General features: G+C 45.7%; 1 protein-coding gene across 1 annotated transcript; it reads left to right on the forward strand.

Moving 5' to 3' along the window:
* The first annotated feature begins 14,201 nt into the window (after positions 1-14,201).
* On the forward strand, positions 14,202-60,707 carry CHMP4B (charged multivesicular body protein 4B). Its single transcript, XM_024743069.1, has 5 exons — positions 14,202-14,544; positions 56,111-56,288; positions 58,009-58,123; positions 59,178-59,304; positions 60,535-60,707. Exons 1-5 carry the CDS (start codon positions 14,355-14,357, stop codon positions 60,597-60,599), a joined length of 675 nt encoding a protein of 224 aa, XP_024598837.1. The 5' UTR covers positions 14,202-14,354; the 3' UTR covers positions 60,600-60,707.
* The last annotated feature ends 3,479 nt before the right edge of the window (positions 60,708-64,186 follow it).

A 64,186-nucleotide genomic window follows, 5' to 3' on the forward strand; every position in this document is an offset into this window, starting at 1 on the left:
TGGGTAGATCATGATAACCACTAATATGCATTGAGCCTCCATGTGATCGACACTGTGCTATAAGCCTTTTATGTCATATCACCTCAGCCCCATCAGGTGAGAATTGTCACTTTCCTTATTTTACAGGTGAGGAAATGTAGGTACAGAGAGGTAAAGTTTCTTGCCCAAACTCACACAGCTAATAAGTCAGAGAGTTGGGATTCAGGCTGGGTGGCCTGCCTCCACGTGGCCTTAGCCACTCTGCTCTACTGAAATATGGGTTGATGTCTAATCAGAGAGAGCCTTGGATGTTGGGTTAAGGAATTTTATTCTCTACAATGAATATATTCTCTATAATGGAAGAGTCATGGGTGGCATTAAACATTTTTTTAAAAATTGTAACAGTGGGTTTCTGTGGTGGCGCAGTGGTTGAGAGTCTGCCTGCCGATGCAGGGGACGCGGGTTCGTACCCCAGTCCGGGAAGATCCCACATGCTGCAGAGCGGCTGGGGCTGGGGGCCATGGCTGCTGAGCCTGGGGGTCCGGAGCCTGTGCTCCACAACGGGAGGGGTCACAACAGTGAGAGGCCCGCGTACCGCAAAAAAAAAAAAATTGTAACAGTGATAGTAAAAAATGTTAAAAACCACATCTCCATCCTAATACAACTATTTAAATTATATTTCTCTTTTCTTCCTGCCAATGTACACATGCATGCACTTACCAATAATCATGAGGACTAAAGTTTACTAGGCACTTATATCATGCCTGGTGTGTCCTAAGCACTTTAAGGTAGGTGCTACTTTTAATCATATTTTACAGCTGAGATGAGGCAAGGTTAAGCAGCCCCAAGTCACACAGCAGTAAGTGACAGAGCCAGGCCCCCAAACAAGGGCTATATCAAGATCAGGTCTAATACTTAACAGATGTGCAGTTGGACTGTGGGGGAGGAGGCTGGGGCACTATTAGGGTTCTCATAGCTGAACGTGTCCCAGGTTGGCAGATGAGAGACTGAGGCCCAGAGAGCGGAAGGCCCATGGTCAAGGGTCACTCAAAGTTGATGACAGAGCTTCTCCAGGACCCCACAGCCCCTAGATGCAGGACAGGGTGTAGTATAAAGAGGAACTGAGCTGGGCATCCAGGGTCCCACAGATTTTGGCATCAGGCAGAGCTGGGTTTGAATCCTGGCTCTGCCTCTTCCCAGCTGTGTAACTGTGGCAAGTCACTTCACCTCTCTGAACCTTGGGGTCCTCACATGTCAAATGGGGAGAATAATAGTACCTACCCAATGAGACTGTTGTTGCAGCTGAGGGAGAGAATTCTGGTAAAGCAGAGATCACATATTGGCAGCCCACAGGTTGATAGACTTTGGCATTCACAATGTTTGAAAAATGAGCCAACATTTAAAAATAATGAAATTAGAGACCTGCAGTCATGAAAAGTAAGATTCATTCCTTCTGTGTCAGGAACAAGACCGTGGTGCCAGCTATCATGACTTCAACATTATGTTGGAGGTCTAGCCAAAGGAACAAGGCAAGAGAAATAAATGATGTAAGGATTGGAAAGGAGGAAATAATAGCAAGGATGCTGAAATAATAGTAAGACAAATATATAAAAATTTACTGTGTTCCTATACTCTACAAGTAATTAGAAAATGTAATTTAAAGTTGGGAGATTTCACATAAAAATCTGGGTTTCTGACTTCTATTGAAAAATGGGGGGAATTCCCTGGTTGTCCAGTGGTTAGAACTCTGGCCCTTCACTGTTGAGGGCGTGGGTTCAATCCCCGTTGGGGAACTAAGATCCCGCAAGGTGCATGGCGTGGCCACACACACAAATAAAATGATAAGAAAAATGGGGTATCTGGTACCATGGGGCAGTAGTCAGGTGGAGCTGGGCTAGCCAGCCCTTTAGGTGAGCACATATATTACATGTGTCTGAAAAGTGGAAAAGCAAGATGGCCAGGCAGGGCCACATTATTTTTCATGTCCCTGGCCCACTTTGCTCATTCATCTTATTTATAGACGCTGTGGGTACATGACTTTGAGGAACCTTGTAAATTCTGCTTCCTTTTCGTCCAGTCCTCTGTCTGCCTCTAAGCCAGAGCTGCCCTCAGTTTCTCTATCAATAAATGTGGGGAGTTGAGTCATGGCTTTACTGACTGTATACTAAGCGCCATGCCCTGTGCTCTGTGCCTTATTTATGTGTTACTGAGTCCTCAAGACACCCCTTGGAAGCAAGCTCTCTTATCATGTCCATTTTACAGGTGGGAAAACCAAGCCTCAGAGAGGTATAACAACTTGCCCAAGGACTCACAACTGGAATGTGTGGAGCTGGGCCTCCAGTCCAGGACTGACAGACTCCAGAACTCCTGCCTACTGTTAGGATTCTAAAGCTCTCACCAGCTCTGATGAGATGGTTATTTTTGGAAACACTTCTCTGAGGCTCCAGCCACAGCTCATCTCCTTGGCCACACTACCCTGTCCAGGCCACCAGGCTCTCCTGCATGGATGACCGTATCATCAGCCTTCTCTCTTTTTTTTAAATTAATTTATTGTATTTTATTTATTTTGGGCTGCACTGGGTCTTTGTTGCTGAGCGCGGGCTTTCTCTAGTTGTGGTGAGTGGGGGCTACTCTTCATTGAGGTGCACGGGCTTCTCATTGTGGTGGCTTCTCTTGTTGCAGAGCACGGGCTCTAGGCATGCGGGCTCAGTAGTTGTGGCACAGGGCTTAGTTGCTCTGTGGCATGTGGGATCTTCCTGGACCAGGGCTTGAACCTGTGTCCCCTGCATTGGCAGGCATATTCTTAACCACTGCGCCACCAGGGAAGCTCATCAGCCTTCTTTTTGATCTCCCTGCTTTCTCTCTTCCACCACCATGATCCATTCTCTTGACAGCAACCCAAAGGATCTCTCTAGAACCTGATCAGATTATGCCACTTTCTTGTTTAAAACCCTCCAGTGGCTTCCAATCCCTCCCAGAGTGAAATCTAAAGTTTTCCCTATAGATTTCAAGGTTCTATACCATGCAGCCCTCGTCTCCTACCACTCTTTTCTTTTTTCTTTAAATTTATTTATTTTGTTTATTTTTTTTATTTTTTGGCTGCGTTGGGTCTTCGTTGCCGCGCTCAGGCTTTCTCTAGTGGTGGCGAGCAGGGGCAGCTCTTCGTTGCGGTGTGTGGGCTTCTCATTGTGGTGGCTTGTTGCAGAGCATGGGCTCTAGGCACGTGGGCTTCAGTAGTTGTGGCACGCAGCCTCAGTAGTTGTGGTGCATGGGCTTAGTTGCTCCGTGGCATGTGGGATCTTCCTGGACCAGGGCTCGAACCTGTGTCCCCTGCCTTGGCTGGCGGATTCTTTAACAACTGCACCACCAGGGAAGCCCTCCTACCACTCTTTTCTTATTTCACTCCACTCCAGCCACACCTGCCCCCTAGCTGTTCTTCCATCATATAAACTAGTTCCTGCCTCGGGGCCTTTGCACTTGCTATTCCCTCTGTCTAGAATGCTCTTCTCCCAGATTTTTTTATGGCTGGCTCCCTCCTTCTATTCACCTTTGTCCAAAAGTCATTTCCTCAGAGAGGCCTTCCCTGGCCAATCTGTCTAAAATAACCCCCACCCACTCCCAGCATTTTCTAGTCCCTTACCCTGCTTCATTTTTATTCATCACCCTTGAAATTATATTAGATGTTTCTTTATTGTCTGTTCCCCTCATTAGAAACCCACAAGGACAAGGACTTTTTTCTGTTTTGTTCGCTGGTATATCTACAGCGCCTAGAACTTTCCAGGAATTGCTCGATCAATATTTCTTGAGACATTTTGAACGAACAAGGTCCCCTCCACACATCCCCTCCTCCCACCTCACAGAGGCCAAGGGTAAGTTTCCCCCAGTAAGAATCCGCCACATAGGCTGAGAGAGAGTCGGGCGGTAACGTCTGGTATAAAGGACTCTTTCCTTTGTCTTAAAAGGGAGCTGAGAATATCTGGGACAAATGACAAAGGCGGTGGCTTGGAAGTCTCAGTTGACAGAGCAGGTATCCTGCCTGGCCCAGGAGAACCGGTTGCACCAATTTTATCACCCCTGGGGAGGAAGGAGTGGAGGTGGCAGCTGCAGATGCTCCTAACCCCCAAGGCTGCCAGCAAGTGCCCCAAGGATTCTCAGGAACTGAAGGGTGGTGGTGTCAGGGAGTTTAGTAGATCTACCTCAGGGTTGGGGGTGACCCCCTACTGGCCAAGGGTGGCTGGTGTATGATCAGGCATAGAACCTGAGGCAGGAGGCCAAGGCCCAACTTCTCTGTATAGAATCACGGAGAGTAAACTGAAGCCCAGAAAGCGAAAGGGTCTTGTCATGGCAAACTGAGTTCAGATCCAGCTCTCCTGACCCCCAGGTCACAGCTACCTCCGTCCATTCATTTATTCACTCAACAAATATTTAATGAGCACCTACTATATGCCAGGCATAGTTCTAGGCATTGGCGGTACACTGTGAACCCTTCCCCTGTAGAGGAAGCAGAAGATAAATAACAAAGTAAATAAGCAAATTATATAATATGTTAGGAGGTGATAATTTACTGTAGAAAAGAGAAAAAATAGAGGCAAATAGAGGTTTGGGGAGTATGGGGTGTGGGGCAGGTTGCAACATTATTTGGGGTGGCCTGGAAAGCCTCACTAGGAAGGAAACATTTAGGAAAAGACTCAAGGAAGAGGAAATGAGCCATGTGGTTATCTGGGAAACAGCATGTCAGGGAGAGGGCACAGCCCTTGCAAAGCAATGCCCTAAGGCTGGAGGGCCCTGCTGTATTTGAAGAACAGTAGAGAGGCCAGTGTGGCTGGAGCGAGGAGTTGGAAAGGCAGTGAGGTGATGGGAGGATCATGACACATCATGTAGGGACTTGAGGGACATTGAAAGGCCTTTGGCTTTTACTCTGAGGTATGTGGGGAGCCATGGGGGGAGCTGTGAGCAGTGGATCTGACATGTATTTTTTAAAGGACCCCTCAGGCTGCCATTTAGAGAATGTGCTGGAGCGGGTAAGGGTGGAGACAGGAAGGCCAGTGAGGAAGTGTATTAGTTTCCTATTGCTGCTGTAACAAATTACTACAAACTCTGTGGTTTAAAACAACTCAAATTTATTATCTTTCACTGTTGGAGGTCAGGGGTCTGGTACGGTTCTTAATGGACTGAGATCAAGTTACTGGCAGGGCTGTGCTCCTTTTGTAGGCTTTTGGGGAGAATCCATTCCCATGCCTTTTCCAGTTCCTAGAAGCCAACTGCATTCCTTGGCTTGTGACCCCTTTCTGGCTTCAAAGCCAGAAAGGTACTATCTTCCATTCTCTCTCTGACTCTGACCCTCCTGCTTTCTTCTTGTGATTGCATTGGGCCCACCAGGATAATCTCCCCATCTCAATATCCTTAATTTAATTCTTCTGCAAAGCCCTTTTTGCCACTTAAGATGACATTCTATAGAATGTGGACATCTTTGGAAGGCCAATATTCTGCCTACCACTGGAGGCTACTGCAAAAATCCAGGCAAGAAATGATGGTGAAATGAGTCAGAGTGACAGCAGTGAAGATGATGAGAAGAGGTGGGGTTCTGGATATATTTTGAGGGTAGAGCCAACAGGATATTCTGAGATTGGATGTGGACCTTTTTTTTTCAGTGGAGGGGGACTTCTGGTCTACCTCTGTGTTGGGCCAGGACCTGGGTGAAGATGTGGATTTCTCTGGCATGAGGACCAAGGAGTCATCAATCCATTACTGGAAACTATGTGGCTCCCTAGGGCCTGGTGCCTGTCACATGGCCTGCATGTGCTCAGTTGAAGGGGTATGAAGTATATCTTGTAACCCACCATTAGCTCAAGTGCAGGGGCCCCTCCAGGGCACAATCTCCCCCGACTCCCCACTGTCCAGGTTCTGCTGGGCCTGACCTACCCCTATTCCTAACTTTGGCCTGTTCCCCTGGAAGGTCACACTTGCTCCCATGTCCATCACACTTTATTTATGTGTGAAACCGAGTCTCCCTAAAACCAAGTTCCTGTACTGAGTTTATGATTAATCTCTCTATCCAAAACTTTATTCCCCTGCTTGTCTCCTCTGACCTCAATCCCTTTTTTGTCCCCTCTGGCCTCAATCCTGTGCTAACTGAACACTAATCAACCAGCTATTGTTGATAACATCATCAATGTACTAAAATTGCTACTACGTCATCATTAACTTACAAACTCAGGTTGTTTCTCTAGGGCAAGATGAGCCCACAGATCCTCAAGCCATGGACCGCCTGGACAGAGAATTATAAGAAGGAGACCTCCTGATTCCTGAAACCATGATTAAGAAATGTCACAAGACGATAATTAATCCTAGTTCCTTTGTTCTTCCCCCTTAAAACATCCCTAACTCAAAGACCAAGATGAAGTGGATCTGAGACTTGTCTCCCACTCCTTTGCTTGATGCCCTGCAAATAAATCCTTGCTTTGCTGCAAATGCCCGGGCACACGAGCTCTTGCTCGATTTCACGTGTATCTCTCTGTCCATTTATTCGTTTGGATGTAGGCAGTATAAGCATAGTGGCTAAGCAGGTTGTATTTACAGTAAGAATCCCAGCTCTGCCCCTACAAGCTGTGTGACCTTGGGCAAGCTATTCAACTTCTCTGTTTCTCCAGTATCTAATGTACAAAATGGGGACGATAATAATGCTCATTTCATGCAGTTGTGTGGGCTAAATGAGCTATTTCTTGTAAAATGCTCAGTTTGGTGTCTTGCTTAGAACAAAGTGCTCAGTAAAGATTTTCTATTACTTGCTGGGGCATCAGATGCCAGCCACACTACTTAATAATGGTGTGACCTTGGGCAAGTCATTCAAACCTCTTGAAGCTTCTGTTTCCTCAGCTGTAATCTGTACCTACCTCATCGAGCTATAGTTGGGATGATTAAATGAAGTATTCTATGTAAGCCATCTGATTCAGCATGAGGGCTCAATAGATGTTATTGACTATTATTCCTGTCATTATTGTTTATTTATTGTGTAAATATATATTGGATGCATATTCTGTGCCAGGCCCTTTACCTGTATTCTCAATGAATCCTCAGAATGTGGCCTGGTATGGAAGTTAGTGTGTCTTTACAGATGGGGAAACCGAGGCAGATGACGCACCTTGCCATATGGCTGAATGGAAGAGCCCCAGTTCTAAACTAGGTTTGTGTGGTAGGCACCAAAACATGTTTTCTTTTTGTTGATGTACAGTATTACATAATTTACAGGCGTCCAATATAGTGATTCACAATTTTAAAGGTTATACTCCATTTATAGTTATAAAATATTGGCTGTATTCCCCATGTTGTACAATATATCCTTTAGCTTATTTTATACATAATAGTTTGTACCTCTTAATCCCCTACCCCCAAACATGTTTTCTTTTCATTACTTCAACACACTTTTTTTTGAGTTAAAATTCACATAACATAAAATTCACCATTTTAACTATTTAAAGTGTAAAATTCAGTCCTTTTTAATTGGGTTGTTTGTGTTTTTTGTTTTTGAGTTGTAATAGCTTTTTTTTAAAAAGATAATTTTATTTAGTTTTTAAAAAATATTTATTTATTTTTGGCTGCATTGGGTCTTGGTTGCACGGGATCTTTGTTGTGGCATTCGGGATCTTTCGTTTCGGTGCGTGGGCTCTTCTTTGGGGCACACAGGCTTCTCTCTAGTTGTGGCTTGCGTGCTCAGTAGTTGCAGCGCATGGGCTTAGTTGCTCTGCGGCATGTGGGATTTTAGTTCCCTGACCAGGGATCGAACCCGCGTTCCCTGCACTGGAAGGCAGATTCTTAACCACTGGACTACCAGGGAAGTCCCTTTTTAAAAAACGTATTCTGGGGCTTCCCTGGTGACACAGTGGCTAAGAATCTGCCTGCCAATGCAGGGGATACAGGTTTGAGCCCTGGTCCAGGAAGATCCCACATGCCACGGAGCAACTAAGCCCACGTACCACAACTACTGAGCCTGCTCTCTAGAGACCTCGAGCCACAACTACTGAGCTCACACACCACAACTACTGAAGCCCACATGCCTAGAGCCCGTGCTCCGCAACAAGAGAAGCCACCGCAATAGAAGCCCGCGCGCCGCAACGAAGAGTAGCCCCTGCTCGCCGCCACTAGAGAAAAGCCCACGCGCAGCAACAAAGACACAACACAGCCAAAAATAAAATAAATTAATTTTTTAAAAATTAAAGACAAATGTATTCTGAATATTAACTCCTTGTCAGGTATGGGATTTGCCAGTATTTTCTCTCATTTTGTGAGTTGTCCTTTCACTTTCTTGATAATGGACTTCGGTGCACAAAAGTTTTTAATGTTGGTGAAGTCCAATGTATCTATTTTCTTCTTTTGTTGCTTGTGCTTTTTATGTCATATTTAAGAAACTGTTGCCTAATTGAAGGTCACAAAGATTTATACCTATGTTTCCTTCTAAGAGTTTTATAGTTTTAGTTCTTACATTTAGGTCTTTGATCCATTTTGAGTCCTTTTTTGTATATGCTGAGAGGTAGGGATATAAATTCATTCTTTTGCATCTGAATATCCAGTTGTCCCAACACTGTTTGTTGAAAGACTGTTCTTTCCCTATTGAATGGTCTTGGTACTCTTGTTGAAAATCAATTGACCATAGATGTATGGGTTTATTTCTGGACCCTCAGTTCTATTCCATTGATCTATATATCTGTCTTTATGTCAGGGCCACACTGTTTTTGTTTTGTTTTGTCTGGGTTTTGTTGTTGTTTTTGTTGTTTTACTGAGAACTTTTTTTAAATTGAGGTATAGTTGATTTACAATATTGTGTTAGTTTCAGGTGTACAGCATAGTGATTCGATTATATATATTTTTCTGATTATATTCCATCATAGGTTATTACAAGATGTTGAATATAATTCCCTGTGCTGTACAGTAAATCCTTGTTGCTTATCTATTTTATGTATAGTAGTTTGTATCTGTTAATGAGGGTGGGCTTTTTTTGCATTTTTTTATTGAGATATAATTGACATATAACATTATAGTTATCTCTTGCTATCCTCAGGGGATTCGTTCCAGAATCCCCCTCAGATACCAAAATTTGAGGGTGCTCAAGTCCCTTATTATAAAATGGTGTAGTATTTGCATATAACATCCTCCAGTATACTTTAAATCATCTCTAGGTTACTTACAATACCTAATACAATGTAAATGCTATATAAATAGTTGCTGGTGCACAGCAAATTCAAGTTTTGCTTTTTGGAACTTCCTGGATTTTTTTGTTGTTGTTGCTACTATTTTCAAACCTCAGTTGGTTGAATCCATGGATACAGATCCTGCGGATATGGAGGGCTGACTGTATATTAGTTTCAGGTTTACAACATAATGACTCAATATTTGTGTATATTGTGAAATGATCACCACAATAAGTCTGGTTAACATGCGTCACCATATGTAGCTACAAGTTGGTTTTTTTGTGTGTGCTGAAGATATTTTTAAGGAGCAATCCCAGATACCCTCCCTCCCCCGCAAAAAAAACCCTCACCTAAATCCGATTCCCCCACATTGCTCTTCATGGGCGCCTAGTCCGTCTGAACCACCTGAAACCAAGCCGGTGGCTCACTTTTAAGGTCGCTCAGCTTCTGCTCTGAATTGAGGAGTGTGTACTTGAACTTTAAAACAGATTCTCTCCTGGAAGGAGAGTCACAGGGCAGCATGCTCAGCAGAGTAACTGCCAGGGCATTGTTCAGGGTAAATAATAACGACCAGATAGCTGCCGCTGGTTATGGGATGTTCATGAGCTTTGCGAGGAGGCTGGAACATGGAGGGCCAGTGCAGGTCTCCCCGTGAACAGGCATATAGAACATGGGACTGAGAGGTGGGCTCCCAGGCTGAACATGGAGACCCTCAGGGAGATGGTGTCGCCAGCACGAGGCGTGGGGATGTGTGTCCCTCTGGTCCGTGAGATCCAGGTGGTCGTGCACCAGATACACAGTGTCACAGTAGGTCAGAGATTCCAGCAAGGGAGCCCAGCGAAAGGCATGGCAGGAGGTTGTCCCTACCACTGGGGGCCATCTTGAGAAGGCCAAGTGTGGGTTTTGATGCAGAACCAAAGGTCTGTGTTCCCTGCCAGAATGATGCCTACAAGGTACCATCTGGGTTTTGCCTTTTCCTGAAAGGTCCTGCCACCAGGTGTGCATTTGCTTGTCAAGGAGCAAAACTGTCACCCTGAGCAAGTGGCTAACCCAATCTCACCCTTGCCCTCATTCCCAGGGCCAGGCCGTGACTTGGCTTCTCTGCTTGAGCTCCTGGACCACAGAGAGCTTCTCTCTGCTGTGATGAGAGACCCAAGGGTGACTCCTGGGCCTGGTTACTCTGAGATCCCCCAGTTACCTCCTCCCCCAGTTACCTCCTTCCCCGGTTCTGCCAGCTGTGTTGCAGGAAAAAAAAAAAAAGGGGGGTGCAAGACGATGGTCACATTCCAGGTCTCAGGCGAGTCCCTGGGACGGGCCGCCAAGTAAGGGTCCTTGGCTTCGCTCAGGAAGGAACTCAAGAGTGAGCCCAAGTAGAGGGAAAGCAGATTTCTTTAGAAATATACGCATTCCATTGACAGAATGCAGTCCATCTCAGAAAGTGAGAGTGACCAGGACTACATCGTTTTGACTATTGCAGATTTGCAGTAAGTTTTGAAATTGGGAAGTGTGAGTCCTCCAACTTTGTTTTGACTATTCAAGACCCTTTAAAATTCCATATGAATTTTAAAATGCAGCTTATCCATTTCTGCAAAAAAAGGCAGCTCATATTTTTATAGGGGTTGTATTGAATCTGTAGATAAATTTGGGGAGTTTTGTGACCCAACAATAATAAGTCTTCCAATCCATGAATATGGGATGTCTTTCAACTTATTTAGATGTTTAATTTCTTTCAACAAAGTTTTGTACTTCTCAGTGTACAAGACTTGACTTTATTAGGTTGAACACTTCTCTTCCGTTCCTAGTTTGTTGAGTGTTTTTATCAGGAAAGGGTGTTGGATATACTCTGCTTGGTTTTTACAGCTAAAAATTAGCAAAGTCCTCTGTATTTGACTTGGTATAATTATGTGAGACTAAATCATAATAACTTTTACGATTCATATTCAAAACCCATTCTTCATAATAGGCTTTATTAATTCAGCTTTTCTTGACTTTTTTGGCTGTATCACACGGCTGGCAGGATCTTAGCTCCCCAACCAGGGATCGAACCCAGCCCCCTGGCAGTGGAAGTGAAGAGTCCTAATCACTGGACCGCCAGGGAATTCCCTCCTTGACATATTTTTAAAGAAAATTACAAATATATGGCAGGGTATCTTTAACCATGTGACCTTGGACAGTTTTTACTTCTATGGGTCTCAGTTTCCTCAGCTATAACATGTAGAGGGTATAGTAATGCTTATTTCATGGGGCTGTGGTGGATGGAAATAAGATGAGATTTTTGAAGGCAGGGTACTTGGTAAACAAATCAAAACTGCATGCTTCTATTGCTGCTCTTACCAGAGATATTTTAACATTGCAGTGTAACGTGTTTAGTTAAGTACATAAGATATGTAAAGGACATTGATCTTAAGTACAAAAATATAAATTTGTATACACCCATGTGAACACCATTGGATCTTGATACTGAACCTGTCAGCACACCACAATGGTCATTCTTCCTGGTCTGTACTATCCCAGGAGGTAACTACTATTCTGACTCCTATCACCACAAATTATAAATTAATTTTGCCTGTTTTTGAACTTTGTATAATTGGAATCGTACAGGCTTTTGTGTCTAATTTCTTTCAGTCAGCATAATATCTGCAAGTTATTCAAGTTGTTGGAAGTACTGGTAGTTCATTCTTTTCACAAAGTTTTTAATGAGCTAACACCAGTCAGTCACAGTTTGAAAAGGCTGTGCATTTGCCCAAGAGACCAGAAAAATGAGGACCAGGGAAGCCCAGGGCTCTCCAGTATTGAGCCAATACACCCTGTGAATCTCTACCAAGGCAGTTGAATCCAGGATGGCAGCTACCTTGCCCATGTTGTCACTATCTCCCATCCCACATGCTAGGCAGACATCATGAATTTTTTTTTTTTTTTTTTTTTGCCATGCTTTGTGGGCTGTGGGATCTTGGTTCCCTGACCAGGGATTGAACTCGCACCCCCTGCATTGAAAGCGCAGAGTCTTAACCGCTGGACTGCCAGGGAAGTCCGCAGACATCATGAATTGATCTCAGAACATTTTTAAGAGATGTCCTGATGCAGACTCAGAATTCTCAACCCAGTAATCCGAGTGACCCACACACCAATTAATTGGGGTTGGTACTAAAGATTAAATCGGAATGTTCTGCTATCATATTCCCAGGATGTATTTCTGGGCTCCCAGAGTTATGACATGAGGGGCTCAGCTATCATCCCGGCTTACCCCACAGCAATATGAGACTGAAGGTGGTGAGGTCTGCAGAGTCAGACTGTTCATATAGTCTTTGGGCCATGGCTCAAACCCAGCAAATGTTTTGCTACCTGTGTGCCTGGTTGCAGCATGACTTAGATAAGTGGGGAGAGGCAGATTTCGTAGATATGGAGGGGTTGCTGTACCCATTAGATGGGTTGATGGAACCCACCTTGTTTTTGTTTTTTATTTTGATAAAAACATTGCAATGTCTCAATTACAAAACAAACAGAAGTGTGATTTATGTTTCACAATTTATGCTGCTGTGAATTCTTGACAGTTCTAGTATGTCTCTCACATTTGAAAAATTTCTTCCAACCTGGAAAGTTGGGTGAGATGAACTCTCTCATCCTCTGGGAATAGTTACCTTTAGGTGCAGGCTGGGGTTGTGGCAGATTACAACAACAACAATGACAAGGACAACATTCAAGGCATATTTTTGTCTATATGTAGATAATAATCTGGGGAGGAGACAAGACTCATATATGTGAAATAATAGAGGAAAAGTTCCATTAAGCTCTCATTTACTTGAAACTCTGTTCTAAGCAACAGAGTCCAGGAAGGGATAAAAAAGAAGCCAAGTTTTTCTTCATTGGAGAGCACTTCAGAACTGGTTTACTCAGAACTGCTTTACTCTTTGTTTTCATACAAGGCTAATAAATGCAAAAGATTGGAAGCAGCAAATTAGATTGGTGGGCTTGGGCGAAGTATTGGCTACTAGACACAGCCTCAGTGCTAATAGATGGAGAAATGATTCTTTTTTTTCTTTGGCCACACCACGCAGCATGTAGGATCTTAGTTCCCTGACTAGGAATCTAACCCACGCCCCCCGCATTGGAAGCGCAGAGTCTTAACCACTGGACCACCAAGGAAATCCGGAGAAGTGATTCTTGACAGCAAAAGACAAGGAAAAACAATGAAATGTGACCCCACAACCAGTTGGCCCTTTGTAATGCAGGGGCAAAAAAATCCTCAATTCTGTTACATTTGAAAGTTTGAGTCTTCTCCCGGTTTAATTGCTATCGTGCATAATGATGACCCAGAATAAAATATATATTTCTGAGCACCTACTGTGCTAGGCCTATGCTAAGTAAGCATCTTACATTCCCTATCTCACACAAGGTTGGAGGTGGTCCTGTTGCTATCTCCAGTTTACAGTTTTGGAAAGGGAAGCTCAGAATAGAGGAAGTAACTGCCCAAGTAAGTATTCAAAGTGGGTTTTGAACCTTTGCACTCTAGCTTTGCTGTTAGCCTCAACTAGGTTTCGAAGAACGTGTTAGGTGAATACGGAGTAGACAGGCATTGCAGGTAGAGAAACAGCATATGCGAAGGCTATTAAGGTAGTCAGTCACTCAATTTCTGAGTCTTGCTTACTCACCTACAAAAATAGTAACAGTATTATCTCTCACAGTCTTGTGAGAATTAAATGTGATAATGCATGTAAAGCATTTTCCACAATGCCTGGCTCATAGAATGTGCATAACGTTAATTACTGTTTTATAAAATATTCTTACTTCTCTTCCTGTTCTTCTACCGCTACAGAACGGGTTCCAAGGAGACTACATTTCCCAGCATGCGATCTCGCCCTTTGACCCTAGGTAGACCTAAAAGCGCGCCGCCGAGAGCTTTAAGCAGGAAGACTATAGCCTCCCGGCATGCAGCGCGCCACCCTCTGTTAGATTTGAGGGACGGCCGGCGCGTTGCCCACCGGGAGTTGTAGTCAGTGGCGTGTTTCCTTGACGCCGGCCGGGCCGGGCGTGGGGGCCTGTGGTAGGTAGCGCGGCCGGGCCCAGCTGCTGGGCGGAGGTGGCGGAGAGGCCTGCGGTGGCAGGGAGCGGCGGGGCGGGGAGCGGGGAGAGGGCGCCGAAGCCGAGCCGAGCCGGAGCGGGCGGCGCAGGCCGGCGCGACCAGCAGCAACCATGTCGGTGTTCGGGAAGCTGTTCGGGGCTGGAGGGGGTAAGGCCGGCAAGGGCGGCCCGACCCCCCAGGAGGCCATCCAGAGGCTTCGGGACACGGAGGAGATGCTAAGTAAGAAGCAGGAATTCCTGGAGAAGAAGATCGAGCAGGAGCTGACAGCCGCCAAGAAGCACGGCACCAAAAACAAGCGCGGTGAGTCGGCCCGGCCCCCTCAGACTCCTCTGACCCGGACTCCACCTTCGTGAGACTTGCCCCAGTGTTTCCTCAGATTCTGGAACTCTTATCCCGTCAGACTCCCTTCCTTGCCTTTCCCGGTACGGGACCCCTCCCCGTCTGACTCCCTTCAGTGTCTCCTGGAGCCCTAGACTCCTCCATCGTCAGACTGCTATTCCAGCCGTCTCGTCTCAGGCTCTCCCCATTCGGCCAGGCCCTTTCGTCTCTAATTTCACAGCACTTCTTCCTCCGCCCTCACTCTATTCGTTTCTCTTCCGCCTTTTCCTCCTTCCTCTGGCTTGCCCTCACCCACCTTCCCAGATACTGCCGCCGCCTCCTTGGCTCATTTCTGCCCTCCATCCTAACACTTGTGTACTTCCTGGTCCCACCCCTACCCTCTCCCGACCCCTCTGTGGAGTGCATGAGCAGTCCTTGGTCTCTCCCCATCCCCCTGACTCAGAATTCTTAAGAAGCCGCCTGGATGGAGAGAAAAGGGGACTGGGGGAGAGGAGACCCCCTGGTTCGGGCTCTATTCACTTGCTGAGTGAACTTGAGCAAGTTCCTTTTCTTCTTGAGCCTCATTTTCCCCATCCGTCAGCCGGGCTTTGGCCTCCATGAGGCCTAAAGTGCCTTCCAGCCCTGTGATTCACTTCTTGTTGCCTTATCAGAGTTTCACGTAGCCAAACCTTCACCCGGTGACTCACCGCTTCCCAGTCTGTGTGTACCAGAAATAAGGATTCCATTCCTCCTTTGGCCCCGACTCCTCCCCGAGTCCCCACTGTGGTTCAGGGCAGGGATATTGAACTCTGAGGCACTTTACTTACTGTTGTATGGCTTTCTGGGCAAGTGCTTTGTATTCTTCTTAAGTGAGGTGAATGTGAAAACGCTTTAGTAACTGTAAAGCAGTTTAGGAATATTTGATTTTTCTCTTTGTTATGGCAATATGAGAGTGAGCCACAGCGTAACAACCCCCCCCCGCCCCCCCCCACCCCGAGAAGGAGGAAAGGTGAGAGGGGTTTAGGAGCTTTACAAACAAGTATTTAACTCAGAAGTCTGCAAGTCACTAGCTGTGTTACCTTGAACTAGTGAATTTACCTCTGAAAGGAAGATAAGGATTTACAGTGCCCAGTATACAGTAGGGGTTAAATAGATGTTTTCTTCATTTTAACAGAAGAACAAAATAACCCATCCTGAGGATCCTCCTTTGCTGACAGTCAGTGGATACTCTGGACATTCTTTTTGGGGGCTTACTGCATGTACTGTATTTACAGGGTGAACAAAGTACAGCTTCTACCCTAATGAGGGAGAAGACAGGGAATAAATGAAGAAAATTTTGTCTAGTGTTGAAAAGTGCTAAAAAAAATTGGATGGGGAGTGATGGGGTGGGAGGGGGTGTCACTTTAGATAGGGTGGTCTGGGAAGTCCTCTTTGAAAAGGTCAAGTTTGAAGTGAACCTTGAGAACTTACCAGCTCTGTAGAAATCTAGGGGAGAAGCCTTCCAGGCAAGCAGGCAGCATAGAAAAACGCCCGGAGGTTGGCCTCTTTTAAGAAACAGAAGACCTGTGTTTCTAGAATGTAGTGATTGAAGAGGAGAGTGGTATAAAATAAGTGGGTGTGGGGTGGAGTTTGAACTTCCTGGTAAAGAGTTTAGATTTTATTCCAAGTGGATGGAAAGCTGTTGGAGGGTGTTATGCGTGTTCTTATCATTCACATAGTTTTAAAAAACGCCATCTGGCCTCTCTTTGGAAAGTAGACCTGTGGGGGGTGAGAATGGGAGCTGGGAGACCAGTGAGGACAGAGGCAGCCGTGCATTTGTGGCCTGGAGTCCAGTTGTAGCTCTGGAGATGGAGAGCAGGGTTAGATTTTGCTGTCTCTGGCATTTTTCTTTGATGACTCTCCCTCAGTCAGGATCCTCTGTTGTTCACAGAGGTAATTTAGAGTCAGTGTTTTGACCAGGCTGCATTTGGGGAATGCTTTGCCCATTGCCGGGTGGAGGAGGGCATCAGTTTACATCATCTCCAAACTGAGAGAGCAATTCTCCTGTGGTCTTTTGGTCTGGAGCAGTTTTGTTTCTGCCGTTTTAGAGGTGATTGAATTGGCTTTCAAGAGGCTTGGAGAGAGGCTGCCAGCAGACTGTGGAGGACCAATCTCAGCTAGTTGTAATAACTTTTTGGAAGGCAGTCTGTCTTCTTGAGTTTGCTTGAGAGGACAGGAGCTACTGCCCTTCTTTTTAGTGTCCTCTGGGGACACTTATTTGCTTGTAGGGATAGTGCTCAGAGGTGTTAACACCACAACATACCATTCATTTAGTTACTGATTGACTTGAACTGTGCTGGGACTTGGGGGATCAGAGATGAAAATACACTGTGTCTGCCCTCCAGGGGCTCAGGATTGGAAGTGTGTGTATGTGGGTTTTTATGTTTGTTTTGTTTTGTTTTTTGAGTTTGTGTGAGAGAGAGAGGGAAGACGAGGAGGGGAAGGAGGAGGAGGGAGGAGGAAGAGAGGGAAGGACACATACCAGTCAGTGCTGAAACATGAGTGTGTACATGGGGCTCAGGCTGCAGAGGAGAATATTCTTGTTTGGAGGGGAAAGGGCAAAGGCGGCTTGGCTGAGGAGGGAGATGTGAAGTGGGTCAGCAAGGAGTTTGGGGAGCCCTGAGTGAGAGCATCTCCTGGTGGGAGTCGGTGGGGCAGGACAGCAGATGGTTAACACTGGGGAGTGACCTGTAGCCTTTAGACTTTGACCTGGAGATGGTGAGGAGCACTGGCTGTCTTAAAGCAGAACAGACCAGCTTGGATTTCTGAAAGAGCACTGCAGCAGTAGCAATAAAGGAAGGAGTGTCCGCTGACCAAGAAGGGACTGGAGGCAGGAATCCAGTAAGGGATATGGGTAGAATCTCATGGACAATGCACTTGAGCTGTAGCTTTGTCACTAGCTGTGTGTCTTGGGCAGGTTACTCTGTACCTCAGATTCCTCCTCTGTAAATAGGGGTACTAGTATCTACCTTATTAGATTAAATTATGTTATGCATGCAAAGCTCTTTGTAGAATGCCTTCCATATGGTAAGTGTTCAATAAACGGTTGCCATTATCATTATTGCAAGGAGACTCTTCAGGTGGGAACAAAGGGCCTAGAGTAGAAGCATGGAAAACTAGATGAGAAGTAATACATATCAGAGACTTTTCGGAAGGAGAATCAGAAGAAGGTTGGTGATTGGTCAGAACTGTGGGCAAGGTGAAGGAGAGAGAGGAATTGAAGACAATTCCCAAGTTTACAGCTTGGACAATGGGTGGATGGTGATGCCATTAACCAACTTCAGAAACACAGAGGAGGAGCAATTCTTCATGATTGTGAGTCCTTTGAAGTTTGTAAAACTCCTTTTTTCTTATGAGTCTCATGATATCCACCGAGACTTTGAGCTCCATGGGGCAGGATGTGATAGTCATGTTCATTGCCGTGTCCCCTTTATCTAGCACGGTGCTGCCATGTAGCTAATGCTTAGTAACTATTTATTAAATGATTGCAGACAGTCTTGGGGGTATGTTCTGTTATTCACATTGTCCGGAGAGGAAAATGAGGCTGGAGAGAGGATGTAACTTGACTCAGACCAGTTCTTCTGGTGGCTGTGGGCATCTTGTGTTTTGTTTACTCCCATGATGGCTGAAGGCATCATCATGACCGTTGTCATCACTCAGATCATTAAACACCCACCTGTGCAAGGTGTGGTGCTGAGTCGGGGGGAAAAAGAAGTGAGACAGGACTAGGTCCTGCCCTGTGAAGTGTGTAGCCAAATGTGGATGCTATTTTTGTGACGTAGATGTTGGAAAGATGATAAATTGTCCTTTGAAACAAACCTCTGCTGCTCAAGTAGATTATTTGCATCAGGCAGGTGTGTCCCAGGCGGTGGTTTCGGTTAGGGGCCTAGAGCAAAATTTGAATTGCATATTTCTCCCAAATTTCTTTTTGTTTCCTTTAGTGATGTATTCATTCTTAAGCATGTGGCAGCCTCTTAAACTGTGTCCTAGGTCCCATGCTCAGTGCCGGGAACTTACTGCTGGGAATATAGGGAAACCAGACACAGGCCCTGCCATCCAAGGCACTTAAATATTGTCATTTTTCCTTTACTATCAAGTGGAAATAATATTCATCTCACATGACTGTGGTGAGGATTAACTAAGATAATATTCAGTATATGAAAGAGTGTGGCACATTGTGGATATTAAGTATATTTTTTTCCTTTTCTGATAAAGTTATTGTAGATCAAACCTCTTTGGTCACATCTTCTTTATCCATTCGTCCGATGATGGGTGCTTAGGTTCTTTCCATCTCCGGGCTACTGTAAATAGAGCTGCAATGAACATATTGGTACATGACTCTTTTTGAATTTTGGTTTTCTCAGGGTATATGCCCAGTAGTGGGATTGCTGGGTCATATGGTAATTCTATTTGTAGTTTTTTAAGGAACCTCCATACTGTTCTCCATAGTGGCTGAACCAATTCACATTCCCACCAGCAGTGCAAGAGTGTCCCCTTTTCTCCACACCCTCTCCAGCATTTATTGTTTCTAGATTTTTTGATGGTGGCACATATACACAATGGAATATTACTCAGCCTTAAAAAGAAATGAAATTGAGTTATTTGTAATGAGATGGATAGACCTAGAGTCTGTCATACAGAGTGAAGTAAGTCAGAAAGAAAAAGACAAATACCGTATGCTAACACATATATATGGAATTTAAAGGAAAAAAATGTCATGAAGAACCTAGGGATAAGACAGGAATAGAGGCGCAGACCTACTGGAGAACGGACTTGAGGATATGGGGAGGGGGAAGGGTGAGTTTTGACAGGGCGAGAGAGAGTCATGGACATATACACACTAACAAACGTAGTAAGGTAGATAGCTAGGGGGAAGCAGCCGCAAGGCACAGGGATTTTAGCTCGGGGCTTTGGGACAGCCTGGAGGGGTGGGATGGGGAGAGTGGGAGGGAGGGAGACGCAAGAGGGAAGACACATGGGAGCATATGTATATGTATAGCTGATTCACTTTGTTATAAAGCAGAAACTAACACACCATTGTAAAGCAATTATACCCCAATAAAGATGTTAAAAAAAAAAAAAAAACCTCTTTGGTCAAGTGGAAAAGTTCTTTCACTGAGAACTAGATGGGAACCAGGATTGCAGTATAGATGAACTGACGAAAATCTCCCCAGCTTAGGTCATTTTTGGTACCTTTCCAAACAGTGCCCCGTTGGTGTTCTCCTTAAGATGATTATATATCAAAGATTATTTTCTTCTTAAGGCATTGTAACTAGTTATGAAATTTCTACCCTAGGTGGTTCAGATTTCCCTGTTTTCCCATTTTAATAAAGATGAAACCACGTTGTAGAAAGGATCATATTTTAGTTTAACAGGAGAATTATGTGAGATTGGGAAATGGAGATTGGATATCTCACCCTACACTGGTATATTTCTGTTGGGTTTCGGGATGCAAATCAGTTCATTTACAGGTTAATTTAGGTTCAGTTGAAAATGTCTGATGGGTGCAGAGAGGCCAGACGCTGATGGGAAATATATCTTCATTAAGTCCTGCTTATTGCTGGAGCTGGGGTGGCTCTCTGATGTTTAATAAAGTTGCTCTAAAATGTTAACACATGGGAAGACCTCTTAATAAGTTAAATTTATAGTGAATGTGGCTTTTTGGTTCTCTGCAATCAAGGTGTCAGGTTGCAAAGCACAGCATCTTAATGGTACATGTGCCAGCAGGATCTCCTATCCCAGAGGCCCAGGGATGGAAAACCCGAAACCCACCCAGGGAACTGAGCAATGAGGATTTCCCTTGGTGATGCTTAAGTTTCTTGTTTAAAGAGGTGGTTGGCCAGATTGGCTTTGGTTTACTTCTGAAGACAGATGGAGTGTCAGAGAAGCCTATGCGTTGGCTGTCCAAACATGCTGGCGCCTCTGATTCAAATTACAAAATCTTTTTTTGCCCCATTTGGCAGAAAGATTAAATATTTTTAAGTGCCTGCCAGCAGGTTTCTAATGTGATTTGAAATTCAGGATAGATTTTGTTTGGAAGTTTAGCTAATTCTGAGGACCTTTGAGCTAGACTGTTTTGCTGAGGGAAGTTCTGAGTTGCCCTGAGTTGGGTTTGAGTGTGGAGAATGAGGTTCTGTAGAAGAGCCTGTGAAGATGTGTGTGAGCCATATACCTCTGGGGCAGAAATCCAGGACCTGATTTGTTTACAGTGGTCCAGAGCCCTGAGATGGAGCTAGGGCCTACTGGGAGGAGGGGGTGGAGTTCTTAGGGCCTTGAGGGATTCCTTTGGGTAGGCAAGGTTTGTGAAAACTTGGTCCTCTTGCTCTGCCACTGTCTTTGAAAAAGTGAGAGAGAGGATATCCAAAAACAACAACTTTATATTGGTCACTTTGAGAATGGATGGTTATAATTAGAAGGAAAATTTGAGCATAGCAACAGAAAACAACAACAGACCTAGCTGGATATAGTACTGGCCTGTTTTTAAGGTGTTTGGCTTAAGTCAGCTAGACGTTTGTTTAGTTCCTTCTAGGAGGAAGGCAGCATGATGGTGTAAGCAGAAGATTCCCAGTTTGAGTGCCAGCTTCACCACTCACCAGCAATACCTTGGCAGTTATCCTCTGAGTCTGTTTCCCCATCTATAAAAAGGGAGTAATAGCAATACTTCTTAGGGTTCTTGTGAGGCTACGGAATAAGGTGATGTGTACAGGATGCGTACCCGAGTGCCCGGCACAGAGGAGGCACGTAAATGTTTCCTTGGTTTCCCAGGTATAGTCTCAGGCACAATAAGGGATATAAAGACGGATAAGACACTACAAGGGTTTACAGTTCAGTGAAGATGACACACACATGTACAAGTCACTGATGAAAGGCAAACTATGTACAAATGAAGGGTTAGAGGAAAATACAGCAGGAAGAGATTAATTCATCTCTGAGGGGTGGCAGGTTCATCTCACCCAGTCACCCATCCAGTGCCCAAATTCCCTTTGCAGTATTCCTGCCAAGTTATTAACCTCTGATTGAACCTCCCTGCTGATAGGATTTGTATTATGTGCTCTATCCTCCCACGCTACAGCATAGTCTGTCCTTGGACAGCTCTGACTTTGAAATCACCTTTCTTATTTGGAACTGAGATCTGTCTTCCTGTAGTGCCTACCTCTGGTACAGGTTGGGGTGGCACCTCTGTAGGGAAGCAGTTTGGGCTGGAGGAAAGAATGTGGGATCTGGAGTTAGAAGGTTTACGGGCAGATCCCAGCTCTGACACTAGACAGTGGTGAACTGTTTTCTTCACTGGGAAAACAGGTTGCTAATTCTGCCTCTTGGGGCCACAGAGAACAGGTCTAATCCCCCTTTGGGAAGACAGATCAAGGAAAATGGGGCTTACGTCTCAACAGGTCTTCTGTGTTCCATTGATGGTTCCTTGCCTGGTGTTTCTGTTCTTTCCTTGTTACCCTCCTCTGGGTGGGCTCCTGTTCATCAGTTTTGCTCTTAAGGTGTGGAGTGGGCAAAGCTGACCGCTCTGAATATGCCAGCTGAGGTCTGAGCGGCACAGCCCAGCACACACAGGACTAGCCGTTTGTTAGGAATTAATTTGGTTCTGTGTGCTGTATGGCCCTGATAATTCCCATATCACTGACACAGTTGTTTTTTTTGTTTGTTTGTTTTTTAAACAATTACACTTCCCTGTGGCCTTTCATTAGTGAAGGAATGAGCATCTAGGAGTGCCTAAAGTTTCTTTGGTCCTTCTTAAGGAGTCTTAGCTGAAGGATTGAATGATTTAAGTTCTTAACAAGAACATCTGGCTGGCTTGATTCTCCCATAGCTTCTATTTCTAGTTTTCCCTCCTCCCTCTTCCTTACATGGCAAAGCTGGCTGGAGGGCTTATTTGAGGGATGTGGGAAAGCTACACATCTTCATGGTCCTGGATGTTTAGCTGAAAAGATTAGTGGAATGGTGTGGTAGAAAAGTCTCTGGGTTTGGGATCAGAAGACCTGAGTTCATATTCTACCTCTGCTTGCTAGTGGAAGTCTCCTCCTGTCTCTGAGCATCAGCTTCTTCAGCTGCAAAAACAGGATACACTATTTACTATACAACTTTGCTGCTCATACAGAGAACAAACAGGTGGTTGCCAGAGGGCAGGGGTGTGGGAGGCATGAGTGAAATAGGTGAGGGAGATTAAGAGGTACAAACTTTTAGTTATAAAAATAAATGAGTCAGTGGAAATGTACCGCATGGGGAATATAGTCAGTAATATTGTAATAACTTTGTGTAGTGACAGATGATAACTAGGCTTATCATGGTGATCATTTTGTAACATATAGAAATATTGAATCACTGTATATGCACCTGGAGCTAATATAGTGTTGTAGGTCAATTATACTTCAATTAAAAGAACAAAAAGCAGCACAGCAGTATAAATTAATTATACTTCAATTTTAAAAAGTTAAAACCAACAGCAATAACAACAAAACTTTGCTACTCAAAGTGTGGTCTGTGGGAACATTGTGAAGTTGTTAGAAATGCAGACTCTCAAGCCCCACCCAGACTTACTGAAGCAGAACCTGCATTTTTATGAGATCTCTAGGTGGTTTGTATGCACATTAAAGAAACACCTCTCTATAGTTACTGTAGGGGCTACATGAGAATGTTGGGCATTTTTCATATGTCCATGCCAGTATTCTTTCTTTCCTGGACATTCAGGGATGCTGTCTGCCTGGCTAATTGGCTCACTCATTTTGCGGCTCAAAGATTGAACTCTTATCCAGCTCAGCCTATTCCCAAATACCTTCAGTAATCTGATGAGGCCACAGAATGGTTGGAGAATTCAGTGGAAGTCTGCCTTCCTTCCCTTGAAAAAGAACTTGAGGGACTTCCCTGGTGGTGCAGTGGTTAAGACTCCATGCTCCCAATGCAGGGGGCCAGGGTTCGATCCCTGGTCAGGGAACTAGATTCCACGTGCATGCTGCAACTAAGAGTGTGCATGCTGCAACTAAGAGTTCGCATGCCGCTACTAAGGAGCCCACGTGCTGCAACTAAGGAGCCAGGGAGCCGCAACTAAGGAGTCCACCTGCCACAACTAAGACCTGATGCAACCAAATAAATAAATAAATATTTTTTAAAAAAGGAAAAGGAAAAGAATGTGAACACGTGCCCTCTGATGGGGTAGCAGCCTTCTTCATGAAAGGAGCCAGCCATCTAGATAATTGACATGCATTCAGTAAAGCTGTCGGTCATGAGGACCCACTGGTTGTCAGGTACCAACAACTCTGGTGATAAGTTAGGGGTAGTTCCCATCCTCAGGGAGCACCACTGCCTGGTGGGGTGGTGAAGAAAGAATTTTCACCCAGTGAGCTTGTGTAGAGTGCCATAAGGACCCCAGGTGAGGAGATAACTCCACCTGGAGTGGGCTAGGAAGTGAATTTTTAACGTCATATCTTTTTCCACCAGAAATTATTTTTCAGTGAGTTCTGATTTCTTGGTTCAGTGGCTTTGTGACTGTTTCCTGTTCTGTTTATACGGCATTGATACTGTTTTGATCCACTAGTTTTCTGCATCAGGAGGAACAGATGTTCTCTGAGTGCCTGTTCTGTGTTAGGAGCCATCTGAGATGCCATGTGGATTTCCAGGCAGTGAAAAGGACCACAGCCTGGCGCAATGGATCCTACTGTTGGACAGATCTGTGGCTCTCTCACAGAAAAAAGTTATCATGACTAAACAGCCCCTACATTTTCTGACTGGAGTCTTAGAACCATCCTGGGTAAAGTGTTTCTTTCAGGAGTGTTTCTTTATGGATAAAGTAAAGCTAGAAAATGCAAGGAGTTTCTCAGCTAGGGGAGAGGGAGTGAGGTGGGATGGTGAAACAGGAAATTTCATCATCAAACTTGCCCTATTTGATTCTGTAAAATGATATTTTTCTGGATTTTAAGGTGATAGTGAATTTTTGAGCAGGATTCCTAATTGGGTTAAAACCCAGCAAAGAGCTCTGTCATCTCCTTTTCACCCTCAAAACCAACCAAACAAAACAAAACAAAACAAAACACCCAGCATCAAGCACCAGGTTGCTTAGGACGCTTGGCCTACAGCTTGAGGCACAGCACAACCTGCTGAGGAAAGTTTTCTCCTGTTGAACAATCAAGGCAGTTGAGTTTGCTCAGAGCCATGAGGCTCTGTGAGTCCCAAAGCAGGAGTTCAGACATTCATCCAGTCAGGGTTTTCTGCTGAAGTGTGAGGCCCTGCCTTGTAGTCCTGCTTCCTGGAGGCCCAACTCCTGGTGGGGGGATAAACCTCGGACAGCAGTAATTAAAGTCCAAAATTGGCCATTAGTGCCAACCGCAAGAACACCCTAAATGTAGCTTGGTGGAGATTTGAGTTGGGGAGATTTGCCCCAGTTTAGGGACGGGGATGACAATGTGACCTTAAAGGAGTCGGCAGCGACAGGGTGGGGAGAGGTGGGGTTTGGGTGCGAGCACTTCATGTTTGGTACAGGCACCACCTCAGCTCTAGAGTTATAACTGGAAGTTGCAGAAGAACTTTTACTCTCTTCTAGCTGTGTTGAGTAAAGAGTAGAGTGTATTTGAGGGAAGGGGTTTTGAAACGAATTTGGATATTGTACACTGTTTCGGGACTCTGACGTTGAGATCCCAATAGACATTTGCATTTCATTTTTCATTTCAGATGGTCCATTTTAAAAGAGGGTTGCTAGGAACTTTGGCTTCCTTCATGCACCCATTTGATAAATATATATTAAGTTGAGCTGTGTGCCAGATACTGTCCTAGTTTACTGGAGACATGCAGGTGGAGACAGGTCATTGCCTCTGAGGTGCTCATAATCTAGCTAGAGTGACAGACAAGTAAACAGATACAATCAAGGTACAGTATGATCTGTTCTAGAAGCATATTCAGACTTCAGAGAATAGGATATGCAGTGGAGGGAGTCAAAACAGCTCTGTGTGTGTTACTTGAATCTGTGTTTTGTTAAATAGTTATTTTGGAGAGTAGTAGAATGTTAAAGCAGTAGGGAACTCAAAATGTGTGAGTGCTTGAAATTTTGAATTAATAGGAAGAGTTTTGAGAAAGGAAAACCAGGAACATGGGGATATATGCAGTACTTTTAAAAAGTACTTTATTTGAATCAGAAGCCCCTTTGGTGGGCACATAAGAATGGATAAATGTTTAACTTAGTTTAGGCATAAAATAATTAGCTTTAGAATATTAAATTTAAAGGGCAGCTTATTCTGATTATTATTACAAATTGCTTTACAGTTGTCTTACTTCTAACAAAAGGAAGTAGGAACTAATAAACCTGAGGAGTGGGTTCTTTACTGTCTGCTAAAGCAGGAACTGTAAGTTCTTTGTTTGTAATCTGTGTAAGACTTGTAATATGTATAAGACCTGATAGTTGTAAAAGCAAACACAAGACTTGTGCACGTGTGTAGCCCGGCTGCTGTTCTCTGCAGAGGTTTGAAGAGGAGTTGCTACTCAGATGAGGGCACCTGAAAGGCTCCCCATTTGGGTGAGGAGTTTGATCAGCTCTGTGTCCCCAGAATTCATTAGACTAGTTTCTTAATTTTCCATCAGCTGGATCAGTTGCTTTCACCCCTCCAGAGCATTTTCTCCTTTTTAGAATCTTGCACAAGGGCAGTAAGTGGTTGCAGATTGCTTAGATTTGGGTTTTGAGTTGTAGTGGGTGCTGATAGCCCTCTGTGGCCATAGCCAAGGAGGGAGCTGGTATCAGCCTGGCATTCAGCTTGTTGCTCTTAGGAGGCAGGGCCGAAGGGCTGGTGACTGCTGACCACCCTTCTTTTTCTTTTTTCTGGCCTCATCACGAGGCATTCGGGATCTTAGTTCCCAACCAGAGATCGAACACGTGCCCCTGCAGTGGAAGTGTGGAGTCCTAACCACTGGACCAGGAAAGCTCCTGACAACCCTTCTTATGCTTCGATTTTAGAGGTAATTTTGGAGGTGTAAAGGACAAATAGCATTGTAGAAAACACCTTTTCTTAAGTTATTTTCATCATTCTAAAAAAGTATTTTGAAGCAAAAAAATTTTTTTCAGGACAAAAATCTTCAGAAAATGAAAATATTCCACCCCATCTTTGGGAAATGCCATGCACTTTACAAACTTGATCACGTTTGATCTTTTCAACAACCTCATGTATTAAGTGGTGTTATTCCCCCCATCCCCCATTTTAGAGATGAGAAAGCTGAGGTTCAGATTACTTGAGTCACTGGGCTGACCCAGGAACCTTGGGCAACCTGAGGTGGGCTGCATCATGGTGGTCTCTAGTATCTTTGGTGTTCCATAGGGCCAGGACTCCATAACCTGCAATGCTTATAACTAACCAGTGGACAAAATCTTGTTATTGGAAATTAATTTCAAAATATTCCCTCCAGAGTATGAGCACCTGTTATTCTGCAGGAGAGTACTTCACATTTGTGCTGGGTTCTGTGGCTTCCAAAACACTTTCACATCCATGATCTTATTTTGAAACTCAGAGAAGCTTTAAAAGGCAGATGGGGCAAAGTGATTTTAACCCACTTTGCCGAGGAGGAACCTAAGGCTCAAAGCAATTAAGTGGTTTCCCTAGGGCCTGAGCCAAAGCTAGCCTTCATTAGGCTCCAAGTCTAGTGCTTTCCTGCCACATCGTGCACCATTCTGGCTCCCTCTTATTTATGCTCAATCTCAAAAGGCCGTGTGTCAGTAATGGCTATGGGTCGGTGGAGGAGGATAAGGTTTTAGGTTCTTAGAGTGACTGAATCATCTTATACACAGTGGCACTAGTGCCAGAGAGAAGATGGAGAGGAGACTGTTCATACGTGTCTGGAATGGTTTGAGAGCCCTTACTCACTGTATTCATTCATTCACAGTCTGCTACAACATCGGCATTGTGCATTCCCCAGCCTTTCTTTTACAGCAGTAAGTTCCTTTTCTCAGTGGTCTCTAGAGCAGTGTTTCTCAACCTCGGTACTGTTGACATTTTGGGTTGGATAATTCTTTGTGGTGGGGAGCTGTCCTGTGCATTGCAGGATGGTTAGCAGCACCCTTGGCCTCTACTCACTAGATGTCCATAGCACCCCCTGATCTCCCAGTTGTGATAACCAAAAATGTCTCCAAATACTGCTGAATGTCCCCTGGGGGCCAAAAGCTCCTAGGGTTGAGGACCACTATTCTAGGGTTGGTGAAGCCACACAGGTACAGCTGTAGAGCTTCAGAGGCTGGCCTAAGGGTAAGGGATCTTAAAGAGCAGAGCTGGGAGGACCTGTTAGAGTGCTTTTTTAATTTTTGTTTTTTAATTTATTTTATTGTAGTATAGTTGATTTACAATGTTGTGTTAATTTCTGCTGTACAGCAAAGTGAACTTTTTCATATTCTTTTCCATTATGGTTTATCACAGGATATTGCCTGTAGTTCCCTGTGCTATACAGTAGGACCTTGTTGTTTTTCCATTCTCTGTATAGTAGTTTGCATCTACTAATCCCTGACCTGATAATCTCTCGGTCTATCCATGTTGCTGCAAATGGCATTATTTCATTCTTTTTTTATGGCTGAGTAGTATTCCATTGTGTGTGTGTGTGTGTGTGTGTGTGTGTGTGTATCTCACATGTTCTTTATCCATTTATCTGTCAATGGACATTTAGGTTGTTTCCATGTCTTGCCTATTGTAAATAATGCCTCTGTGAACATAGGGGTGCGTGTGTCTCTTTTTTTTTCCTTAATTTTTATTGAAATATAGTTGATTTACCATGTTGTGTTAGTTTCAGGTGTATAGCAAAGTGAATCAGTTATACATATACATATATCCACTCTTTTATTTTTATTTTTTTATTTTTATTTTTTTATCCACTCTTTTTTAGATTCTTTTCCCATATAGGCCATTACAGAGTATTGAGTAGAGTTCCCTGTGCTATACAGTAGGTCCTTATTAGTTATCTATTTTATATATAGTAGTCTGTATATTGTATCTTTTTGAATTATAGTTTTGTCTGAATATATGCCCAGGAGTGGGATTGCTGAATTATATGGTAACTCTATTTTTAGTTTTTTGAGGAGCCTCCATACTGTTCTCCATCTTGGATGCACTGATTTACATTCCCACCAACGGTGTAGGAGCGTTCCCTTTTCTCCACACCCTCTCCAGCATTTGTTATTTGTAGGTTTTTTTAATGATGGTCATTCTGAGGAGTGTGAGGTAGTGCCTCATTGTAGTTTCATTTGCATTTCCTGTTAGAGTGCTTTTAATCCTACCTTTCTGTTGTTCTGCTGAGGAAACCAAGGTCTAGAGATAGCTCAGGGCATCCTGGCTCTGCCTTCTGGGAGTGTAACTAGTAATAGTGTCCACACCTGAATCCTTCCCACCCAAGACTTCTTTCATCATCCCAGAGGGCCTCAGTCTTCTCAGGTTGGAGGACCCTTATCTAGATCCAAAAAATATTTGGTACAATCATGTGGTAATAGTTGCGCTTTTAATACCCATTAATTGAGAGGTACATTATTCCATTCAACCAGTATTTACTGAATACCCACTATTTTGTGTCTTCGTCCTAGGACTGTGTCTGACATGAACAGTAGTACGTGGTCAAGTGGCAGTTGTTTTTGTTATTATGCAATATATTCATCATTTAGTGCAGGCGGTGCTGGGTCGGCGTATTCACAGAGCAGTGGAGTGATAACTGTGAACCCCATGGACTCACAATCATAGACTGGGAACCAGTTGATGAATTATACCATGAGATTTGAGAGAACAACAGGCCTAAAACTCCAGGCTTTTCTTGAAACCATGAACTATCGCCACACTTGAGATGGAAGTCTCCACACTCTGTGGAAATAAAAAGCCAACAGGCTACTCAGAGTCCTCGCTGTAGCTCTCTGAACAGCTGTACACTGGGGCATTTGTGATACAAGAAGAGGCATTTGGCTGGAAACAAGCTTTAAGTTCCTAGCATTAGTTGGTAAATGGTTCATGGGTCTAAGGGGAGTTTAAAATAATGGCCTTGAACTTGAGAATCTGTGTTTCCAAAGCCTCTCATCTCAAGGCACTCAGCTTCTCTTCTGACAAGAACTATTACTCTTATTTCAGAGATAAGAGGCAGAGAGGCCAGGCTACACAAATAGTCCCTGAAAGAGAGCCAGCTACTCTCAGGTTTAGGAGCTGGGACTCTAGTTGGCATCCCAGGATGGAGCTCTTTGTTTCTGTCCGATGATGGTGGAAAAGGAAAAGGGTTGTTAGATTAAGTCCCGCCCAGTGTAGCCAACATTTTGAGTGCCTGCTGTGAAAGACTCCATGTGAAGGGATTTTATAGGACACAGTTGAATGGGGCACAGATGAATGGGATTTGGGACAGAGGAGGGGGTCAAGGTCATTCCAGGCGGAGGGGATTGTGGGAGCCAAGGTACTGAGATTAGCGTACACTGTGTATATATGGGAGGGGTGGGAGCATTATGGGGTGTGGGAGCGGGGCAGTGGTGGCTCAGGCAGAGAAGAGTTGGAAAGGTAAGCTGTGGCCTCCCTGAGGCATTGCATGCCAAGCTGAGGAATCTGTGTTAGGCTGAATTTAGTGAGGCACATACCAGATAGACACATTCTGTCTAGAGAGCAGTGTGCTGGGGACCAGCAGCCATCTTTCTGCAGCACCCGGTGAGGTTTCCCATTGGTAGGCTTTCTACCCATTATTACTTGAAGGAATGAGGTAGGTTTAGGGGCTTTTCCCTTATAAGGGAAGACACATGGCTCACCACCCTTTTTCTCATTACTTCTTCCTGGTTCCCCTTCTGCTTTTTCCGAAGGCCAGCACATCCTGGACAGCTGGGTAGAGGCAGAATAGCAACTTTTTTCCACTCTGAGAGTATCTCAGATTACATGCCAAAGGTAAGCAGGCAAATAAATATTTCCTACCTAAACCAGCTTGACCCAGCCTCATAAGGTCCTTTGCTGCCTCATACTGGGCATTTCACCCTCAGCTGCCTGGCTGGCTCACTCAATTAGTTGTGATTTTTGTGGTTATTTAATCTTTCCTTTGTTTATCTTTGAGCCAAGAGAGAACTAGTTACTCTCTTTGCTGATGACAAGGACCTCTTGTTTCTGAGGCCATACGTTTCAGGTTTAGCCTGGACTCTCCTATCCTAGTCACAAGAATCTGAGAACTAACTCCTTTTTCCTCCCTGTTTCCTGAGCTCCTGGCCTCCTGTTAATCTTGCCTGTTCCCTGGGTGCTCCCTGCATGCAGGTTGGTTGAACAGAGCCCTAGGACTTACAGCAGCAGCCTGGTCCTAGTTCTGACTCTGTCCACTGGTATCTTTGGGCAAGTGCCTGCCCAACTCTGGGCATTTGTTTTCTCAACAATAAAACGAGAAGGACAGATTAAAAGAATGCTAAGATTCCTTCCTGCTCTAACATTCTCTGAGTCAACAAGTACCATATTACAGTGATCCGCCAGAGAACCAGGTGTTGCTCCAAGCAGTTTTGCTGTGTAAAAAGATGGAGTAGCTCAGCGTTCATTTTGTCTGTTAACACTTTGGGTACATTGCTGCTCATTGTAAAAGTCGGGGAAGCCACAGACTATTTTGTAGAAGGTGCTGGACATCTTCCATTTTGATTCCCTGGCTCAGAGGCTGGAGCTGAATAATGGTTTTTAGCTGCTCCCCTGAACCTCCACCCAGGCGAACAGTACAGATGCCAGAGGGCATCTCCTCATTTGGATCAGTAGCCTGCCTCTGACTAGACTGCCAGCCTTTTGGCAAATCAGAGACACAGATTTCTGCTGGGGCTGAGCAGGTTCAAGCCCCGCTGGACAAAAACTCAGCACTGACCAGTTAAGCATACTGGGGGTGCTTCCTTGTGGTAGGACTTGACTTCCTCACTGACCCACCTTTGGGGACACAGGGGATTTGTCTCCTGTGTGAGGGGAGTGGAGAAAGGAGCCAGCTACTAAGGGCTGGCCTGACTTGAGTCATTTTAATTAAATCTGCTCTTTAGGGGCTTCCCTGGTGGCACAGTGGTTGAGAGTCTGTCTGCCGAGCAGTTGTAGATGTAGTTGTAGTCTTAGGGAGAGCCATGGCCTTCTCTGCAAAGGCCTCCTGTGCTTAGTGTAAATCTGGCACCACCATGAGTGGCTAAGTCTCTTAGGGATATGTAAGACATTTACCCACCTGGTTCTAAATTAAGGCCTTTAAAACTTCAAGTGTCTACTAGTGCCCATTAAAACAGTTCTGTCCCTTTTATTAACTTTCACACTACATTCCTGTCTCCTAAACAGTTCTGGAAAATCACACAACTTTAGAGCTCATCTGTCCTGTGTACAGAGGGAAATCCCAGGCCCAGATAGGTTGGTGACCTATTAAAAGTGACACAGCTCATGAAAGCCAACCTGGGACTGGAACCCATAGCTCCTATCGCCTCATTCCAGTGAGTTGTGCCTCACTGCTTCTCAACAAATGCTGTGGTGGCATGTTCCCAGCCCTGCCAGGATGGTTTTGAAAATAAAATTAAAGTTGCTGTGAAAGAAAGACGGCTGACAGGAGAGATGGAGTAGACAGCTACTATTTTAGAGGGTTGTTTTCTTTTGAGTTATAACTGGCTGTTGGTGGTTTTGTGGGCTGCCTGGAGGATCCAAACCTCAGGGCCTTTTTGTTGCTGCATTCCTGACACTGTGTAACCAGGCTGTCTTTCTCTGCCTCGCAGGATCCTCCTTTGCAAGGGGTCTGAATGATTCCTACTTCTGGCCCATTTTACAGGACTCTGGAGGGCTAGGAAGTCTATAAAGAGATCTAGGAAAGAGTTGGCATATAAATAGCAAGTTTTGGTGCTTCCTGATTTTTTCTTTTCAAGTTATTGAGGTATAACTTGTTTATGGTAAAGCAGACACATCTTAACTAGACAGCTTCGTGAATTTTTACAAACGTAACCACCGCCCAGATCAAGATATTGGACACTTCCAGCTCTCTAGCAGTCTTGATTTTTATAGTATCTCAGGACTTGAGAAGAGAGTGGTATTTGTCTACTCTGGCCTCTTTAAGAATCTCAGAGGCCATTATATTTTCTTTCTGTTACTCATTCAACGTATGTTTCCTAAACACCTAGTAGTGCAGGTTTCTGTGCTGGGAGTACAGAAACGGGTAAGTGTTGGCCTGTCTTGGCTCACAACCCGTCAGGGATTATGACTAGAATCCAAGGGAGAAAGAGAAGGGCTGTGAGAGGCAGCTTGGAGGAGAGAGGCTGCCTCTTGCTGGGAGAGGAGAGGATGTGTGTATCTATGTAGACACAGTTTTCCCCACTTCCCTCACTATCTAGAAATACAGGAAAGGGGCCAGATTATCGACTTTCAGTCTCTTCTCAGCCAGTTGTTTGCATTCTCAGGCTATGCTGGGAACTTGGAGAGGTGCAGGCCCAGCTGAAAATCCACATCTATGGGGTTTGCTCAGCATTGCCTTCTCTGCTGGGAAGCAGGGGAGAGCTCAGCAGTGTGGAGGAAAGCAAAACCAAGAGGCACTCCCTGCTCCACTTCTTTGGCCCCCAGGCTCTTAGGAGCTGACCTCCCTTCTCTCTTGGGTTTTTTTGTTTTTTTAAAAAAAAATAATTAATTAATTAATTTTTGGCTGTGTTGGGTTTTCGTTTCTGTGCACAGGCTTTCTCTAGTTGCGGAGAGCTGGGATTACTCTTCATCGCGGTGCGCGGGCATCTCATTGTCGTGGCTTCTCTTGTTGCGGACCACAGGCTCTAGATGCGCACGCTCAGTAGTTGTGCCTCATGGGCTTAGTTGCTCCGCGGCATGTGCGATCTTCCCAGACCAGGGCTTGAACCCGTGTCCCCTGCATTGGCAGGCAGATTCTTAACCATTGTGCCACCAGGGAAGCCCCTCTCTTGGGTTTTAAGACTTATAAGGCTACAAAGTCTTCTGTGAGTTCATTTTGGCCTGAATTTCTCTGCCCCCCTTGGTTGAATAGTTAAAACAGAAATTTTCTGTCTCAAGTGAAAACAGACCCAAGACGGACTTTTTTGATCTTTTTTCATGTGTGAGAAACAAGTTTTTGTTTTGTTTTAGTTACTAATAAAGGCATATGGCTCTGGTTGGTAGGAGGGGAGAAGGCCATTCCAAAGTAGACACAAGGTGATTTCTTTCTTTAAAGAGTCTCCTGAAGTAGTGAAGACCAATACCTGAGACAAGGTCATCATGAAGAGATAACATGCCAGGACATCTGAACATGACAGAGCTATATCTTGGTCCATGTGTAAATAGTAGCTAGGAAAGAAAGAGGGGCAGATGCCTTAGTCTGGCTGAACTTTGTTCAGAATCTGATGAGTTACTCTATCTTGGAAACATAAGAGACTTAGATCATCTGGGTCTGTTCCCCACCCTCATTTTACAGATGGAGAAACTAAAACTGATTTGACCAGAGCTGGAACCAGAACCAGGTCTCATATCTGGTGCACTACAAAGATGTTCTGGAGGATTGAGTGCTCAGCAGGATTTGGAAGGAAGCTTGGCTGGGAGAGAGTGGTGGTGAGGCAGTGAACCGAGTGGCCCGTGCATTGCATGGTTCCCCACATTTGGAGCAGGAGAACCAAAGTGCCAAGGCAGATGCGGAAGAGTGGAGAGGCAGGGAAGGTGGCCAGTCATCTGAGGGGAGGGCCTGGGAGCCCCACAGCAAGGGGGCTTGGGGGCTGCTGTGGCCATGATTAAGGATATTAATTGGCTGGAGAATCTTTGGTGTTTATCCTCCCTTTTGTTTTCTAATTGACTACTTGGGGTCACTTGAGGTACATATTGCTTTCCTTGATAGGAAGCCTGCTTTTTGACATTCCTTTCTTTACATTCTTTTCTAAATAATCAGAATATAGTCTAGCACTGTTGTGTATTGTTTAAGGGAATAGAGGTGATTTTCAGTTTCTGCTAATTCTGTGCACTTTGGAGTTAGTCCTCCAGTTTTATTATTCTCACTTGCGTATATGGTTATAAGCTACAGTGTTCAAGAGGGAAGACCAGATAGCAAGCTTATGAACCCATCTGGGGGTTTTTTGGTGGTAAATTATATATAACATAAAATTTACCATTTAAACCATTTTAAAAAATTTTATTTATTTATGGCTGTGTTGGGTCTTCGTTGCTGTGCACGGGCTTTCTCTGGTTGCGGCGAGCGGGGGCTCCTCTTCACTGCAGTGCATGGGCTTCTCATTGCGGTGGCTTCTCTCATTGCGGAGCGTGGGCTCTAGGCACGCGGGCTTCAGTAGTTGTGGCACGCGGGCTCAGTAGTTGTGGTTCGCGGGCTCTAGAACGCAGGCTCAGTAGTTGTGGCGTACGGGCTTAGTTGCTCCGCGGCATGTGGGATCTTCCCGGACCAGGGATCGAACCCATGTCTCCTGCATTGGCAGGCAGATTCTTAACCACTGTGCCACCAGGGATGTCCCCATTTAAACCATTTGTAAGTGTACTATTTTGTGGCATTAAGTACATTCACATTGTTGTGCCTGATTTGTTTTTACTCTTTGAATTTTGGGGGGACAGGATTAACCATTGAGCAGAAAGGTGCTTAACTTTGTTGCCTGCCGTTAAGAGAAGCTATTTGTCCTCTCTGAGCGTGTGTCCTCATCTGTAAAATGGGAGGAGTAATAATTAGGGCTCTGGAGTCAGACAAACTGGGTTTGAATTCAGGCTCCATTACTTTCTAATTGCAATTTTGGGGAAGTTACTTAGCTTTCTGAGTCTCAGTTTCTACTCTGTCCAGTTTGAAGAGGAAAGGAATGAAGATTTATTGAGCATCCACTATTATGTATTGTGCGACACAAGTATCTTACATGTGCTGCCTTATTGCCCCGTGAGATGCAGATGTTATTTTACACATACGGATTGTGAGCCTCAGAGAGGTTAAGTGATTTGCCCAAGGTCAGCCACTTAATAAGTCTTGGGAAAAGCCTTTTAGGAGTGACTGTTATGGTACTTTCTGAAATGGGATTTTTTGTTTCCCTCATATAAATTCTGATTCAGTTAATGTTTGCTGAGCCTCTCTCAGGTGATAGGCATGGTAGTTCATGCCAGGATATTGTCTTACTACCATTTTATTTAATTATTAAAAAAAAATTTTTTGGCCGCACCAGGCGGCATGCAGGGTCTTACTTCCCCAACCAGGGATCACACCTGCGCCCCCTGCAGTGGACTCTTGGAGTCTTAACCACTGGACTGCCTGGGAAGTCCCAACCATTTTATAAATGAGGAACTTAAGGCTCACCCAGATTGTAAACAATAGAGCCAGCATATGGACCCAGGTCTGCCTGATTCCTACATTATGGTACCTCAGGATTACCTGATTGTGGCCCAGTTGTTTGAAGCAGTTGTTGATAGAAATGAATTTCATTCCAGCATTAGAATTTGGCTAGCCCCAAGAAGATAACTGCAGTGATATTTGACTTGAATCACAAAATAATAAAAGGTATTGGAGTGCGGCGGGGCGGGGTATAAGGAAGGGGCCTTCTCGGCCATTATTAGCACATCTGTTCAGAAGCTTTGCAAAGAACAGAAATAGAGAGGCTATCATTCTTTGTATTATATTCTCAGGAGGTTGGAGCCAGGAACAAATTCCTTCTTTCCTCTCGCATTGACCCTGGAGGTAGACCTGTGGAGATCTGGCAAGGATAAAAATCTCATTAGAGCTCTCTCCCAAAGTTTTCAGGATCTCAGGCTGTTGTTGGGGGTTTTTAGTCCATTGAGGTAGTTTTCAAACTTTTTTAGCAGCTAGACATGGTTCAAATAAACTCTTGTGGAGAAGCAATGATGGCAGGTCCTTGGGCAGTTTAAACCCTTCTGGCTTGGTAGAAAATGTTTGGTTGTTTGAAGAACCTCTAAAACATTTTCCTTAAGCCCAGAGATCCTTGAAAACCGCTGGCTGAGGCAGAGTGACTGACCAGACTGTAGACATCGCTTCCCCCTCATTCATTCAAATGACGGGTCTATCAGGAGTTCTTGAGTTTGAGCCCTGGTCCGGGAAGATTCCACATGCCGCGGAACAACTAAGCCCGTGCGCCACAACTACTGAGCCTGCGCTCTAGAGCCCATGAGCCACAACTACTGAAGCCCATGCGCCTAGAGCCTGTGCTCTGCAACAAGAGAAGCCACTGCAGTGAGAAGCCCACGCACCTTAACAAAGAGTAGCCTCCACTCGCTGCAACTAGAGAAAAGCCTGTGCACAGCAATGAAGACCCAACGCAGTGAAAAAATAAATAAATAAGTTTAAAAGAAAACAAAAAAAAGAAAGACCACTGGTGACAAGTGGAGAAGGGACCAGAGGGGGCAACCCCTAACCCTATCACACACTCCCCTCCCCCTCCTTTCCCCAGCTCACACACCCCAGTCCACAGCCTAGTGAGCAAGCACCCAACACAGTCCCCTTGCCCCCAAGAACACACACCCAGCTAACCCCACAGGACCCTACCCTGGACACAGTCCTCTTGCTCTTGGGTCCTCATTGCTCCAGCTGCTGGGAGGGGCCTTCTCTCGGTGTGCTGTGGAGCTAGAAGCTGCGGCTTAGGCCAATGATCTGTGTGTGGGTAGAGAGGCTTTTTGAGCCCTTAAGGAGGGAGAGTCTGAAGTTGCCTTTCATGTTCCAGCCTTGATCCGGGTCTGCCAGAATTGAGAGGGGTGACAAATGGTTATGGGAGAGGAGGTGGGGATTGCTGACCACCTAGCTTCTCAGGGAGAATGAGTGTAGAAATAAGAGGCAGGAAACAGGACCTTAGCCAAACTCCCACCTTATCCCCCTGACCTAGGTGGCTGGCAGGGTGCATGTAGGGGAGGGAATGGCCCTGTCCTCTTGAGATGCACTTCAGCTTCACTTTCCTTTTGTTCTGAGAGCCTCAGAACCTTCCCTGTATGCATCTCCCCATATCTACTCTGGTACAGCAGATATAAACTGGGACTGTCCCGGAAAACCAGGATGTATGGTTACGCTACTGAAAACTTGGGGTAACCCAGTTCACACACACACACAAAAAGTTGCTGAGGGCAGAGGATAGCTATAAGAAAATGTCAATTCTGTTGTTATCTTTCTAGAGTCAGTAAGATCTGTGCAGAGGCTGTTGCAGTGGTAAAGGCATGGAGGAAATTCGGGGCAGCCGGGTTGGGAGATGGAAATAGTAAGGAAGTTGACCTGCAGAACTTGGTGGACCAATCAAGAACTCCTGATAGATCCAGGAGGTTCTGGCTTTGGGAATATCTGTTACCTTTTGCTCTAGCTCCCTCATTTTTAACTCGTTGGGGGTCATGGATCCTTTTGAAAATCCAGTAAGTGCTTCAGAAAACTACACATACAGTACACAGGAAATGTTGCATGTCATGTTAGGGATTCTGGAACCCAGGTTGAGAATCCCTGCTCCAGATTCTCTCCCCTGCTATTTTTCTCTTTTACCTAATTTCCTGAATTGGCCAGTTTGGTTTTAGTTGCAGGTGAAGGGGGACTTGTTGACCCATGACTGTGGGAAAGGGCAGGGTGGAGCTGATCTCTTTCTGCTGATTTATTGATTTACTGACTGACTTCCCGTGAGTCTGGGCCATGGCCACAGGCTGCTCTGGCTTATAGCTTTGGATCCTGGGGGTAAAAGAATTACTACCTCCTTCTACCCCCATTTCTCTCCTCTGGAATCTCCTGGCAGATTTTGGAGAAGGAATCTGATTGGCTGCTTGGGTCATGTGCTCATGACTAGACCAATCACTTATGGGGGAGGGGCTGTTCTGCAGCGCAGCTTGCGTCACAAGCCTGCTCCACCCCTATGGCCAGGGAGGCAGGGTCTGTTTGCAAAGGCTTGGAGTTTGAGGGGGTTGGTCCTTAGGAAAACAATTGCCCCTGCACTTTTCTCCTCGTCCCTGGTAGAGCTCACTGCTCCTGCTCATCCATTCTTTCCCAGCCCCAGTAGGGCCTGTGGAAAAGGACTGGAGACCTGGTTTTTGGTCCTAGGCCCACCCCTCCAGCAGGCTTTGGTTCAGTGGGGGTTTACTGAGCACTTATTGTGTGCCTGAACCTCCTGGGCCTTAGTTTCCTTCTCTGTACAAACAAGGTTGGATTTATTCCCCAAGAGTGTGTTTATCCAGCCGACCATCCCTCACTGAGCACCTACTGTGTACCAAGGATGCTGAGATAGAGAGACACAGTCCATCCGCCCAGGAGCTCACATTCTAGTTAAATTACAGGCAGTGTGATGGTGGAGATATGGGATAGGGTTCCAGGACTCTGAGGTTCTGTGCCCACATTTTTTGTGGACTAAGGCAAGATTGTCTTTTTCCAGAAAGGCGCCAGCTTCCTGTGGCTCCTCTTGCCCTCCATCCCTTGCTGCCATTTGGGTAAGGAAGGTGGTTTGTCTTTACAACCCTCTCATGTGTCTCTGATTCTAAAAGGAGAGGAGGCTGGTTTGGTTTTCTCTCTTACTTTGGAGAAACCCTGAAAAGTGTTTTTCTGCTGGCATTCCCCCCCACCACCTCCCCACTAAAGACCCCAGCTCCCAGACCTCTGTTGTCATCTAAGTTGCCAGGGTGCTGTCATGGTTGCTCAGGCAGAAGGGGGCTCTTGTTGGCATGGATTCAGCTGGAAGTAGAGGAAGAAAAGACAGCTGGAAAAGAAACATTTCATTCCAGCCTGGGAAAAGAAACCAAGGACAGGCTCTGCTTCCTGTCTGTTGCAGCCAAGAACCTGGTCAACCCAAGTAAGCCCTGGACCTGGTGCCTTCACTCGACTGCGGTACCAGACCACAGTGGCAGTGCCGGGCATTGTTAAGTTGTTCTTAATAAATGTTTGCTGTTTTAAGTAGAACTGCCTTTTCATATCTGCGGATGGGGAAGAAATTGGCTGTTTTATTTAAGTTACTTTTGTTTGTTTGTTTTGATTAGATAGTCATGTAAAGGGTACATAATTTTTAAAGTGCCTCCTCTGCCCCAGCCATTCAGTGTCCCTTCATGAGGCAACCGATTAAAAAGCCCAGAGATAGTCTCTGCAAATTACAGACATATACCTATATATTTTCCAGACACACATGCAGAAATGGTAGTGATCGGGTTACCTTTGAATCCTGTGCTCTTTACAGTTTTGTAAGAAATTACTTAGATTTGACCCACCCAGAAGTCCCTGAACTTTGTCTTCGCCGTATGGATTTAGAGAAGGTTAATTAAAATTTCAGGCACTACTTTGAAATTTGAAGTTCATATCTCCACAGAAAGACCTGCTGAGAATGGTCTTTCCCTTCCTGCCTCATCTTCTCTCCCCTGAGTCCCTAGTTTCCCTGAGAAATGGTATCTCAATCACCTGACTGCCCCTGCTGTGAGCCTGCAAGTCATTCCTGACTCCTTCTCCATTTCCTTCCCCTGTACTTTCAAACAAGTGATATAGGCCCATGGAGTCTTCCCTCCTGGTATCTCTCAAGTTCATCCTCCCCTGGTCAGACCCTCTGCTGTGGCCTTAGTTCAGTCCCTTAAATCCAAACCCTCTGGGTTATTGTAGTGGGTTGCCAGTGCTTTTTCTCCACACAGCCAGGGGGCTTTGTGAAGGGCAAATCTGATCACACTCCTGGCCTGCTTCAAAATTTTCACTGGCTTCCCTCTAACTCTGGAATATTAACAAGACATAAAACTTGTTCCTGCGTTTCTCTCTTGGGCTTTTCTGTTTCCTCCCTCCCTCATTCACTCCTGCCCTCCGTTCTTCTTGCCTGGGATAGGTCCCTCTTGGCTATCTCTTATCATTCTTTAAAACGTGTGATAACTCCAAGCGTTAGGTTCTCCTCTTTGGGGCGCCCACAGTTCCCTGTGCTTACCTCTCATCATATCGCATTGTCCATCTGTCTGCTGGTTTGTGAGCGCCCTCAGCCTTGGGGCTGTATCATTTTTGTCCCTGCTTTTGTAGCAAAGTGTCATGAGCAAAGTGTAATTCCTCATATAGTAGAAGGAGTATGGATTTGGGTTGTACAAGGTATTTGTCATTCTAAGTTGTCATAATACTGGCATGAAGTTGTTTGTAATATTCCCTTCTTTTCCTTTTAACATGTGTGGAATCTGTAGTGATGTTACACCTATCATTCCTGATACTAGTAATTTTTTTTTTTTTCTGATCAGTCTGGCTAGAAGTTCAATTTTATTCATCTTCTCAAAGAGCCAGATTTTTGTTTCATTGACCTCTATTGTTTCTGTTTTCTATTTTATTTATTTAATTTTTATTGAGATATAATTGACATATAACATTGTATTAGTTTTAGGTGTATAGCATACTGATTGGTGTGTATGTATGATCACCACAACAAGTGGTGACCCAATAAATGATCACTATAATAAGTGTAGTTACCATCTATCTATTTTCTATTTTATTGATTTTCACTTTGATCCTCATTCCCTTTCTTCTATTTTCTTTGGGTTTTCATTTGTTCTTCTTTTTCCGGTTTCTTAAGGTGGAAGCTGAAGTCACTGATTTGAAGTCTTTCTTCTTTTCTAATATAGGCATTTAGTGCTATAAAATTTTCCCTTTGTGCTTTAATGGCATCCCACAAATCTTGATATGTTGTGTTTTCATTTTCATTCAGTTCAAAATACTTTGTAATTTCTCATTTTATTTCTTTTTGGACCCACGGGTTATTTGGCAATATGTTATTTAGTTTCCAAATACTTGGGGATTTTCCAAAGATCTTCTGTTTGTGATTTCTCATTTAATTTTACTGTAGTCAGACAACATATTTTGTGTGACTTAAATCCTTTTAAGTTTATTGAGACTTGTATTATGGCCCAAAATTTGATCCATCTTGGTAATGTTTTGTTATACACATGAACAGAATGAGTATTCTGCTGTTTGTAGTGGAGTGTTTTACAAATATCAATTAGGTCAAGTTTGTTAATTTTATGTTGTTCAAGCCTTCAATATCCTTACTGATTTCCTGTCTACTCATTCTATCAGTTGTTGAAGAGAGTATTGAAATCTGACTGTGATTGTGGATTTGTCTATTTCTCCTGGCAGTTCTGTCCATTTTTGCTTCATGTATTCTAAAACTCTTATTAGGTATATAAACATTTACAGTTGTTATATCCTCCTGATAAATGGATCCTTTATCATTATAAAATGACCTTTCTTGTCCCTGGAAATATTATTTGCTTGTCTGATATATTAATTAATATAGCCACTTGAATTTCTTTTGAGTAGTGTAACCAAGGTATATCTTTTTCCATCCTTTTAGTTTTAGCCTATTTGTTTTTATAGTTGAAGTATATTCCTTGTAGGCACCATATAGTTGGATCTTTTTACTTTATTTTTAAAAATAAATTTATTTATGTATTTTTGGCTGCGTTGGGTCTTCGTTGCTGTGCACGGGCTTTCTCTAGTTGTGGCGAGCGGGAGCTCCTCTTCGTTGCGGAGCGCAGGCTTCTCATTGTGGTGTCTTCTCTTGTTGTGGAGCACAAGCTCCAGGCGCGTGGCTTCAGTAGTTGGGGCATGCGGGTTCAGTAGTTGTGGCACATGGGCTTAGTTGCTCAGGAAGGAAGGACCAGGAAGTCCCTTGAGCAGTTTTATTATGATGTGCTTTGGTATAGTTCTCTCATGCTCAGGGTTTGTTGAGCTTCTTGGATCTGTGGGGTTTTGGTTTTTATCAAATTGGAAAAATTTTGGCCATTATTTCTTGAAATATTTTTAAATTTACTCTTCTCCTTTGGGGACTCCAGTTACACTTACAGAGGCTGCTTGCAGCCATCCCACAGCTCACTGAGCTCTTTTCATTTTTAAAATTATTTTTTTCGGGACTTCCCTGGTGGCGCAGTGGTTAAGAATCCATCTGCCAATGCAGGGGACGGGCTCGATCCCTGGTCCCTGAAGATCCCACGTGCTGCAGAACAACTAGCCTGTGCACCACAACTACTGAGCCTGCGCTCTAGAGCCCCCGAGCCACAACTACTGAGCCCACATGCCACAACTACTGAAGCCTGCACACCTAGAGCCCATGCTCTGCAACAAGAGAAGCCACTGCAATGAGAAGCCCGCACATTGCAATAAAGAGTAGCCCCCACTCTCCACAGCTAGAGAAAGCCCATGAGCAGCAATGAAGACCCAACATAGCTATAAATAAATAAATAAATATATAAATAAATAAAATTATTTTTTTCTATGTTTCATTTTTGGATAGTTTCTATTGCTATGTCTTCAAGCTTACAAATCTTTTCTTCTGCAGTTCTAATCTGCTGTTAATCCCATCCAATAATTTTAATGTCTGGAAGCTCAACTTAAATCTTTTTTAAAAATATATCTTCTGTAGGTCTCCTTAACTTTAGTCTTTGCTAACTCTGACATCTGTATTAGTTCTAGGCTACTTGCAATTGATTGATTTTTCTCTGCATTATAGATAGTGTTCATCTGCTTCTTTGCAGGTAACTTTTGATTCAATATCAAATATTGTAAATTTTACCTTGTTGGGTGTTGGATATTTCTGTATTCCTATAAATATTCTCAAACTTTGGGCATAGTTCCCTGGCAACTGTTTGTCCTTTTGGGTCTTGCTTTTAAGATTTGTTAGGTGGGCCCACAGCAATGTTTATCTTGTATAAGGCTAGTTATTTCCTGCTGTTGAGACAAGACCCTTCTGAATACTCTACCCAAAGTCCTGTGAATTATGACTTTTCCAGTATGGCTAAGGAGCAGGCACTATATCTAGCCCCATGTGAACATCTACCTGGTACTGTTTTCTCTAATCCTTTCAAGTGGTTCTTTCCCTGGCCACAGGTAGTTTCTTCATACACACGTACTGTTCAGTATTCTACTGAATACTTGAGGGGGACCCTCTGCAGATCTCTAGAGTTTGTTCCTCTCTGCAGCTCTCTCCTCTCTGGTATGCTCTCCTGTGAACTCTAGCAGTTTTGGTCTCCCCAGACTTTCAACTCTTATCTCATCAACTCAGGAAGTCTGCCAGGGTCTGCCTGGGTTTTCTCTCCTTGCACTGAAGTCTGGAAACTCAAAGCAATAAACTGGAGCAATTGTAGGGCTCACTTTGTTTATGTCTCTCTTTTTTTAAAATAAATTTATTTATTTATTTGTTTTTGGCTGCGTTGGGTCTTCCCCAAGAAGTTGGCTGCGCGGCCATTCTCTAGTTGTGGTGAGTGGGGGCTACTCTTCATTGCGGTGTGCGGGCTTCTCATTGCGGTGGCTTCTCTTGTTGTAGAGCACGGGTTCTAGGCGCCCGGGCTTCAGGAGTTGTGGCTCGCGGGCTCTAGAGCACAGGCTTAGTAGTTGTGGCGCACAGGCTTAGTTGCTCCGCAGCACGTGGGATCTTCCCGGACCAGGGCTCGAACCCATGTCCCCTGCATTGGCAGGCGGATTCTTTACCACTGTGCCAACAGGGAAGCCTCCCCTTGTTTATTTCTCATCTCCCAGAATTGCTGTCCTTTTTTGCCTGATGTCCAGTGTCTTGAAAACCATTGTTTCATTTCTTTTAGGTGGGGAGGTAGATCATTTCCTACCATTCTTCTTGGCTAGAAGCAGGAGTGTGGATTTGAGTCTGCCAGTTATTCACAAGCTTTGAGAGTTTAGCAAGTTACTTAATCTCTCCAGCTTCCAATCTCCTCATTCATAAACGGGCTAAAAAGACTAATTCCTTACTGTGAGGATTAAATGAAGGAATAAAATATAAGGCTCTGAATAGGTGTTAGCTCAGGTTAGTATATGAAAAAAGAATGCAGGGCCAAGATTTGAGCTCCATGCAACTATTAGGAATTGAGAAGAGGAGGGAAAGAATCTAGGGAAAAAAAAAAAGCCAAGAAGAAATCGTTGTAGGGGCTGGGGAACCTCAGGCTAAGGGTATCTCCCTAGAGGCTGGCAGAAGAGATGAATTTCTGAGAGAGGATGTCAGCAGTCCTAGAACTTATAAAGAGATGGAGGATGAGGGCATCGGGGCCTGCAGTCTAACTGCAGTTACCTCTTCTCCCTGAATGACATTTGTGATTGATATTTGTGGCTAATGTTTGATCTGAGTGTTAACTTCCTCCACCCAGCTAGAGCAATAGAGTTCAGAGGCTGGAAGTGGTCTCTGATTTTTCTAACTCAGTTTGTGAAAATGAGATACTGCTAATTTCATTGGACAGGAAAAACTTGACTTGGGAAATGTATTGATGTTAATTACATTTTCGGGATCACACAGGGTCAATCAGAAATAACCTTTTGTGTTTGTTTCAACCAATCACTGGAAATCTTAGAGCTGTATAGTTTCACATATTGTTAGAGCTGGAGGAGGACCTCAGGAGGGAACTGATCCACTCTTCTCATATCCTTGATGAGGAGTCTGAGGTCCTAAGAAATGAGGGGGCTTGCTAAGTGACGTAATTTGGTCTTGGCAGAGTTAGATCTAGAAGCCGAATCCAGGAGCACAGGACCTGGGTTGCAGGTTCTGTCTAGTCAGAGGTCTCCCTAGGAGTAGTGGAAGGAGCATTGTCCAGGGGCAGGGCACCTGGCTTGGATTCTTCCTTGGCCATTACCTCTAACCATGTGACCTTGAGCAAGTTCTTGAACGTTTGGGGCTTCCATTGCCTGTCTTTAAATTGGGCATGACCTTAACTGCCTGAAGGCAAGAGGTTGTTCTCCAGAACTAAGATGTTGTGGGGTGGTCAGGTGTAAGGTGGTGGGCAGTGGTGGGTGCGGAGGTGAATTGGAGAGTATGTGCCCCTTCAAAAAGCACTGCTGCTACTTAGCTCCACTCGATTGTTGCCAGACAGCAGTGTGGGCTCAGTGTTGCCGGAAAATCTGCATTTTCAAAAGGAAGCCCCAAATCTGGATTTTTGTGTGAAATGTGCATTCAAATCAAATTTATGCATGAAGACATGGGACAACTAAGACAAATCTGTGGACTGTATGGGTGCGCAATCTTAGCCTCTGATAGCTGTTTAAACGAAATTCTGTGACTTGGTTGACATACAGGAAAGAACCTTGCCTTAGATCCCAGAACATAGGCTATCTGACTGTGGCCCTTAAAAACCAAGGGCAGGGGCTTCCCTGGTGGCACAGTGGTTGGGAGTCTGCCTGCCCATACAGGGGACGCGGGTTCGTGCCCCGGTCCGGGAGGATCCCGCATGCCGCGAAGCGGCTGGGCCCATGAGCCATGGCTGCTGAGCCTGTGCGCGCAGTGGGAGAGGCCCGCGTGCCACACACACACACAAAAAAAAAACCAAGGGCAGATCACTTTCCTTCCTGGGGTCCTAGTTCCCCAGCCTGGCCTCGAGTTACCCTTATCACAAGGAGGTACTTCCTGGATGCCTGCTGTTTCTAGGAAGTGGAACACCTCCTCTTCCTGCCCAAATTGAAACCCAGCTGCAGCAGAGCCGTGGGAAGCCATCATCTGTCCTTTCGGGGACAAGAGGATGCAGCCACACAGGCCTTTGCACTATTCCCCTGGGAGAGCCTGCTTCCCCTTGGCCATTTTCTTTTCCTCCTTATGGCCCAGGCCACTCCCACTGGCCCACTCTGGAATGATCTGCTGTTTACTCTGGGTCACTGCCACCTCTCTCCAAATGTAGTCCCAGAGAAGGTCCCAGACTCACTGTCCCTTAAACAAGCCCTGGACCCTTTGGTTTTAGAGTTCTAGGCATTCCAGTCGAGGTTAACACAGAAAAAAAGAGTGGACAAGTGACAGGAGTTTGAGAAACCTTACCAAGTTCTTATAGCTGTGGTCTCTGGGTCTTCTAGAATACAGAGGGGAGGTCATTTTAGGTCTTGGAAAAGATCTGGAGGCCATTACGGGGAGAGAGGACAGAGGGCCCAGCCCACTGGCCTCAGAAGAAATGACAGGGCAACGCTGGACTTTCTGGAATGCCCCCCCCGCTCCTTATCTCAGTGCTGTTCGGCTCCTGAGAACCTTAAGAAGCTTGTGGTCTAGGGAAGAGATAGGGCAAGCACAAGGAAAGAAGACATTTATTCTTTAAAACAAAAACAAAAGCCTCCCTACAAACTCTGTAACTATGTAGAATTGTCATCCCAAATGCAGAGGGGTTGATTAAATGGTTGGATTTTGTCACGCGTACGTCTAGCCAATTTAAAATCCACTAGACTTTTGTTGTTGTTGTTGTTAGAGGCTTTTACTGCCTGCTCTCATGGATTATCGATTAGTCGAGAGTTTCTGGGCAGACTGAGCTGCCCCTTGGATGCCTTTGGTGCTAGACTGCTGGCTTGTAGAATCTGTTGGGCAGGGAAGCACAGAGGCTCTCAGATCCCCAGACTCAGGCAGAAGCAGGCCAGCTGGTACAGGGTAGACGTTCCTTCGTGGAGTAAGAACATGCCCTTTACAGAGAGGCAGCCTGGCACTGATCCCATGCTTGCCACTGCTTAACTGTATGACCTGGGCAGGCGATAAACTCTTTGAACCTCAATTTCCCCATCTTGAGATGGGACACTACAGTACCTACCATGTAGGGTAGGATTTTTTGGGGGGGACCAGTGAGCACATAAAGCACAAGCCATGGTGCCTGGCATCCAAGAAGCCCCCCATAGGTGTTAGCTGCTGTTATATATTTCTCTCCACTGTGCCTCAGCTGTATACTGTTTCTTGGAGGGACACGCTGGGCTGGGGGAGGGACAGGAAGATACAGAGCTCCTCAGAGAGAATGTCAGACACGGGCAAGGAAAGAGAGGCGGAAAAGGAAAATGCTCATGTTTATCGAGTATTTTCAGCGATTATCTTTCTCACCTGTCCTTGGGGTAGCTATATCACTCTCATTTTCCATTTGATGAAGAGGTGAAATAATTCACCCCAGGCCAGTGTGACCCAGGGCCAGGATTCTGACACCAAGCCCTGTGCTCTTTTCTCTGTGCCCCAGTGCTGGTACAAGTCAACCAGGACAGAGGTTGATGGAGCTTGTGTTGGGTACATAATCAAGGTGGTATTAAATTGTTTTTTCCCAAGCTGTTTTTTGGGGGGTGGTGGCACAGGGACTCGTAGTGGTATTGGTTCTTCTTCTACTGAAATAGGCTTTGAGGAGTCCTGTAGGTAGTAATACCAGTGACCAACATGAACTGAACACGTGTGCATGTCCGGCCCAGTGCCAGGAGCTTCACATACATGTCTCGTTTTAATCCTCACAATAACTATGAGGTGGGTTTTATTATTACGTGAGGATTAGTGCGGTTAAGTGATTTGCTTAGGCTTTACTTGATAGTGCAGCTGAAACTCACAGCTGGACAACTGGACTCCGTAAATGACCATTGTAATTTGATGTGACCCGCATTTCCTAAGCTTATTTGACCGTGTCTTATCTTGCCTTTACCTTTCTTTACAGAACATACTTTCTGTTTGCTGTTTAAATGATTTTGAAGCAGTTTGTTAGATTGTTAATTGAGTGGGGCTTATTTCTTTCATCTCTGTCCATGTTAAACAGTTAAGGGGCTTTTTTCTTTCTCTCTCGAATTTTCCCTCGCAGGGAGTACTATACTCCCTGTGTGTTTGCTGATGAAGTCAGCCGGGTTTCAGGCTCTGCTTTCCTGGTCATACACAAGTACTTATTTTATCATTGCTAAATGGAGTGTATTAGCTCCAGGCCATGGAGAGCAAATTAGGGGAACTGGGAGATACAACACAGAGAAGGAGGCTGCTCTGATAAATGCTGTCTGCACCTCTAGCCTGAACTCTCCAGCTGTGGGGGAATAAACACAGCAGTGTCAGGGACAGCATTCTAAGGCTTTGGCAGGATGAGACCCTCTTTTCCACAGGTGAGCCTGGGACACTGAGTGACGATGAACACAAAATCGACTTTGGGCATTTTGGTTTTGGAGACCTTTCTGTAGGTTCCTAGCACCTTTATACAAGGTAGAGAAATGAGAGCCCAGTCCTGCCCCCGCCTTCTGAAACTACAGGCAGGATCAGCAGCACCCATTCTGAGGAGAGTCCTCTGGAACCAGACAGACCAGCACCTCTTTTCCGTTCGTTTTTCTTCTAAATGGGGACTTAGGAGAGCATATCAGGTAGCTTTCCGGTTCTTCGATGTGTTAGCATGAGCTTTTATTTTATTTTATTTTAATTTATTTTTGGCTGCGTTGGGTTTTCATTGCTGTGTGCGGACTTTCTCTAGTTGCGGCAAGCGGGGGCTACTCTTTGTTGCGGTGCGTGGGCTTCTCATCGTGGTGGCTTCTCTTTTTGCAGAGCAGGGGCTCTAGGCGCATGGGCTTCAGTAGTTGTGGCTTGCGGGCTCTAGAGCGAAGGCTCAGTAGTTGTGGTACACAGGCTTAGTTGCTCCGCGGCATGTGGGATCTTCCCGGACCAGGGATTGAACCCGTGTTCCCTGCATTGGCAGGCAGATTCTTTTTTGCAGTACGCGGGCCTCTCACTGTTGTGGCCTCTCCCGTTGTGGAGCACTGGCTCCGGACACGCAGGCTCAGCGGCCATGGCTCACGGGCCTAGCTGCTCCGCGGCATGTGGGATCCTCCCAGACCGGGGCACGAACCTGTGTCCCCTGCATCGGCAGGCGGACTCTCAACCACTGCGCCACCAGGGAAGTCCCAGCGTGAGCTTTTAAATAGGGTTTGCAAAAGGCAGAGTTTATGATTGGATGAAAGAGCATTAGGACAGTTTTCCTTATGCCAGGGGAGCTGCTGATTTATTTATAGCAACTTAATTTGGAAGTAACAGAGTTGAGGTAGTAGAAAGAGCCCTGGGCTGCAGACCTGGGTTCTAGTCCTGATTCTTCCTCTAACTCACTGTGGGATCCTTGCAGGCCGTGTCACCTTTTCTGGGCATCATTTTTTCCCTGTTTCTAATGAGATGGGTTGGACTTTGGGATCTCCGAGAATCCTTCAAGCCCCCTCTGCTTTTGATGCCAAGATTGTAACTCTCGTTTGGTCAGGGTTTGGCAGGACATCCAGTGCCATGTGGTGCAGGGATGCTTACTGACAACCGTCCCTGCAGGAGGATGGGTTTCTTTGACATTTGTGGTGAACTTTGTAGTTTTGACTTTAGGTCTTTTCTTGCCCATACACAGGGCAGATGACAGGTGACCCCAGCGAAGTGACTAGTGGCTTGAGGGCCAGGTGTGGTTCTCCTGGCTGAGGGTACACTGAACATCTGAGGTTTATTCATGGTCACAGTGAGCAAGGAGCATCTGACTGATTGCTGGAGGTGGGCAAAGCAGGGCTGCCTCAGCTTCACCGGCTCCCTGCCTGCCAGTAGCTCTGCCGTGACCAAGCCACTGAAGGTTCTTCCGAATTCTCACTTAGCGTTGCATTTGTGGGTAAGTATCCCCTGGAGTGTGTTTGTGTTTTCTATGTAGTTCATGCTGAGAGTGGGAAAGAACCAGCGCTCTCCTCCTCTCCCAGCCCTTGGACCTTCTGCTGCATGAATTCAAATGTAGAATCTTGAGTCTTTGAAAGGACTCTAGACGTCATCGTTCATTCAGTGAGAGGATATTACTGGACCCTCCTTCTCCCCAATGCCTGAATCTCAATGTATTAGTCATTAGTGTACAGTTATGAGATCTTAGCATCTGTTGAGATGCCCTGGGCTAATGGCCTCTATTCTGAATGCCCCCAGATCAGGGCAGGCAAACTTGCCCTCCTCAGCAACTCTTCAAAGATAAGTCTTAAGTCTGCCTTTGCCGAGGAAAAAGGAATGTCCTACCTAGTTGTACCGAACTGATGCATTCTTTGAAAATGGTTTTGCTACCAGTCACTAACAGATGCCTTGCAGAAGGAGTTTCTGGTCCTGGGTGAATGTCTTTTCCACTGGTCTCTCTGCTTCTTAGGGTATCTCTTCTGTATTTTTTCTTCAAATAGCTGTTTAGAGTTTCTAATGAAGCAACTGTCTGGAGACCAATGTTTATTTCAACATGGTTGGAGTTGTTTTTGCTTCAGCTTTCAGAGCCAATAAAGCTGGTTATTAGATTCTGTAATTGCTGCTGTAATTACTCTCTTGGAACCAGCAAAGGCATAATTAAATATGGAGATTCCAAGGACTATTTTTTTCCATCTAAAAGCAACCTTTTAAACTTCTTTTGGCCTGGGGTAGATTTCAGTTGTTACAGCATTGTGTTCATGTGGTTTAGATGAACTCCTTGTTAACCCAGTACTTGTTTTTATTTTTTTTCCATTCCCCCCCACCAGTTTTATTGAGATATAATTGACATATAACATTATATTATTTTTAGGTGTATAGTATAATGATTTAATGTTTGTATATATTGTGAAATGATTATCAAAATACATTCAGTTAACATGCATCACCTCACATGATTACATTTTTTTTAAACTTTGTATTGAGAACTAAGTACTTGTTCTTTTAAACCAACCATCAGGAATTTAGAGAAGTATAAGGCAAGATACTAAGAGCTAGCACATATTTATGAAAAACATTGGGTCTGGCCCTTTTGGCTTTGGCTATATGTAGAAGCAAATTTTTGTGGTCAGCAATAAGATTGGGATGGAGGCTGTTTTACTTGAAGTGGAACGGTCTGCAGGAAGAGAGGCATTTTTACTCATTTAGCTTGCCCTAAGTTATACTTCACCAGTGTGCCACATGTTTGTAAGATACGGGGTGGTTCAAGTGCTCTGAATATTTATGTTTACACATATTTTCGCAGCCCAAAGGCTGACCCCATGTCAAATTTCAAGGTTACTCTATTCATGAACCATGTATGGAAAGGGGGAAACGAATCACTTACCCTTTCACTTTGGGGTTCTCAACTAGCTGAGAAATACACACAGGATTTAGATTGGGGTAAACAAATGGACTGTCTCTGCCAGAAGCCGTCCTGGAGAGTTCACTGCGAGGAGGGGAAGAGACTGTGTGAACCCTGCAGGCAGGAAGGGGAGCCCTAGAGGGCCAGGCTGTTCACTCAGGACTTTTCCTCCCCTCAGACAGGGCACACCTCGTGGCGAGGATACAGGGGGAAGGGTGGGCCCTTGCAAAAGTTCCTGTTTTATGGACCAGGACGAATGCAGGGAAAGAATGCTGCCCAATGACTGTTTTAGCCAGTGTTTCAATGACATGTTATCTTTTCTCCATTGAGTAAGAGGTACACAGGAGGTAAAATATGGGTGTACCCCACATGAGGGACCCTGCAGAGTATATGAAAAACTTAAAAAAACAGGTGAAATTGGAGATTCCGTTTAATATATATTAAGCACTTGCTGTGTACCAGTCATTGTGCTGGATGATGGTTTGTAAAGATGAATAATATAAACATTATTTCATTCATGGGGGACTCTTGCTTACCTCCCTGGTATGTTTGGGTGTTTGTTTCCAGATAATTTATTGCTTGGGGGATTTTAGCAGTGGGGTGTAGAGCAGAGAAATGCCAGATTGCCATGCAAGGAGTCACTGCCAATTGAAAATGTATTCGAGCAAAAGTTAAAACTATTCTAAACCTATGATGTTAACAGGCAAGGAATGGTTTTAAAAATCAGAACATAGCTAACTGTATAAAATCAAGGCTCCCGCTACACTCAGGACACTGAGAAGCAAGGCAAATGTCATCTTGTTGTTTGTTCTTGAGAACTGTCCCAGTGTCACTTGCCATCATCCCAAGCCCGTGTGGGAAGAGCAGAGGCCTGGGGGTTTATACAGACTAGTGGTTGAGCCTTCCCCTCCTCTCATAACAGCAGGATGAGCCACTCCACCTTTCTTTTCTTTTTCTTTTTTTTAAATTTATTTATTTTATGTATTTACTTTTGACTGAGTTGGGTCTTGGTTGCTGCTCGAGGGCTTTCTCTAGTTGTGGCTAGCAGGGGCTACTCTTCGTTGCAGTATGCAGGCTTCTCATTGCAGTGGCTCCTCTTGTTGCGGAGCATGGGCTCTAGGCGCGCGGACTTCAGGAGTTGCGGCGCGTGGGCTCAGTTAGTTGTGGCTCTCGGGCTTTAGAGCGCAGACTTAGTAGTTGTGGCACACGGGTTTAGTTGTTCCGCGGCATGTGGGATCTTCCCAGACCAGGGCTTGAACCTGTGTCCTCTGCATTGGCAGGCGGATTCTTAACCACTGTGCCACCAGGGAAGTCCCCACTCCACCTTTCTGATCCCCAGTCTTGTTGGTGTGGATCTGGGATCTGTGCCCTTGGACCATGCGGGAGGATTGAATGAGGAGGTGGGCAGGACTGCAGCAGCCGCCCTGCTTGCTTATCATGCAGCCGGTGCTCATAACACCTATTGAATCTTGACTGGTGAACAAGTTGTTAGAGGCTGGGCTATGCTGTGAGTGATGGGGGAGGCTGAGGAGGACCTGGGAAGGGGGTACATGGAGGGACATGGGCCTCAGAAGGCTTGAGAATCACTTGTTGATTAGGGTGTGTCTAAGTTGGTTTCTGTGGAAAAGCAACACAGTATCCGGGAAGTCAGGAGGAAGCAGCCCCAGGCCCTGAGCATTTGTATACCAGGACTCTCCCCAGATGCCTTCCATCTGCTGTGATGGTCAATGGCAAAGGGATTCGGAACTGGTGCTGGGGCTCCCGGAACCAGGCTTGTGGTGAGAATCCCAGTCCCTTGCCTCCCGCAGGGCCTTGCAGGCTACATTAAACCACGTGGAGGCTTTGTCCTGTGGGCAGAGGGAGCTGTTGCGGGTTCTTAAGCAAAGGAATGGCATGATTGGATATGTACTCCCTCTTCTGTGATCCCACAGTTCCCTGGATGCTCCCTGCTGCACTGGATGGTGCCTCCAGGGCAGGGTCCTGTCTTGTTCATTCATTGGGAGGCATAACAGTTAGTATGGCAGCCCATATAGACTTTGGAGTTCCATACCTGGCTTAATCCCCTCTCTGCTGCCTACCACCTGGTAACCTGAGTTACAGAACCTCTCTGAACCTGTTTCCTCATCTGCTAAAAAGGGTGGTCATTTCTACCTTAAAGGGTTGCTGTTGTGAGGTACTTACTTGGCAAGCATGGCTTAGTACTAGCAGAAGGTGAAGATGTTCAGTAAAGGGTCTTGGGGACCCCTGGGTGTGACTGCAGGTTGGATTTTTTGAAGTCATAGGCCATCTGGCCATTCATACCAGAATGAGGGAGATAACAGGTTGAATGGCTTTTCAGCTTTTAGAGGCACATTTCATTGTTCTTCAGATTTTTAGCAGTGTTTCTTTAGCCTGCTTTATCCTTTGGCTGGAGGAATTTTCCTGGTGGTTTTTGTCTGCTGCTTTTATTTTTAAATTTTTATTTATTTATTTATTTATTTGTGGCTGCATCAGGTCTTCATTGCTGCACGCGAGCTTTCTCTAGTTGTGGCGAGCAGGGGCTACTCTTCATTGTGGTGCACGGGCTTCATGGGCTTCTCATTGTGGTGGCTTCTCTTGTAGCGGGGCACGGGCTTCAGTAGTTGTGGCATGCGGGCTTCAGTAGTTGTGGCTTGTGGGCTCTAGAGTGCAGGCTCAGTAGTTGTGGCACACGGACTTCGTTGCTCCATGGCATGTGGGATCTTCCCAGCCCAGGGCTCGAATCCGTGTACCCTGCATTCAGGGCAGGCGGATTCTTAACCACTGCACCACCAGGGAAGCCCTTGTCTGCTGCTTTTAAAGGAACTATGGACTGCTTACATGCAAGCCAAGGCCCTATTTCCTTGGCAAATGATTCTCAGGGTGCTATCCTAGGCTAACAGGGAGCTTTAATGGAAGGAGTACGGGACCTATTCAGGTGACATATGGAGAAACCACAGCCCTCTTGGGGAGGTGATTGACTGTTGCCTACAGCCTGCAGGAGGTGGCTTTGGTATGGAGCTGGGGGGGCATGAGTGCATGGGTGCATATGTGTCTACATATGTATGTGAGGCTAGTGCTGTCCAGGCCAAGGCAGGTGCCGGCAGCCAATTCCTTCTGCTTGATTCTGTGCAGAGCCTCCTTCCTGGCTTCGATGCCCAGCTAAGATGTGTGCTAATGATGCTTTTCAGTGTAAAGAGGGGAACTAAAATAGTAAGGGGAGGGAAGCCTGGGTTTTGAGTCGGGAGGTGTGGTTTGGCCCTTGTTCTGCTACCAAGTCATCTTGATCCAATTGCTTGCCCTGACTGAACCTTAAAACGAGATTATCTCCTATAGCCTAAACACACCAGGAGGCTGAGAGTGATGATGGCATTGATTTGACCAAATGGTCAGACTCTAGATTAGTCCCTGACAGGGAGTTCTGTCTTTATTTCACTTGTGCTGTTTTCTATGATAGGGAATGCTATAGTTATCATCTTCAGGCATGGGGCTTTTTGCTTTTGTTGAATACATTTCCAGAAAGAAATTACTGGGTCAGAGGGCAGAAACAATATTATGTCTGTTGCTGTGTGTTGCCATGTTACTTTTCAGAAACATTATAACAATTTACAGTGGCCGGCTGTGTGTGAGATAGCATTTTAAGCCCAAATGATCCAGTGTTTGCTATAGTCGTTATTTATTATTTTGTTATTTAGTTGACATAAAATGATACTTTAAAGCTGCTTTGGGCTTCCCTGGTGGTGCAGTGGTTGAGAATCTGCCAGCCAATGCAGGGGACATGGGTTTGAGCCCTGGTCTGGGAAGATCCCACATGCCACGGAGCAACTAGGCCCGTGAGCCACAACTACTGAGCCTGCGTGTCTGGAGCCTGTGCTCCACAACAAGAGAGGCCACGATAGTGAGAGGCCTGCGCACCGCAGTGAAGAGTGGCCCCTGCTTGCCGCAACTAGAGAAAGCCCTCGCACAGAAACGAAGACCCAACACAGCCAAAAATAAATTAATTTAAAAAAAAAAGATACTTTACCTTAGCAATGACTTCTGAGGACTTAAAAAAAAAAAGCTGCTTTATAATAATTAGAGCTGCTGGTTTTTTGGGTGTGCACTATGTTTAATGTTGTGCTAAGTGTTTCTGTTATGTTATCTCATTCACAGTGAACCTATCAGGGAGGCTAAGTAGCTCACTAAGTCTGAGAGCTGGGGTTTGAACCTAAGGCAATTTGACTTCAAAGCACATTCTTTTTCTGGGTGTCCTCCATGCTTTGATTTGTATGTGTGCGGTTACCAAAGAGTGTGAACTTTTGCTTATGTGCCTGACTGCATTTTGAAGTGTGTGAATTTTGTATAATTTTCTGCTTTTTACAATTTACTTTTCGCTGCGTTGGGTCTTCGTTGCTGCGCGTGGGCTTTCTCCAGTTGGGGCGAGCAGGGGCTACTCTTTGTTGCGGTGCGCGGGCTTCTCATTGTTGTGGCTTCTCTTGTTGCAGAGCATGGGCTCTAGGCACATGGGCTTCAGTAGTTACAGTATGCGGGCTTAGTAGTTGCAGCACGTGGGCCCTAGAGTACGTGGTCTTCAGTAGTTGTGGTGCGTGGGCTTAGTTGCTCTGTGGCATGTGGGATCTTCCCGGACCAGGGATTGAACCCATGTCCCCTGCATTGGCAGGTGGATTCTTAACCACTGTGCCACCAAGGAAGTCCCTAGTATAGTTACCTTAGAAAATTGAATGTGCTTTTTGTGTAGGAGAGATTATTAGCCCTCTGTTATAGTGGAAGCAGAAACTGAAGTGCATCCATCACATTTAGGGAGAAGGCTCAGTGAACTCTAGGACATTGCCCTGTATCTGGGCTCTCTGAAACCCTGTTTTCTTCCCCCTGTGCAGCTGCCCTCCAGGCACTGAAGCGCAAGAAGAGGTATGAAAAGCAGCTGGCACAGATTGACGGCACACTGTCAACCATCGAGTTCCAGCGAGAGGCCCTGGAGAATGCTAACACCAACACCGAGGTGCTCAAGAACATGGGCTATGCCGCCAAAGCCATGAAGGCTGCCCACGACAACATGTACGTGGCCACCCACTGGTGGAGGGGGGCACCCATGTGGAAGGGCAGTGCTGGCCCTGGAGTGCCTCAATCCCGAGCCATGGCCTTGGGCAGACCCCTTGACTTATCCATTCAAGCACCTGAGTTTGTTTTAATTTGCATTCTTTTTTGGAACTCCTTTTAAAATGGATTATATGCCCTGCTGCCCTCGGAAGCAGATCTCATGGAATGAAACAGTGTTTTCTGAGTAATTCAGGGTTATTGGGATGAATATAGAGTTTCAAGCTGGAAAGGTCCTTAGAAGTTTCTCTCACCGAAGCCTCTGATCATCAAGGTGGGGAAGTTTGTCCCAGGGAGGGGAGGTGACTTGCCCTGGGTTTGTGTAAACTTGGATAGAACTGGGATTAGAATCAATGCCCGTGACTTTCGCCTCGTGCTGTCAGGGGTCCTGAAAAATGTGGTACATTTGAGGGCTTTAACTCCCTCTCTTCTTAGTTCTGTTTTTGATGGAATTTTCTGCCTCCCCCCTTGCTCTTGGGCTTTGGCTATCATGTTGACAGTGTTCTTGACCTCAGCATTCCTTCCTTTATGTGGCTACTTCTCATATACAGTGGCCGAAGAAACTAGATAACCGAGCTTGTTATATTTGTAATTAAAGGCCAGGGTAACACTAGGCTCCAGATGAGGGCCTCTCCCAAACAGAACAAAATTCTGCATTTGTTTTAGTGCTTGAACTTGGCATTGTATATTTGGGGGTGCTTGGAGCACTTTTTTGCTTCCTTTGGGTACTCAGCCGCGCTGTAGAACAGGGACTGGCCAAATGCAACCTGTGGGCCTGCTGCCAATTTTTGTAAATAAAATTTTATTGAAACACAGTTGTGTCCATTAATATATATTGTCTGTGGCTGCTTTTGTGGCACATGGCAGGGTTGAATTTTTGTGACAGATCGTATGGCCCACAAATTCTAAAATATTTACTGTTTGGCCCTTTACAGAAAAAGTTTGCTGATCCCTGTTCTAGAAGTGTGGGATTGCAGGAAAAGTAGCCTTCAAATAACTGAGCTATCGTCTGAGGGGATGTTCACTGGACTGAGCCTCCTGAGTGAGGTCCATGTCTGCTTCATGTCCATGTTCTCCAAGATGCCTGGCGCACAGCACGTCTCAGTGAATACTGTGCATGCCTTGAAGTATACATGTGTATATTATATTGATTAATTGTAAGTTTATATGATTGACAGTGTTATAGAAAATAATTCTGCATTGTTTGCTTTTCCTTTGGGGCCTAGTAGAGGAGCCATAAGTGGATCTATGTAGATGGGAAGGGTCTGTCAAATGGCGTGGCTCTGTTTTATGATTTGTGATTTTACCTCCCCCGGTGCAGAGTTACCCTTGAGCTTGAAGAGCTACTGGCCCAGGAGTTCAAGTCCCATGGTCTCATCCAACGTGTTTACCAGTTTGCATGAGAGACCCTGACAATGGCACCTAACTTTGCCAAGCCTTATTTCCTTAGGGTGTTGGACTAGGCAATGTCTAAGGATGCTTCCATCTTCTTGATTCTGTGATCCTCTATTTTAAAGAGGAGGAGGAAGACAAAGTAAAGACAAAAAAATAATTCCTCAGAGGGAGTAATTGTGGGGCTGGGGCTGGGCAGCAGACTGCGGGGAGCGGGGCTTCTGCTTCTGCCTCACAGGCCCTCTTTACACAGACTGTCCAGCACGACATCTGTCTGTTTCATTTAAAGGGACATCGATAAAGTTGATGAGTTAATGCAGGACATTGCTGACCAGCAGGAACTTGCAGAAGAGATTTCAACAGCTATTTCAAAACCTGTAGGGTTTGGAGAAGAGTTTGACGAGGTGAGTGGTTTCATGCAGATCACACAGGCTTCACAAGTGATTCCTGGGCTGCCTCTGATGTGCTCTTGAAGCCTCTCTGGCAGGGAATATGTAGTTTGGAAGTCACCAGTTCTTGTCCCTCCAGAGACTTGAACATAGACAGGGCATGGTATTAACCCTCCCTAATTCTGGGTTTTGAGGGCTGCTTTCACTGTTTGGGGAGCTTAGGTGGAGTAAAGGAGCCTTTGTTGGGACCCCTCAGCAGACTTCAGGTAAACATTGGTTTCAACAGGTAGTTACCTGCACCTTTCCGTGGTGAGTCCTGGGCTCAGAGCTGGGGCAGCTGAGGTCACCATGCCCTGGAGAAGTTTACAGGATTTGCCCTCAGACAACTCTGATGTGAGATAAAGGTGAAGCCAAGGAAGGAACATTTACACCTGATCCCCCCTGAAGGATCTGTCTGGAACTTGGCCACCTACCAATTTCTGCTGTGGCAATTAGAACGTTGGGTCTCTTAGGTTTTTAAAATACAGTTACAGGCCCTGTACCTCATTCTGCCTTAGATTTGAGTGCACTGAAGGTCAGGCTCTCTTCATCAAACCTAATTCTTTGTGCTGATTCCCACTGTATAGCTGAGGAAACAGCCTGTGGCTCTTACCCTTGGCTCACAGCACCAGGCTTTTCATGTTTTCAGACTGGAGTTTGATGGACTAGTCAAGTTCATTTCAATTCAGCAGACATTCCTGAACATTCACTCATTGCGCCCAGTTCTGAGATAAGGAAATGGGAACGATAAAATACAGTCCCTTTCCTCAGAATGCTCACAGCCTGGTGCAGGGGCCCCAGATGTAGACAGCAATAATAGCTCATAGTGTGTTACGTTCACCAGTAGAAGTATGTTTAGGATGTTTGAGTCACAGAGTGTGGACCTGGAGTTCATCTCCCCTCTGACCTTCTCAGAGGGGCTGTGGGGCTTTTAAAAAATGAGCCACCCCCTGAGCCATCAGCTAAGAGGTACCACTGGAGGGGCTGGGATTCCAAGGTTGTCTCTCATTTTTGTGTTTGCTTTTACCAGGATGAGCTCATGGCAGAATTAGAAGAACTAGAACAGGAGGAACTAGACAAGAATTTGCTGGAAATCAGTGGACCGGAAACAGTCCCTCTACCAAATGTTCCTTCTATATCCCTACCATCAAAACCCAGTGAGTACTTTTAGCCACAGTCATGACATACCCATGACCCACGTGGTGGGTAGTCTTGTGGTTGGTTGGCTTCAGTTTGGGTCCTGAGTTGCCCAGAGTTGAGAACCAGATAGGATCTGTTGTGACAGCCCTAAAGACAGTGTCACCTGCTCTTTCCTAGTTTCTCTGTAGAGCAGGGTTTCTTAACCTTGGCACTGTTGACATAGCCAGACCATTCTTTGGGTGGGGACTGGGAGGGGGCCCTGTCCTGTGCTCTGTGGATCTCTGGCAGCACCCATGGCCTCTACCCACTAGATGCCAGTAGCATCCCCCTCCCCAAGTTTTGACAACCAAAAATGTCACCGGAGTTTGCCAGATGTTGGGGGGTGGGGCGGGTCACAGCCAGCTGAGAACCATTATTGTAGAGTTACTCTCCCTGTGCCACCAAACAAGGGGAGAGTTTGACAGCTCTTGCTCCCCGTCTAGTATCCTGTGCTGTGCACACCTGTAAAAGCTGGGGCCTCCGAGGTTGCCGCGGTAGGAAGGAAACAGCTTTGGCTTTTTTAGAAACCTGGTTCTATAAAACCTTCACTTCCTTCTTCCTTGCCCGCGCCTCCCGCCGCCCCGCACTGTTTCACCCTTGGGTAGAAGTTTTCCACACAGAACTTCTAGAAAAGGTGAAGCTGCTTGATTTGGCATGGAGAGAGAGGCCAGGGAGCGGGGTGTGACCAGGCTGTATCACCTCACTCTCCCACAGATCAAGGGGAAGTGGCCCCTCTAGTCGAGTCAGCTGCCCGGGGTGGGGTGGGGGCAGAGGGGGTCCGGAGGCCATCCAGCAAGCTGCCGGTAGCGTATAGAGGTGGCTTAAGCCCTCGAGGTGGAAAGGGGTGGCGGGCGGGGATTAGAGCTCTTCCGGGGTTCTTCCCGCTCGCCCCCACCTTGCATGCTCTGGGACTGAGGCCATGCATGGAGCCTGATGGACTCTCAGTGTAGAGTCCTCCCCGCTTTGTCTGGCTCCGGTGTGGGGGGAGGGGAGGTGCTGGGGAAAGTGTGCCTGGTTATCTGGAGTTGTATGTTGCAGCTTTTAGGCACAGAGAAGCAGTCTGCTGATAGCCTGGAGATGAGGCTGGCTGCAGGGGCGGGGCTGTTTTGTAGACACCATGTAGCGCAGCCCTGGCATCCAGCCAGAGTGTGTGGCGAACACTGCAGCCAGCCTTCCTAAACTAAACAGCTTTTCCTCTCTTCACACAGCCAAGAAGAAGGAAGAGGAAGACGACGACATGAAGGAATTGGGGACCTGGGCTGGATCCATTTAACTGGTCCAGCGCGGGCTGGGCCCAGACAGACTCTGGTGGCCTGCGAGGCGGGCAGGCGCGTGCGTGTGTGGGGCAGGCAGGCCGTGGTGCAGGCAGGTTCCATCGCTCTCGAATAAAATGTAGCCTCTGTCCTTTTATGTCAGCTGACTTGTCGCACATCTCTTTGTAAGACTCGTATGGTACTGGCAGAAGAATCATTTTTTTAAAGCCATAGGCTTTTCCTTGTCCTTGGTTGTAATAATGCATCTGATTTTTGTTTCCTCAAGAGCTGTATTTCTGTCCATCATGTGTGTACTGGCCCCTGTGTTTCCCACGCTGGCCCACTCCTCTCTCCCACTCGCCTGGTCCTTTTGGAGTTTGTGACACTGATTTGAAATGGATGGTGTTCTTTTGAGAGCGTGTGAGATTGTTAGAGTTAAATTCCAGCTATACATTTTTCTAACATAGCTCTAAGGTCCTTGTTGCTGTTTGTGATAACTGAGAGATAACTCATTGGAAACATGTGCATACATTTATATTCAGATGAAGTTATGGTTTGCACCATCTATTAAATATCTCGATTAATTTTCATACTTTGCCATTGTGTTTAATCATTCTGTCGTTTGCTTTGGGAGTTGGCCCTTTCCAGGCCAGCGTCGTATCCAGTGGAGTCTGTAGAAACATGGAAGACTTGAGCATGATGTGTATCAACAATTTGAACCAAGAGCAGAGCGTGTCTTACTAGAAATGTGTTTAGGTTCCAGAAGCCATGGATCTGTGACCTTCACCTTGCTTGGGGACCCTCTGGGCACAGTTCAGGAGTGAGTTTGTGCTTGTGTGGCTCCAGGGTCTTCCCTAGTTCTCCGTCAGCATCCGTGGGCAATGCCAGCAGGACAACAGACCCTCCACCTGTTGGAAACATTGGTGTGCCCACTGACTAGGCCCATCTGGTGCCTAGTCAGTGGGGTGGGGTGGAAGCGTAGGGCAGTGACTGAGAATCTAGCTCACAAGTCCTAGTCTCAGGTCTGCTGTGACTTGCCCTGTGACTTACCCGGCCTCTTCCACTGTCTCTAGTTTTCCTTAGTCTTCTTATACCTTAAAAATCTGATGAACACTGTGGACCCGCTCCTTCAGAAAAGTGGGTCTATGCCTATTCATCCCTCCTTCTGCGTGCAAATTGGCAGAATTGAGAGGATCGCCCTCCAGTACCCATCCCCAAACCTCTTGAGATTAAAACCAACCTGATAAACAACAAGGTCCTACTGTAGAGCACGGGGAACTGCATTCAATATCCTGGGATAAACCATAACGGAAAAGAAAATAAAAAAGAATGTATATATGTGTATAACTGAGTCACTTTGCTGTACAGCAGAAATTAACACAACACTGTAAATCAACTCTACTTCAATAAAAAAATAAATAAGAAAAAAAAAGAAACAAGTCAAAAAAAAAAAAAAAGGCAACCTGAGTTCACAATTAAACACGCCATCGCTCACTGGGTGTCAAGCTGTCCACCTGCCCTGGATCACATTTTCCCATCTGTGAAACAGTGGGGCGGGACCAGATCATTTCAGATGTCCTGTCTGAGAGGCTGCTCCTGCCCTGCCCCTCACCCCTCACTGGTTCTCCTCCCAGGGCTGCCACACTTAGAATCAGGACTTGACCACAGTAGCTTGAAAATTCATGACTTGTCTGGATGTTGGGTGTGGACGTTCTCAGAAGTTCTTTTCACCTCAACAAGAATCTAGTGGCAATGTTTGCCGCCATACTCCATCTTGTCAGCCTGCAGTTGGTGGTCCGAAGGCATCATTTAGTGTGGGAAATGTAGAGTGGACATTATGCTCTTCTCGTCAACTGCCTCAGGGGCTTCTCACCCCAGGAATAGGTGATGGGAGCTGGCACATCCAAGCCTCCAGCTCTGGCAAGCCCGAAGCTAATTCTTGGGCAGTGTCTGGGGCTCCTCTGAGAAATAGCTGCTTAATCCTACTAGATGTGGGCTTTGTGCCGGGCCTGTGGGATGCGTTGTTCAGTAATGTCCAGTCCCTTTCCTGCTCTCTGGAGGTTCTCAGGCTGGAGAGAGAAGCGACCGTATCAGGATTCCTTTGCTACAAGCTACAGAAGATTCAACTGATGTAAGCAGTAAAGACATTTACTTATCCATTCAAAACTTATTTATTGAGCACCTCCTGTTGCCAGGCACTGTTCAAGGCACTGGGAGTGTATGCAACAGGCCAAGGCCCTGCCCTCAAGATGTTTATATTCTAATAATCTCAGGACAAGAAGTCTTAGGTTGGGGACTTCCCTGGAGGTCCAGTGGTTGACTTTGTGCTTCCACTGCAGGGGGCATGGGTTCGATCCCTGGTTGGGGAACCAACATCCCACGTGCCATGCAGTGTGGCCACACACACACAAAAAGTCTTATGTTGGCCGGGGGTTTGGATGGGGGCGGTGGGGGCATGGGGGGAGTCTGGATTTGTAGCAGTGGCTCAACTGTGTCCTCAAGAACCAGGTTCTTTGTATCCTTCTGCTCTACTCCCCATGGACATTAGCTTTTCCTTATCTGGCTTGCTGCCTCTTGGTCATGAGATGGTCCTTTATCACACACCCGGGGTCTAGAGGCAGGAGGAGCAGCAGTAGCCAGATTTTCTTTCACCTCCGCCCAGGTTAGCAGGAGGCCAGCCTTTCCCAGAAGTCTCTACACAAACTACCCCGTGTCTCATGGGCCATAATTGTCACATGGCCACTTCTTGCTGCAAAGGTATCTGGGAAAGTGGGGACCAGACAAAGGGGTCCAATCAGGATCCTCCACTCGGGGTGCAGTTGGGGGCCTCCCTTCCCGGAACCCATTACTGCCCGCTTGATATCTGGACTAAAGTGGGTTCTCCAGAAACCCAGGAAGGAAGAAGAGGGGATGGTTGCTAAGTGGCATCAAGTATCCGCCTTGGAGGCAGACACCAGAAACCAGACAGATGGGAGATTACGTGCTTCAGTTGCTTCTAAAAAGCAGATTGGGGGCTTCCCTGGTGGCGCAGTGGTTGAGAGTCCGCCTGCCGATGCAGGGGACACGGGTTCGTGCCCCGGTCCGGGAAGATCCCACATGCCATGGAGCGGCTGGGCGCGTGAGCCATGGCCGCTGAGCCTGCGCGTCCGGAGCCTGTGCTCCGCCACGGGAGAGGCCACAACAGTGAGAGGCCCACCTACCGCAAAAAAATAAAAAGCAGATTGGCTCCTGACGGGTTCCTTTCAAACCCCTCAATCTGCCTCCACCCTCTCCTCTTCTGTGGTTGGAAAACTAAAGGTATATTGGAATTACCCAGGGAACTTGTTAAAAATTTAGTCTCCTGGGCCCCATCCCCAGAGGTGGGTGGGGACCCAAGAATTTGCGTTTTAACAAATGCCCTGGGTGATTCTGATGTAGGTGGGCTGGGGCTACACTTTGGAGCACTCAAGTGGACGAGATAAGGCAGAATGGCTTACGTGGGCCCTCCGTGACCTGCCCCCGTTTCACCTGCCCCCGTGTCTCCCCTTTATGCAGGCTCCAGCCCCTGGGCCTTCCTCTGCACACAGCCCGCCTCATCCTGCGTGGGCTTGCTGCTTCCTATTCTGCT

The sequence above is a fragment of the Neophocaena asiaeorientalis genome, unplaced genomic scaffold (assembly GCF_003031525.2).
Source record: "Neophocaena asiaeorientalis asiaeorientalis breed wild unplaced genomic scaffold, Neophocaena_asiaeorientalis_V1.1 scaffold82, whole genome shotgun sequence".
Lineage (NCBI taxonomy): Eukaryota > Metazoa > Chordata > Mammalia > Artiodactyla > Phocoenidae > Neophocaena > Neophocaena asiaeorientalis.

Excerpts from the sequence above, each read along its gene's own strand:
- CHMP4B (XM_024743069.1), top strand. The coding sequence starts at position 14,355 with ATGTCGGTGTTCGGGAAGCTGTTCGGGGCTGGAGGGGGTAAGGCCGGC. Across the intron at positions 14,545-56,110 it reads CGGCACCAAAAACAAGCGCG|CTGCCCTCCAGGCACTGAAG; the intron begins GTGAGTCGGCCC and ends CCCCCTGTGCAG. Across the intron at positions 56,289-58,008 it reads AAGGCTGCCCACGACAACAT|GGACATCGATAAAGTTGATG; the intron begins GTACGTGGCCAC and ends TTTCATTTAAAG.